The sequence below is a fragment of the Coregonus clupeaformis genome, chromosome 28 (genome assembly GCF_020615455.1).
Source record: "Coregonus clupeaformis isolate EN_2021a chromosome 28, ASM2061545v1, whole genome shotgun sequence".
Taxonomy (NCBI): Eukaryota; Metazoa; Chordata; class Actinopteri; order Salmoniformes; family Salmonidae; genus Coregonus; species Coregonus clupeaformis.
In genome coordinates, this window is record NC_059219.1 from 12,405,532 (window position 1) to 12,477,620 (window position 72,089).

At 43.2% G+C, this 72,089-nt stretch overlaps 1 protein-coding gene across 2 annotated transcripts; it reads left to right on the plus strand.

Annotated features, from left to right (window-relative positions):
• Positions 1 to 5,509: 5,509 nt before the first annotated feature.
• LOC121542656 (maestro heat-like repeat-containing protein family member 1) lies at positions 5,510 to 60,657 on the plus strand. 2 transcript variants are annotated; one of them, XM_041852132.2, is made up of 43 exons: positions 5,510 to 5,772; positions 6,503 to 6,613; positions 7,865 to 8,010; positions 8,913 to 9,044; positions 9,307 to 9,469; positions 9,694 to 9,792; positions 10,194 to 10,345; positions 11,694 to 11,834; positions 13,225 to 13,317; positions 14,561 to 14,639; positions 17,428 to 17,541; positions 24,886 to 24,959; positions 25,291 to 25,413; positions 25,581 to 25,691; positions 27,247 to 27,391; positions 28,162 to 28,202; positions 28,394 to 28,535; positions 29,156 to 29,208; positions 29,625 to 29,732; positions 30,405 to 30,524; positions 31,107 to 31,229; positions 31,687 to 31,833; positions 34,999 to 35,025; positions 37,640 to 37,762; positions 38,062 to 38,141; positions 38,492 to 38,636; positions 43,030 to 43,125; positions 43,219 to 43,323; positions 43,947 to 44,082; positions 45,471 to 45,583; positions 47,879 to 48,031; positions 48,809 to 48,963; positions 49,309 to 49,474; positions 49,781 to 49,983; positions 50,362 to 50,499; positions 51,279 to 51,393; positions 54,885 to 55,031; positions 55,877 to 56,065; positions 57,547 to 57,696; positions 57,981 to 58,115; positions 58,407 to 58,509; positions 58,970 to 59,035; positions 59,761 to 60,657. In XM_041852132.2, exons 2-43 carry the CDS (start codon positions 6,592 to 6,594, stop codon positions 59,835 to 59,837), a joined length of 4,950 nt encoding a protein of 1,649 aa, XP_041708066.1. In that variant the 5' UTR covers positions 5,510 to 5,772; positions 6,503 to 6,591; the 3' UTR covers positions 59,838 to 60,657. The 2 variants fall into 2 exon arrangements, with proteins under 2 accessions (XP_041708066.1, XP_041708067.1); XM_041852133.2 differs by lacking the exon at positions 34,999 to 35,025.
• The last annotated feature ends 11,432 nt before the right edge of the window (positions 60,658 to 72,089 follow it).

The window sequence follows — 72,089 nt, forward strand, 5'->3', positions numbered from 1 at the left end:
ATCTCAGGAGGGATTTTGTCCCACTCCTCTTTGCAGATCTTCTCCAAGTCATTACGGTTTTGAGGCTGACGTTTGGCAAATCGAACCTTCAGCTTCCTCCACAGATTTTCTATGGGACTAAGGTCTGGAGACTGGCTAGGACACTCCATGACCTTAATGTGCTTCTTCTTGAACCACTCCTTTGTTGCCTTGGCTGTGTGTTTTGGGTCATTGTCATGCTGGAATACCCATCCACGACCCATTTTCAATGCCCTGGCTGAGGGAAGGAGGTTCTCACACAAGATTTGACGGTACATGGCCCCGTCCATCGTCCCTTTGATGCGGTGAAGTTGTCCTGTCCCCTTAGCAGAAAAACACCCCCAAAGCAAAATGTTTCCACCTCCATGTTTGACGGTGGGGATGGTGTTCTTGGGGTCATAGGCAGCATTCCTCCTCCTCCAAACACGGCGAGTTGAGTTGATGCCAAAGAGCTCAATTTTGGTCTCATCTGACCACAACACTTTCACCCAGTTCTCCTCTGAATCATTCAGATGTTCATTGGCAAACTTCAGACGGGCATGTGCTTTCTTGAGCAGGGGGACCTTGCGGGCGCTGCAGGATTTCAGTCCTTCATGGCGTAGTGTGTTACCAATTGTTTTCTTGGTGACTATGGTCCCAGCTGCCTTGAGATCATTGACAAGATCCTCCCGTGTAGTTCTGGGCTGATTCCTCACCATTCTCATGATCATTGCAACTCCACGAGGTGAGATCTTGCTTGGAGCCCCAGGCCAAGGGAGATTGACAGGTCTTTTGTGTTTCTTCCATTTGCGAATAATCGCACCAACTGTTGTCACCTTCTCACCAAGCTGCTTGGCGATGGTCTTGTAGCCCATTCCAGCCTTGTGTAGGTCTACAATCTTGTCCCTGACATCCTTGGAGAGCTCTTTGGTCTTGGCCATGGTGGAGAGTTCGGAATCTGATTGATTGATTGCTTCTGTGGACAGGTGTCTGAGTGGCGCAGTGGTCTAAGGCACTGCATCGCAGATCTTTGCCACTAGAGATCCTGTGCCACTAGAGATCCTGGTTCGAATCCAGGCTCTTTCGTAGCCGCCCGCGACCGGGAGACCCATGGGGCGGCGCACAATTGGCCCAGGGTAGGGGAGGGAATGGCTGGCAGGGATGTAGCTCAGTTGGTAGAGCATGGCATTTGTAATGCCAGGGTTGTGGTTTCGATTCCAGTATTTAAAAAAATGTATGCACTCACTAACTGTAAGTCGCTCTGGATAAGAGCGTCTGCTAAATGACTAAAATGTAAAAAAAAATGTAAATGTATACAGGTAACAAGCTGAGATTAGGAGCACTCCCTTTAAGAGTGTGCTCCTATTCTCAGCTTGTTACCTGTATAAATGACACCTGGGAGCCAGAAATATTTCTGATTGAGAGGGGGTCAAATACTTATTTCCCTCATTAAAATGCAAATCAATGTATAAAACTTTTGACATGCGTTTTTCTGGATTTTGTTGTTGTTATTCTGTCTCTCACTGTTCAAATAAACCTACCATTAAAATTATAGACTGATAATTTATTTGTCAGTGGGCAAACGTACAAAATCAGCAGGGGATCAAATACTTTTTTTCCTCACTGTATATATACACACTACCAGTCAAAAGTTTGGACACACCTACTCATTCAAGGGTCTTTCTTTATTTTTACTATTTTTTACATTGTAGAATAATAGTGAACACATCAAAACTATGAAATAACACATATGGAATCATGTAGTAACCAAAAAAGTGTTAAACAAATCAAAATATATTTTATATTTGAGATTCTTCAAATAGCCACCCTATGCCTTGATGACAGCTTTGCACACTCTTGGCATTCTCTCAACAAGCTTCACCTGGAATGCTTTTCCAACCGTCTTGAAGGAGTTCCCACATATGCTGAGCACTTGTTGGCTACTTTTCCTTCACTCTGCGGTCCGACTCATCCCAAACCATCCCAATTGGGTTGAGGTCGGGGGATTGTGGAGGCTACCGGTCAAAAGTTTTAGAACACCTACTCATTCAAGAGTTTTTCTTTATTTTTACTATTGCGGAGATCATCCGTTCACCCACACCGTGTCTCACAAAGACACGGCGGTTGGAACCAAAAATCTCAAATGTGTTTCTTGGGCCAAGCAAGTCTCTTCTTCTTATTGGTGTCCTTTAGTAGTGGTTTCTTTGCAGCAATTCGACCATGAAGGCCTGATTCACACAGTGCCCTCTGAACAGTTGATGTTGAGATGTGTCTGTTACTTGAACTCTGTGAAGCATTTATTTGGGCTGCAATTTCTGAGGCTGGAAACTCTAATGAACTTATCCTCAGCAGCAGAGGTAACTCTGGATCTTCCATTCCTGTGGCGGTCCTCATGAGAGCCAGTTTCATCATAGCGCTTGATGGTTTTTGCGACTACACTTGAAGAAACTTTCAAAGTTCTTGACATTTTCCATATTGACTGACCTTCATGTCTTAAAGTAATGTTGGACTGTCATTTCTCTTTGCTTATTTGAGCTGTTCTTGCCATTATATGGACTTGGTCTTTTACGAAATAGGGCTATCTTCTGTATACCACCCCTACCTTGTCACAACACAACTGATTGGCTCAAACGCATTAAGAAGGAAATAAATTCTTCAAATTAACTTTTAAGATGCACACCTGTTAATTGAAATGCATTCCAGGTGACTACCTCATGAAGCTAGTTGAGAGAATGCCAAGAGTGTGCAAAGCTGTCATCAAGGCAAAGGGTGGCTATTTGAAGAATCTCAAATATAAAATATATTTTGATTTGTTTAACACTTTTTTGGTTAATACATGATTCCATATGTGTTTTTTCATAGTTTTGATGTCGTCACTATTATTCTACAATGTAGAAAATAGTAAAAATAAAAAATAAACCTTGAATGAGTAGGTGTTCTAAAACTTTTGACTGGTAGTGTTTATACATTTTACCTGACAAATAAAGTCAATCAATCAATCAATCAATCAATCAATCAATCAATCCAAACTGTGCAGTGGCCAATTGATACAAAACACAAAAAAGTTGAATGACATTGGGAGATTGTCAAGCCAAGCCTTCGAAACTGGGTAAGTCTACAAGGTAGGGAGGGATGTATTCTCTGTTTGTAGATATTGACAGTATAAATAATCTATTTTGTGTGGCCATGTCCTCTTATAATCTCCACCCGGCACAGACAGAAGAGGACTGGCCACCCCTCAGAGCCTGGTTCCTCTCTAGGTTTCTTCCTACGTTCCTGCCTTTCTAGGGAGCTTTTCCTAGCCACCGTGCTTCTACATTTACATTGACATTTTAGTCATTTAGCAGACACTCTTATCCAGAGCGACTTACAGTTATCGAGTGCATACATTTTTTCATACTTCTACAACTGCATTGCTTGCTGTTTGGGGTTTTAGGCTGGGTTTCTGTATAGCACTTTGTGACATCTGCTGATGTAAAAGGGCTTTATAAATACATTTGATTGATTGATTGATTGGCACAGAAACCTGTTTTGTGGAAAGTACTTTGCATATATTTTATATAATTATAAATATGGCATCAAAATGTTGAAAATCTGATTTCCCTCTAGCTGATCATTGTCTGCAGCCGGCTCTGATCGTAGTGTAATAAAAAAGGCAGGGACAGTGAACTCCTCTGTGTTGGTCGGCGAACCCAAAACTTTCTGGCCCGTATACCTGCGTGGCATCGACTGTGTCACAAAAGCATGCTGAATTGGTCGAAAAGTCGATATCCACGGTTATAAACACAGGGTCACTACATTTATTGTTATTTGTGGTCGTAAACATTATTTTGAGTAAATTTTAAGAAGGGGGAGGGTGTTCAATTTATTTTACAGTACAAGGGGAGGGTCATGTGAAAATATTTATAACTTTAGGGAGAGGGGTGCATTTTTTTAAATGAAACCTTGAGTTGGACCAACCCCGCCCCTACAGTAAATATCAATCTGTCCCTAATAACTGTCTAAGTTGATCGAATAGTTAAGAGACATTGTTGGGTTTAGACGTTGGGTTTAGTTCATGCTGATGAATTCTTACATTAGACTTGTGCCACATTGAATAGAAGTCATGGGATGTAATATCACATGCGTCCTGTTTGACTTTCAATAGGCTTAATGGTTGAGAAAGAGAGAAAGGAAGTTGTGTTTATACATTCATCACGCGTAAAACAAAGTGACTCATTTATTTACCTTGACTGAGCGTCCCAAATGGCACCCTACCCCCTATATAGTGCACAACGTTTGACCAGAGCCCTCTGGGGAATAGGGAGGGATAAAGGGAATAGGATGCAATTTGGGACGGAACCCTAATAGTTGAGAAAGAGAGGAAGTAAGTTCTGTTTATTTACTATGCGTATAGCAACATGACTCATGAATTTATCATGATGGATATGGCATTGCACCTTGAACAGAGGCAAACGTGATTCACTACACTCATAATGAAACCCTCGGTTGTTCTGCCTCTCCAATTTCCAAAGGTTTCAAGAAAGAAGGGTAGTTTCATTATGAGTTCCACAGAATGCAGTTAGGCTATGCCTTGACTATTTATTGGCCTACCTTGGATCCAAATTTCCTTAACCATAAACCATTGGAGCGACCATGATGCCATGATCTTTTTAATTTGAATAGTGGTGCTGATGTTGTCATCACTAAGAGCTTATTGAAAACATTTGTCAGGTTGTGCTGGTGTTTTTGCAGGTGAGGGTAATGTGCCTAGGCCTCTCGCTGGAGTGCATTGGAAGCAGGTAAATATAGGGGCCTAGTCCAACTGACTGGCTCCCCCTAGTGCAGTTTTCCAGGTCTGTCCAAGTCCCAGTTGCTTGTTGTTATTACCATCAGCAAGAGATGTCAAATAGCCAAGATGGCACAGGAGGCTGCTGCGGGGAGGACAGCTCTTAACAATGGCTGGAATGGCATCAAACACACGGAAACCATGGGTTTTGACACCTTTTTTTATTTTATTTTAGTCATTTAGCAGACGCTCTTATCCAGAGCGATTTACAAGAGCAATTAGGGTTAAGTGTTGCTCAAGGGCACATCGACAGATTTTTCACCTAGTGGGCTCGGGGATTAGAACCAGCGACCTTTCGGTTTCTGGCACAACGCTCTTAACCACTAATCTACCTGCCGCCCCTTATTCTGCTCCAGCCATTACCACGAGCCCGTCCTTCCCAATTAAGGTGACACCAACCTCCTGCGTAATATGGGTATTATTGCTGTAATTGTTGGATAGAAAATAGAAATTCAATAGAAAAACATAGATAATGTGATGTAGCTAGTCCACATTGTCAAAAGTATTTCAAGTCATAACACAAAAACACATTACTTTCCTATGGCTATAAAGTTGCAAAATGTACAGAAAAGTGAAATCTCACGTACCTCGTGATGTCCAGTCAGTGATCTATCACATGTATAAGAATCATTGAATCAGCTCAACTCCTGTCGAAGTCACGCCCACACTGACTCGAAGCACATGATTAGGCGTGTTTACCTGCGATGCGTTGCAGTGGCATATAGCTAATCTAGCTAGTGGATGCTAACAAGTGTCTCTCTTTGCATTGAGGAAAAATGACAAAATCACATTGAAAGACAGTTAGTTAGATAAGTATCGGACAACATACATTACATCTTCACTGGATTACTGCGCGTGAGGAGGTTCATCCTTGCATTTGTGTGTAGCTAGCTTGCTAGCTAGTTAGCTAACAAGCGAGCCAGTCTGCCAGACGGGTTGTTCGAAAGGTGGGGAGCCGACTTTGCTGCATTTAACGACGTTCTAATCGTCATTCCAAATGTGGTTAACAATATGGATGTTATCAATATACTATAATTGAATACGTGAAATGTCATCGACCTGCATTGTCCATTGCTACTGGTGACAGCTAGCTAACTCTGTTACAGAGTTTGCCCTTCTGGCTCAGTCCGAAACAGAGCTGGCTAGCTGTCACCTGTAGCAATGGACAATGTAGGTCGATGACATTTCACGTATTCAATTATAGCATATTGACAACATCCATGCTATTAACCACATACCAGCGGAGACCATGTGGAATAGCTCATTTAGCTACAGTAATATCCCAACCAAGAAAAACAGGTCTTGGTCTGACAAGGAAGTGCTGCACTTCTCTCTGACTGTTTTCAGGTTCAGGCTTGTTACCATTTGATAGCTAGTTAAGTTGTTTTACTTTGTCATGCACTGCCACTGTCTGTTGCAATTTAGTTTGTTTGTATCCAGCATAGGACATGTGATGTGGCTATTTGCGCTAGTCTTAAAGTTGCCACATAAAGTGATGCAACTGAGCTAGTCATGATGTTACTGCGCATCATTGCCAGTGAGAATATGATGGAGATTGCACCGTTTTAAGCACGTGAATAACAATCACATTGTGTTGGCGTTCTATCTATTCGCCCTACTATTACCATAGGCTACATACTTTGACATGTCATGCATGCATGTTTTCTTTCTTTGCAGTGTGGTAAAACCAGATTAACAAGTTTTAACCCTTCGAACCACCACATGAAATCCTAAATATCTCCAGTCCCAGCCTTCAGACAGGCGCTATGGAGGAGTCAGACGTGGAGCGTGAGTGACCTTTATTCATCTTCATGTCCTTATGCCATTGCCTCTTGATATGGGCCCTTGCATAATGATTTGTTTTTGGTCAGAGAGGCATAATCTACACAATATATTTATATTTTATCTGAGTGTTCCACAACATTCTGCCCTAGCGAATGGTGATTCTGTTGAAAACTGTTTCTTAAATGGAAGCGAAACAGTGAGAGGCCTACCTGAATTTGTCCAATAGAAACTCTCGTTTTGCAACTGTTTGGTGGAATGTATAGAACCCAGGTCTCATTTGTGTCTCACTCCTCCCTGTCTATCCTGTATTCTCTCACTCCTCCCCGTCTATCCTGTATTCTCTCACTCCTCCCCATCTATCCTGTATTCTCTCACTCCTCCCCGTCTATCCTGTAATCTCTCACTCCTCCCCGTCTATCCTGTATTCTCTCACTCCTCCCCGTCTATCCTGTATTCTCTCACTCCTCCCCGTCTATCCTGTATTCTCTCACTCCTCCCCGTCTATCCTGTATTCTCTCACTCCTCCCCGTCTATCCTGTATTCTCTCACTCCTCCCCGTCTATCCTGTATTCTCTCACTCCTCCCCGTCTATCCTGTATTCTCTCACTCCTCCCCGTCTATCCTGTATTCTCTCACTCCTCCCCGTCTATCCTGTATTCTCTCACTCCTCCCCGTCTATCCTGTATTCTCTCACTCCTCCCCGTCTATCCTGTATTCTCTCACTCCTCCCCGTCTATCCTGTATTCTCTCACTCCTCCCCGTCTATCCTGTATTCTCTCACTCCTCCCCGTCTATCCTGTATTCTCTCACTCCTCCCCGTCTATCCTGTATTCTCTCACTCCTCCCCGTCTATCCTGTATTCTCTCACTCCTCCCCGTCTATCCTGTATTCTCTCACTCCTCCCCGTCTATCCTGTATTCTCTCACTCCTCCCCGTCTATCCTGTATTCTCTCACTCCTCCCCGTCTATCCTGTATTCTCTCACTCCTCCCCGTCTATCCTGTATTCTCTCACTCCTCCCCGTCTATCCTGTATTCTCTCACTCCTCCCCGTCTATCCTTTATTCTCTCACTCCTCCCCGTCTATCCTGTATTCTCTCACTCCTCCCCGTCTATCCTGTATTCTCTCACTCCTCCCCGTCTATCCTGTATTCTCTCACTCCTCCCCGTCTATCCTGTATTCTCTCACTCCTCCCCGTCTATCCTGTATTCTCTCACTCCTCCATGTCTACCCTGCTGTGTTCTCTCCCCACCAGAGGTGACCCTGGCCCTGCTGGATTCAGCCAATGACAAGGACCCGGTGGTCAGGGAGCAGGTCAGGAAGTCCATACTGACCCTGGGGAAGCAGCAGCCTAACAAGGTCCTGTCCATGTGCCAGGACTACCTGGTCAAACACCCCAAGGTCAGACACCACCACCACTACTACTACTGCTTCTGACTGTTGATTAACTACTGTGTGGAGCTGTGACTGGAACACTATAGTAGAAATCCCCCAGACTCATTAGCAATTTCTGCAGAACGTGATGTGTGGCAGTGAATGTGGCCTATGTGTGTAGGCTATCTGTGTCTGTCTGTATTTGTGATGAGGTAGGTGGGGCTCAATGCTGGCCAGGTAAAAGCTGTTCTGCGTTACCTTGCCTGGCTAACAATATAATTATATTATATTGTTTCCATTGTACTTGAAAGAACAGCATAGATTTCTAGTTCTGTTTTAGAGGTGTCGTCCCTCTTAAATTCAGCCATTTATCTGTCCTGTCACCATGATTGATGTAACTTTCACTCTCAGAACATGGGAACATTGCAAATGAGAAGTGAAAGGGTTCTTGGTTATGAGAAGAAAGCTACTGTACTGTGTGACCATAGCCCTCTGATGCAATGGCAATTTCAGACAGCACCAATGCTGCTCTGTGCTGCAGATTTCCTCACAATGCTAGAGAGAAGGTTTCAAGTTTTATTAGTCGTATGCATGGGATACGCATGGTATAAATCGTCAAAGGAAATGCTTACTTGCAGGTTCCTTCTCGACAATGCAACAACAATAAGACATAATAGAAGATTGCATTAGGATGTGATATGGTCTAACATGAAGAATTAACACACATCCTGCCAGAAGCTGGAGACCTTATCACTTCTCTGAAGACTGTGACTCTGCATGTGCTACTCCAATGATATGAATACAAAAGAGATTATGAAATATACTGTATGGGAGAGACTTTTCATACAGGTCACCGTGTTGACGTTAATGCATGTTGACTTAAGGCCTGTGTTTGAAGTGATTTACAATGTAACCTTATTTTCCTGCAGCTTGTAGTTGGGCACAGAGTTGTTATACTGCAGACGATTGAGCTAATTGTGAAGACCAAGATAGACGACATCAGTTACCCGAAAATCAAAAGCATCATTTCTTTGGCCTCTGATGAAATGACTCGATCAAAGGTAAGATTGTTTCTGATGATTTAGTTATTCTGGTCTGATCTGAAATATAGAAATTCAATTACCAACTTTGTGCTTTTAGCCTAATATTGCACGTAATCTAGTTATTCCTCTGACAAAGTACTGGATTTATCAATGGTTATTCTAACATAGAGGCCATTGCATCAATCTGAACACTGAACAGTATCTGTTTGTTCTCATGTATACAATACAAAAAGTATGGCCTAGGGTTTGATTCAACAGCTCAGTTTTCATGTTTTTACAGGATGTTGTACCTGATTGGCAACAGGCAGCCAGCAATATTCTGGTTGCTGTGGGAAACAAGTACATCAATGACATCATGGAGGAAATCCTCAGCAAGTTCCAGCCAGGGGTCCTGCCTCATTTCTTTGTGGTCCAAACGTTAGCAAGCCTCTCTGAATCCAATGGTAGGCAAACACCATACACAATGGTGTCAAGCGCACAGTATAGAGCTGCCTAAAAGGCTGCTAACGGATCCTTTACATCCTGTCACCTAGCTTCTGAGAAGCCTTTGTTTGTGATTTTACAGATCAAGACTATTCCCCCTCAGTGTTTTTCAAATTGTTTCTAGATATCTCTTGGCAGTGTAATAGCGGTAGAGTCTAACCTCTAATCTTACTTTTGTTGACAGTTTATGGTATGGTGCCATTTCTCAATGCCATCTTGGGCACCATGCTCCCAATGCTGGGCATGACCAAGCAGGACAACATGAAGTGGGTGTTCTCCTCTGGTAGGAGTAGATGCACTGTAGCCAACATACTGTAGCATTATTATACATGATTAAACATACATTACCAGACCCAGCCTATAGACCTCTGTCTCTCTGTCTCTCTCTCTTTCTCTCTCTCTCTCTCTGTCTCTCTCTCTCTCTCTCTCTCTCTCTCTCTCTCCGTCTCTGTCACTGTCTCTCTCTTTCAATTCAATTTAATTCAATAGACTTTATTGACATGGCAAGTTAAATTACTTACATTGTCAAAGTATACATATAACAAAAATGGTGGGACCAACAGCAATAATAATAGAAGTAGTGGAAATGGGATTACCATCTGTCTCTCTCTCTCGCTCTCTCTCTCTCTCTCGCTCTCTCTGTCTCTCTCTTTCTGTGTCTGTCTCTCTCTTTCCTTCTCCCAGCTCTGTCCCACTTCAGTGAGAGCATCCTGGAGTACCTAGCCAACCTGGACAAAGCTCCTGACCCGACTGTGAGAAAGGACACGTTCTCCAGCGAGATCTACGCAGCTTACGACATCCTCTACTGCAACTGGCTCCAGAGCAGGGAATCCAAGGTACACCACATTACATTAGGAGGAGCACGAAACCAATTTGTCCTAATTACATTTCTGTCTCAACCGTCCCTCTGTTGTAGGGATATCATGATGAAAGCAACCCCTTTGACTGTGTGCTGGTATTATAGGGAAGAGAAGGGAGAGGTCTACAGGCAGAGCCAGGTCAATGATTGATATCAGATGATTTCAACATTTAGGAGAGTTTCCTGGACATATTTGCCTGGTTAATTCTCTGCAAGGTTATGTAGAAAGGTTTTCTTGAGGTTTCTGAGTAGAGGACATAATAACCACAGTAGAAGTCGGTCTAGGCTTGTGGGAAATAAATAGTCCCTTATCTGTAATCTGTTCATAAACTCTGCATTCCTCCATTTTGGTTTTGAAATGATTAACCACAGAGCAACTGCAGCATAACTGCTGATGTCTTTATTTTTGAGAATGCCAAAAGTCAGATTACTCCCCGTCTCTGCACCCGCATTAATAAAAAGATTTCTGCTTCAGTTAGATGTGGACTCAGTTGATTAAAACGTTTTTCCAGTGATTGACTGTGTCCCAAATGGCTTCATATTCCCTAAATCACGTGTCAAACTCATTCCACGGAGCGCCGAGTTTCTGCAGGATTTCGCTCCTCCCTTGTACTTGATTGATGAATTTAAGGTCACTCATTAGGAAATAACTCTTCACCTGGTTGTCGAGGTCTTGAGAGGAAAAACCAAAAACCCGCAGACTCTAGGCCCTCCATGGAATGAGTTTGACACCCCTGTTCCCTATAGAGTGCACTGCTTTTGGCCAGGGCCCATAGAACCCTGTTCCCTATAGAGTGCACTGCTTTTGGCCAGGGCCCATAGAACCCTGTTCCCTATAGAGTGCACTGCTTTTGGCCAGGGCCCATAGAACCCTGTTCCCTATAGAGTGCACTGCTTTTGGCCAGGGCCCATAGAACCCTGTTCCCTATAGAGTGCACTGCTTTTGGCCAGGGCCCATAGAACCCTGTTCCCTATAGAGTGCACTGCTTTTGGCCAGGGCCCACAGGGTTCTGGTGAAAACTGATGCTGCTAGATCTGGTCAAAAGTAGTACACTGTAGAGAATAGACCCAGTCTTAGTGGTGTTTTTCTCTACCTGGCTGGGGCTGTAGCTACGACTAACTGTTGTTTTTCTCTACCTGGCTGGGGCTGTAGCTACGACTAACTGTTATTTTTCTCTACCTGGCTGGGGCTGTAGCTACGACTAACTGTTGTTTTTCTTTACCTGGCTGGGGCTGTAGCTACGACTAACTGTTGTTTTTCTCTACCTGGCTGGGGCTGTAGCTACGACTAACTGTTGTTTTTCTCTACCTGGCTGGGGCTGTAGCTACGACTAACAGTGGCGGAAGCAGTGGGATCCATGAGTCACCTGATGGCCCATGATAAACTGGAGGAGCAGCTTCCCAAACTCATTCCCACAATCCTCTCCCTGTACAAGAAGAACACCGAGCATTACGTCATCAGTAAGGTAGGTAGGCCTCTAATGACTGCTGCTGGTGTTCTATATAGGGAATAGAGTGCCAGATGGGAGGCACCCAGAGAGTTCAGCAGTCTGGTCCAGATCTGTGTGTAATAGTTTAGCTAACTCTTCTGACCTGGCAGTGTCATGTCAAACAGGTAGGCCCATACCGGTAGGCCCATACAGGTAGGCCCATACAGGTATGCTTGTCATGTCAAACAGGTAGGCCCATACAGGTAGGCCCATACAGGTATGCTTGTCATGTCAAACAGGTAGGCCCATACAGGTAGGCCCATACAGGTATGCTTGTCATGTCAAACAGGTAGGCCCATACCGGTATGCTTGTCATGTTCTCATGCCAAGACATCTAATTTTCTGGTTTTCTTGGCATAACAATGATAGTTAGCTGTGGCGTTGACTGAAGCACATACCGATGCAGAGTACCCTCGTCTGAAGTCGGGCACTATGGTATTTATGTTGATGTAGTGATTCAATCTAGACCAGGGTACTCTGCAGTCTGCCACTATGGTATTTATGTTGATATAGTGATTAAAGATAGACCAGGGTACTCTGCAGTCTGCCACTATGGTATTTATGTTGATGTAGTGATTTATGCTAGACCAGGGTACTCTGCAGTCTGCCACTATGGTATTTATGTTGATGTAGTGATTTATGCTAGACCAGGGTACTCTGCAGTCTGCCACTATGGTATTTATGTTGATGTAGTGATTTTAGCTAGACCAGGGTACTCTGCAGTCTGCCACTATGGTATTTATGTTGATGTAGTGATTTAAGCTAGACCAGGGTACTCCACAGTCTGCCACTATGGTATTTATGTTGATGTAGTGATTTAAGCTAGACCAGGGTACTCCACAGTCTGCCACTATGTTATTTATGTTGATGTAGTGATTTAAGATAGACCAGGGTCCTCCGCAGTCTGCCACTATGGTATTTATGTTGATGTAGTGATTTAAGCTAGACCAGGGTACTCCACAGTCTGCCACTATGGTATTTATGTTGATGTAGTGATTTAAGATAGACCAGGGTACTCCGCAGTCTGCCATTATGGTATTTATGTTGATGTAGTGATTTAAGGTAGACCAGGGTACTCCGCAGTCTGCCACTATGGTATTTATGTTGATGTAGTGATTTAAGCTAGACCAGGGTACTCCGCAGTCTGCCACTATGGTATTTATGTTGATGTAGTGATTTAAGCTAGACCAGGGTACTCCGCAGTCTGCCACTATGGTATTTATGTTGATTGGGACTTAAATTACTTATTTAATGGAGTCTTACTCTCAATGTCATTCATCAGTCCTGTAGCAGTGTTTTAGTCCGTTTCCCAACACTGTCTGCTCTGCTCACTAATCAGCTCATGTTGATTTCACCTCCCCTGCAGAGCCTGTGTCAAGTTCTGGATGCTTCTGTGAACATGGGCAGCAGAGTTCTGGAGACGCAGATCGACAGCCTGCTCACTACTCTACACCAGCAGGTACGGCAAAGTGACAGTACAGTACACTGACAACATATGAACACGACTGCATTCTTCTAACTTTATTTTATATATACTTTTTTTTTAATGATTGATTTATAGATTTTTCATTTATTTAACCTTTATTTTGACAGGGAGTCATCCTGAGACCAAGGTGTCTTTTTCAGAGGAGCCCTGTATACACATCAATACACATTCTACACATCACTATACACATCAATACACATTCTATACATCACTATACACATCAATACACAATTATACACATCACTATACACATTCTACACATCACTATACACATCAATACACATTCTACACATCACTATACACATCACTATACACATTCTACACGTCACTATACACATCAATACACATTCTACACATCACTATACACATCAATACACATTCCACACATCACTATACACATCAATACACATTCCACACATCACTATACACATCACATACATGAAAAGCAAAACACAATCACAGAAAACAAACACATCCTTCATGAAAAAGGTCCTCAATCAGCCTTTAGAATTGCCCTAGAGGCACCAATTCATCCAATTTTAGAGAGCCTTGGAGATTATTCCACAAGTAAGGTACAAACAAATTAAAAGCAGATGATTGTACTGCGATGTTGAAGGAGCTAGCAAGCAAGCATTTCACTGCACCTTTTACACATGCTGTAAACTGTGTATGTAACTAATAACATTTGATTTGAAAGTACTACCTTGGAACACACAGGCTTCTTACAACACGTTCTGTCACTCCGCCTGGGCTGTTTGCTCAATGACAATAGGATGTTTTTCTGTATTTAACACAGCTAGTCATACTAGAGACTGACTATAATGGTTCTCAATGACAGGATACATAATAAATCACTTCCTGTTGTCAGGATACATAATAAATCACTTCCTGTTGTCAGGATACATAATAAATCACTTCCTGTTGTCAGGATACATAATAAATCACTTCCTGTTGTCAGGATACATAATAAATCACTTCCTGTTGTCAGGATACATAATAAATCACTTCCTGTTGTAGTCACATTGTTTGTGACTCACCCTATGCCAATCCACTGACTTTGAAATGTCCACGATGCGTTGGTTTGATTGCACTTAAGTCAACATCAGTTAGATTGAATCAAGAACAAACATACTTTTCAATATGGATTGGTTGATTAGTATGAATAAGAGTTATTGTACCTTCATGTACAGTAATTATCATTTTGTGTTCCCTCCAGGTTTGCGCACCTGTTGACTACAGCAACCCACCGACGGTGAAAAATCACAACGAGGTATTAAGATGCTTCAGCATTCTAGGTTGGTTTTCTGTTCTTCAATAATGCGTGTGTGTGTTTTGTCTCTAGGTTTATTAGATTGAGAGGTCAGTGTTGTAGTCAATGAAGTAAATGTTGCAGATAGAAACGCATTGAACGATTCCTTATTCGACATGACAATCACAACTGTTCTACCCAATATATTTTTAATCTGAAGGTTCTAGAACAGGCCCCTTGACCTGGTCTTTGTTAGTCCAGTCAGTGGACCAGTGTGTGTTGTTGTAATCCAGTGGTCATGTTGCTGCCTGTTGGGGAGGGAGGGATTAAAGTCCCCCTGCCACACAGACACACTGCTGCTGTAGCAATATGCCAAACGTCTGACTTTTACTGCTCTTCCAAGTTATGGAGTTGGGCTTGTAGACCTTTGGCTGCAACGTGTAGAAGGATTTAATGAGGGGCCGGTCATCACTGTTTGGACTGTGTGCTTGCGTCTAAATATTACTGTCTGGGCCTATATATACATTTTCAGATGATCTGGGTAATTTCCATTACATTGTATAATTAAGCAATAAGGTCAGAGGGAGTGTGGTATATGGCCGATATACCACGGCTAAGGGCTGTTCTTACGTACGACGCAACGTGGAGTGCCTGCATACAGCCCTTAGCCGTGGTATATTGGCCATATACTACAAACCCCAGAGGTGCCTTATTGCTATTATACACTGGTTACCAATGTAATTAGAGCAGTAAAAATAAATGTTTTGTCATACCCGTGGTATATGGTCTGATATATTTGTCAGCCAATCAGCATTCAGGGCACGAACCACCCAGTTTATAATATAAAACTGATAATGGAATTGTAGAATACCAGTATTAATTGGTGCTGTTACCTACAGTGAGGGGAAAAAAGTATTTGATCCCCTGCTGATTTTGTACGTTTGCCCATTGACAAAGACATGATCAGTCTATAATTTTAATGGTAGGTTTATTTGAACAGTGAGAGACAGAATAACAACAAAAAAATCCAGAAAAATGCATGTCAAAAATGTTATAAATTGATTTGCATTTTAATGAGGGAAATAAGTATTTGACCCCTCTGCTAAACATGACTTAGTACTTGGTGGCAAAACCCTTGTTGGCAATCACAGAGGTCAGACGTTTCTTGTAGTTGGCCACCAGGTTTGCACACATCTCAGGAGGGATTTTGTCCCACTCCTCTTTGCAGATCTTCTCCAAGTCATTAAGGTTTCAAGGCTGACGTTTGGCAACTCGAACCTTCAGCTCCCTCCACAGATTTTCTATGGGATTAAGGTCTGGAGACTGGCTAGGCCACTCCAGGACCTTAATGTGCCTCTTCTTGAGCCACTCCTTTGTTGCCTTGGCTGTGTGTTTTGGGTCATTGTCATGCTGGAATACCCATCCATGAGCCATTTTCAATGCCCTGGCTGAGGGAAGGAGGTTCTCACCCAAGATTTGACGGTACATGGCCCTGTCCATCGTCCCTTTGATGCGGTGAAGTTGTCCTGTCCCCTTAGCAGAAAAACACCCCCAAAGCATAATGTTTCCACCTCCATATTTGATGGTGTTCTTGGGGTCATAGGCAGCGTTCCTCCTCCTCCAAACACGGCGAGTTGAGTTGATGCCAAAGAGCTCGATTTTGGTCTCATCTGACCACAACACTTTCACCCAGTTCTCCTCTGAATCATTCAGATGTTCATTGGCAAACTTCAGACGGGCCTGTATATGTGCTTTCTTGAGCAGGGGGACCTTGCGGGCGCTGCAGTATTTCAGTCCTTCACGGTGTAGTGTGCTACCAATTGTTTTCTTGGTGACTATGGTCCCAGCTGCCTTGAGATCATTGACAAGATCCTCCCGTGTAGTTCTGGGCTGATTCCTCTTGCATGGAGCCCCAGGCCGAGGGAGATTGACAGTTCTTTTGTGTTTCTTCCATTTGCGAATAATCGCACCAACTGTTGTCACCTTCTCACCAAGCTGCTTGGCGATGATCTTGTAGCCCATTCCAGCCTTGTGTAGGTCTACAATCTTGTCCCTGACATCCTTGGAGAGCTCTTTGGTCTTGGCCATGGTGGAGAGTTTGGAATCTGATTGATTGATTGCTTCTGTGGACAGGTGTCTTTTATACAGGTAACAAGCTGAGATTAGGAGCACACGCTTTAAGAGTGTGCTGCTAATCTCAGCTCGTTACCTGTATAAAAGACACCTGGGAGCCAGAAATCTTTCTGATTGAGAGGGGGTCAAATACTTATTTCCCTCATTAAAATGCAAATCAATGTAAAAAAAAATTAACATGCGTTTTTCTGGATTATTTTGTTGTTATTCTGTCTCTCACTGTTCAAATAAACCTACCATTAAAATTATAGACTGATCATTTCTTTGTCAGTGGGCAAACGTACAAAATCAGCAGGGGATCAAATACTTTTTTCCCTCACTGTACATATATGGTATATAGGCCTAGTACAGTACTATGTTCAGAGTTCCAGACTGTTTTCCCTCTTCAACCAATACTAAACTCTGTCTGTGTCTCAAGTGGCACCCTACTCTCTATATAGTGCACTACTTTTGACCGGAACCCTATGAGTCCTGGTGAAAAGTAGTGCACTATAAAGGGAATAGGGTGCCGTTGTGAACAAAGTCTTTGTTATTTTAGAACTTGGAGCTGCTGCAGGGAAACTACATGATGGACACCATGTCCTCCTGTAATGAGATAATTCATGATTAGATTTTAGATGGTGTGACTTCACTCCGGGGTAAATGTGTTTAAACTTTAAGCACTCGTCTGACTCTGTGCCGTACGCTTCCTTCCTCCGCAGCCAACACCTTCCCAGACCGGCTGATCATGTTTGTGCTTCAGAAACTGGAGAACAGTAATGAGAGGAACCGCATGGGCTCCCTGGCCGTGCTCCGACACCTCATCAACTCCTCCAGTAAGACTGCTAGTTAGTCTGGCTCGGGTCTGTCTACTACAGTGTGTGTATGTATGTATGTATGTATGTATGTATACATACATACATACATACATACATACATACATACATACATACATCCGCGGAAAATATTAAGAGACCACTGCAAAATTATCAGTTTCTCTGGTTTTACTATTTATAGGTATGTTTTTGGGTAAAAATAACATTTTTGTTTTATTCTATGAACTACTGACAACATTTCTCCCAAATTCCAAATAGAAATATTGTCATTTAGAGCATTTATTTGCAGAAAATTACATCTGGTCAAAATAACAAAAAATATGCAGTGTTGTCAGACCTCGAATAATGCAAAGAAAATAAGTTCATGTTCATTTTTAAACAACACAATACTAATGTTTTAACTTAAGAAGAGTTCAGAAATCAATATTTGGTGGAATAACCCTAATTTTCAATCACAGCTTTCATGCGTCTTGGCATGCTCTCCACCAGTCTTTCACATTGATGTTGGGTGACTTTATGCCACTCCTGGCGCAAAAATTCAAGCAGCTCGGCTTTGTTTGATGGCTTGTGACCATCCATCTTCCTCTTGATCACATTCCAGAAGTTTTCAATGGGGTTCAGGTCTGGAGATTGGGCTGGCCATGACAGGGTCTTGATCTGGTGGTCCTCCATCCACACCTTGATTGACCTGGCTGTGTGGCATGGCGCATTGTCCTGCTGGAAAAACCAATCCTCCGAGTTGGGGAACAATGTCAGAGCAAAAGGAAGCAAGTTTTCATCCAGGACAACCTTGTACGTGGCTTGATTCATGCGTCCTTCACAAAGACAAATCTGCCCGATTCCAGCCTTGCTGAAGCACCCCCAGATCATCACCGATCCTCCACCAAATTTCACAGTGGGTGCGAGATGTTGTGGCTTGTAGGCCTCTCCAGGTCTCCGTCTAACCATTAGACGACCAGGTGTTGGGCAAAGCTGAAAATTGGACTCATCAGAGAAGATGACCTTACTCCAGTCCTCTACGGTCCAATCCTTATGGTCTTTTGCAAACCTCAGCCTGGCTCTTCTTTGCTTCTCATTGATGAAGGGATTTTTTCTAGCTTTGCACGACTTCAGCCCTGCTCCTAGGAGCCTGTTTCGAACCGTCCTCGCCGTACACTTCACCCCAGCTGCCGTTTGCCATTCTTTTTGTAGGTCACTTGATGTCATCCTACAGTTGTTGAGTGACATTCAAATGAGTTGGCGGTCATCCCGGTCAGTAGAGTCGTTTTCGCCCTCTGCCGGTCTGTAGCTTTGTTGTCCCCAATGTCTGCTGCTTGACCTTGTTCTTATGAACCACCATCTTTGAAATTTTAAGGATGGAAGCAACCTGACACTCACTGTATCCCTCTGCCAGTAAAGCCAGAATTGAACCCTTCTTTTCCTCACTCAACTTTCCTTTCAACTCTTTTGGCATGGTCAATAGTTATTTTTTGATTAATATTACTTTTGAGGTACTATTAGCACTGTTTTTGCCATCCAGCTGGTCCTATTGCAAGATTATAGTGATGACCACAGCAGTGGTTTTTATACTTTTCCTCGTTAAATAAGATTTGGTTCATGTGATCACCTAATCAGTACCTAATTCAGTAGAATGATGTGTGCCTGTGTTGGAATTCAACAGACGCTGGAATGGAATGGCTGTCATACATGTAGAGATGCTGATTTAAGAAACATTTGCAGTGGTCTCTTAATTTTTTCCACAACTGTGTGTGTGTGTGTGTGTGTGTATACACAGTGGGGAGAACAAGTATTTGATACACTGCCGATTTTGCAGGTTTTCCTACTTACAAAGCATGTAGAGGTCTGTAATTTTTCATCATAGGTACACTTCAACTGTGAGAGACGGAATCTAAAACAAAAATCCAGAAAATCACATTGTATGATTTTTAAGTAATTCATTTGCATTTTATTGCATGACATAAGTATTTGATCACCTACCAACCAGTAAGAATTCCAGCTCTGACAGACCTGTTATTTTTTCTTTAAGAAGCCCTCCTGTTCTCCACTCATTACCTGTATTAACTGCACCTGTTTGAACTCGTTACATGTATAAAAGACACCTGTCCACACACTCAATAAAACAGACTCCAACCTCTCCACAATGGCCAAGACCAGAGAGCTGTGTAAGGACATCAGGGATACAATTGTAGACCTGCACAAGGCTGGGATGGGCTACAGGACAATAGGCAAGCAGCTTGGTGAGAAGGCAACAACTGTTGGCACAATTATTAGAAAATGGAAGAAGTTCAAGATGACGGTCAATCACCCTCGGTCTGGGGCTCCATGCAAGATCTCACCTCGTGGGGCATCAATGATCATGAGGAAGGTGAGGGATCAGCCCAGAACTACACGGCAGGACCTGGTCAATGACCTGAAGAGAGCTTGGACCACAGTCTCAAAGAAAACCATTAGTAACACACTACGCCGTCATGGATTAAAATCCTGCAGCGCACGCAAGGTCCCCCTACTCAAGCCAGTGCATGTCCAGGCCCGTCTGAAGTTTGCCAATGACCATCTGCATGATCCAATGGAGGAATGGGAGAAGGTCATGTGGTCTGATGAGACAAAAATATAGCTTTTTGGTCTAAACTCCACTCGCCGTGTTTGGAGGAAGAAGAAGGATGAGTACAACCCCAAGAACACCATCCCAACCGTGAAGCATGGAGGTGGAAACATCATTCTTTGGGGATGCTTTTCTGCAAAGGGGACAGGATGACTGCACCGTATTGAGGGGAGGATGGATGGGGCCAAGTATCGTGAGATCTTTGCCAACAACCTCCTTCCCTCAGTAAGAGCATTGAAGATCCTCTGTGGTCCTCTGTAGCTCAGCTGGTAGAGCACGGTGCTTGTAACGCTAAGGTAGTGGGTTCGATCCCCGGGACCACCCATACACAAAAAAATAAAATAAATGTATGCACGCATGACTGTAAGTCGCTTTGGATAAAAGCGTCTGCTGAAATGGCATATTATTATGTTATTATAAGATGGGTCGTGGCTGGGTCTTCCAGCATGACACGACCCGAAACACACAGCCAGGGAAACTAAGGAGTGGCTCCGTAAGAAGCATCTCAAGGTCCTGGAGTGACCTAGCCAGTCTCCAGACCTGAACCCAATAGAACATCTTTGGAGGGAGCTGAAAGTCCGTATTGCCCAGCGATAGCCCCGGAAACCTGAAAGATCTGGAGAAGGTCTGTATGGAGGAGTGGGCCAAAATCCCTGCTGCAGTGTGTGCAAACCTGGTCAAGACCTACAGGAAACGTATGATCTCTGTAATTGCAAACAAAGGTTTCTGTACCAAATATTAAGTTCTGCTTTTCTGATGTATCAAATACTTATGTCATGCAATAAAATGCAAATTAAGTACTTAATCATACAATGTGATTTTCTGGATTTTTGTTTTAGATTCCGTCTCTCACAGTTGAAGTGTACCTATGATAAAAATTACAGACCTCTACATGCTTTGTAAGTAGGAAAACCTGCAAAATCGGCAGTGTATCAAATACTTGTTCTCCCCACTGTATGTATATATATACTACTTACTTACTACAGTTTGTGTATATATACAGTGCATTCGGAAAGTATTCAGACCCCTTGACTTTTTCCACATTTTGTTACGTTACAGCCTTATTCTAAAATAGATTAAATTGTTTATTTCCCTCATCAATCTACACACAATACCCCATAATCTACACACAATACCCCAGGTTTTTAGACATTTTTGGAAATGTATATAAAAAAATAATAATGGAAATATCACATTTACATAAGTATTCAGACCCTTTACTCAGTACTTTGTTGAAGAACCTTTGGCAGCGATTACACCCTCAAATCTTCTTGAGTATTATTAATATTTTTTAACTTTTTTTTTAGTCATTTAGCAGACGCTCTTATCCAGAGCGACTTACAGGAGCAATTAGGGTTAAGTGCCTTGCTCAAGGGCACATCGACAGATTTTTCACCTAGTCGGCTCGGGGATTAGAACCAGCAACCTTTCGGTTACTGGCACAACGCTCTTAACCACTAAGCTACCTGCCGCCCGTATGACACTACAAGCTTGGCACACCTGTATTTGGGGAGTTTCTTCCATTCTTCTCTGCAGATCCTCTCAAGCTCTGGCAGGTTGGATGGGGAGCGTCGCTGCACAGCTATTTTCAGTTCTCTCCAGAGATGTTCGATCGGGTTCAAGTCTGGGCTTTGGCTGGGCTACTCAAGGAGATTCAGAGACTTGTCCCAAAGCCTCTCCTGCGTTGTCTTGGCTGTGTGCGTAGGGTCGTTGACCTGTTGGAAGGTGAACCTTCACCCCAGTCTGAGGTCCTGAGCGCTCTGGAGCAGGTTTTCATCAAGGATCTCCCTGTACTTTGCTCCGTTCATATTTCCCTCGATCCTGACTAGTCTCCCAGTCCCTGCCGCTGAAAAATCCCCACAGCATGATGCTGCCACCACCATGCTTCACCGTAGGGATGGTGCTAGGTTTCCTCCAGACGTGACGCTTGGCATTCAGGCCAAAGAGTTCAATCTTGGTTTCATCAGACCAGATAATCTTGTTTCTCATGGTCTGAGAGTCTTTAGGTGCATTTTGGCAAACTACAAGCGGGCTGTCATGTGACTTTTACTGAGGAGTGGCTTCCATCTGGCCAACCTACCATAAAGGCCTGATTGGTGGAGTGCTGCAGAGATGGTTGTGCTTCTGGAAGTTTCTCCCATCTCCACAGAGGAAATCTGGAGCTCTGTCAGAGTGACCGTCGGGTTCTTGGTCACCTCCCTGACCAAGGCCCTTCTCCCCCAATTGCTCAGTTTGGCTGGGCGGCCAGCTCTAGGAAGAGTCTTGGTGGTTGATGGAGGCCACTGTGTTCTTGGACCTTCAATGCTGCAGAAATGTTTGGTACCCTTCCCTGGATCAGTGCCTCGACACAATGCTGTCTCTGAGCTCTACGGACAATTCCTTCGACCTCATGGACCTTATATAGACAGGTGTGTGTGTGTACCTTTCCAAATCATATCCAATCAATTGAATTTGCCACAGGTGGATCAAGTTATAGAAACATCTCAAGGATGATCAATGGAAACAGGATGCGCCTGAGCTCAACTTCGAGTCTCATATCAAAGGGTCTGAATACTTATATGAATAAGGTATTTTTATTTTTATTTTTTTATACATTTGCAAATTCTAAACCTGTTTTCGCTTTGTCATTATGGGTTATTGTGTATAGACTGAATAATTTTATTTTATCCATTTTAGAATAAAGCTGTAATGTAACAAAACGTGGATAAAGTCAAGGGATCTGAATACTTTCTGAATGCACTGTATATGTAGACACTACTACTCACTACTACAGTATACATAGACACTACTACTCACTACTACATTATTCATATAGACACTACTACTCACTACTACAGTATACCTATAGACAATACTACTCACTACTACAGTATACCTATAGACACTACTACTCACTACTACAGTATACCTATAGACAATACTACTCACTACTACAGTATACCTATAGACACTACTACTCACTACAGTATTCATAAAGACACTACTACTCACTACTACAGTATTCATATAGGCACTACTACTCACTACTACAGTATTCATAGACACAACTACTCACTACTACAGTATTCATAAAGACACTACTACTCACTACTACAGTATTCATAAAGACACTACTACTCACTACAGTATTCATAAAGACACTACTACTCACTACAGTATTCATAAAGACACTACTACTCACTACAGTATTCATAAAGACACTACTACTCACTACAGTATTCAGAAAGACACTACTACTTACTACAGTATTCATATAGACACTACTACTCACTACAGTATTCATAAAGACACTACTACTCACTACAGTATTCATAAAGACACTACTACTCACTACAGTATTCATAAAGACACTACTACTCACTACAGTATTCAGAAAGACACTACTACTCACTACAGTATTCATAAAGACACTACTACTCACTACAGTATTCATAAAGACACTACTACTTACTCACTCTCTTGTATACAGTACAGCAACTTACTCCCTTTATATACAGACAGTACAGTAACTATTTAACACTAGAACCACTGGGTCATTCTGACTGCAACATTCTAACAGTGTAATTAATAAATGTCATATATGCTATTGCTAAATAATCATTTGGTTGTGTTCATGAAGGTGTTAGGTAACGTTAGAATACGATTATTTGTTTAATTTCAAATAACAAAATAGCACTTTCATTAGTTTGTTACTGTAGGCTATATGTAAAAACACAAACTCAACTGTTCAATCAATTTTATTAGTGGAGTGCCTTTGTTACAACTATGAAATAGATACCACGTTAACAGCGTATTTTTATCAAGTTTTTGTTGTTGTTTTTTTACAAAATGTCCCAAACACAAAGATGCATTTTCAGCAAAATTCTCTGTCAAATGATGAAAAGCATTAATGGCATTATAAATAATATAAGTGTCGATATGACTGCAGTCAAAAATAGTAAACTATTGTCAGCTCGTGGTTACATGGTGTGCTTCACGCAATGGCATCGGTTGGATTTCATTTATCTGTTATCCCTTGTCCTAACAGTCGACAAATCTTTGCCACTTTAATTTGCTTGAAACACGTCCCACAAACACGTCGCTTGCAGGTGACACAGATGTCTTGGGTTCTATTCTTTGTGCATCTGGCCACCTGGCACTGTCTCCTCCCCGGGAGATGTGTGCAATTTGCCTCGCGCAAAAGCTCACGTGGAATCTTTGCTGCTGCCTTGGCCCTCATGTCTCTCACGGAGCTCGTATGCCAGACTAGTGATGAAGTCTCTATAGGGCATGGTGTTGTTCATGCTCTGCTTGAACACGTGTGTTTTGATAGCAGCAAAGTCAAGCATGTTGTAGAACAAAGCAACAGGCCAGCGGCGGGTGCCTCCTTTCACCGAGTACAGCCGTGCCATCTGATCCAAAACACCCACACCAACTTATGGTGTAAAACCATTCAAATAATGACATGCCCTCCTAAAACTGGTTATAACTCCTATTCTGTTTGTGATATTAAGATTCTAACAATGACCGTGTGTTATATAGACTTATATAGGAAAAGTCAAGGACAGAGGGAGGCATGACTTTAAAAATGGCAGAGTAATAAAATAAATTAATGAATGAGCAGTCAAAATGACTGCTTTAGAGGTTCTAGTGTTAAGTGACTCCGTTCTCTGGATTTGAAAGCATCACTGGTACTTAAAAAGGACTTGTTTGATATGAAATGACCTCATGACGTTACTCAAGTCTTCCTGTCTGTGATCTAGCATCCATTATGGAGTCGAAGAAGCTTCTCATCCTGGCCAGCATCAGACAACCACTGGCTGACCACAGCAATAAGGTAACCGCACGCCATGTGTAAATATTAAACTGTTACACTTTGGCGCAGTTTTCACTCCTAAAAGGCATAGAAAATAAAATCAAAGACCGTTTCAATTACCCATATCCACACGCTGTAAAAAATAATAATATATATTTAAAAAACATTTTATCATTGGGGAACACATCATACATAATGGCCTAAATTCCCAGACATGGATTAAATCTGGTCCTGGTTTGAAAACCACTTTCAATAGGCTATTACCTGCTTAATCAGGGAAACCGACCCAAAATGTTTTCTTAATGTTAGTGTTATACTTGACCTCTGACCTGTCTATCGTTTCTCCCTGCAGGTGAAGAAGAGGGTTGTCCAGGTGATCAGTGCCATGGCTCACCATGGTTACCTGGAGCTGGAGGGAGGAGACCTGCTGGTCAAGTTTATCATCCAACACTGTGCTCTCCCTGACACTTACTATGTACGTTTAGCATATCTACAATACTTATTGGTCTGAAGCCATTATCCTTGGCGAAGGATTCGCATGACATTGTAAATGGTGGATCAGTAAAAAATACTCTGACTTGTATATGGTGGTGTGTGTGTGTGTGTTTCTAAAGAACTGTGTGTGGGTTTGGTTTGTTGCAGCGTCCAGGCCAGCGTCCCAGTGACCCGGAGGAAGTGACCAATGAGGCGCTGCGGAGCATGTGTGACAACACACTTGACCTCTTCACTACGACTGTAGGACGCCTGACTGACGTGAGTCTACTGCATGGAGATAAGACTCCTTCTCTCAGGTTCCTCTTTCTCTCTCTCTTTGGATCTCTGTTTTTCTCACTGTTCTCTCTCTCTCAATTCAATAGACTTTATTGACATGGCAAGTTAAATTACTTACATTGTCAAAGTATACATATAACAAAAATGGTGGGACCAACAGCAATAATAATAGTAGTTGTGGAAATGGGATTACCATTAACAGCAACTATAACAATAATATTAATGATAATAACAAGACTTAAAGCAATAGTAGTAGACCAGTCTCAACATGACTGAGAAGACACATGACATTGTATAAAAGCGAAAACAAAACTCTCTCTCTCTCTCTCTCTCTCTCTCTCTCTCTCTCTCTCTCTCTCTCTCTCACTCACTCACTCACTCACTCACTCACTCACTCACTCACTCACTCACTCACTCACTCACTCACTCACTCACTCACTCACTCACTCACTCACTCACTCACTCACTCACTCACTCACTCACTCACTCACTCACTCACTCACTCACTCACTCACTCACTCACTCACTCACTCACTCACTCACTCACTCACACTCACATCTATTGCCGGTCTTCTTCTCTCTCACATGAACATTATTTATCCGATGAGCATATTGATGCAGAAACATATTTTGTCGTTCATGGAATGGTTTCAGGTATAGAGGCAGTGAACAGATTACATTTTAATGTTTGTTCCTGCTGTAAAAACGTCTTTGGAATACATCGGAGCCAAGTCACACTTAACACCAAACATAATACTTGTGAGAAGAGGTTGAGGGTGGGATTGCTATAATATGGACGTTTGTGTAAAGAAGCTCAGTCAGGAAAGTATTAACTATCATCAGATGTCTTGGGGGGGAAAACTTGCTCTGTTTTCCTTGCCGAGACCGACAGAGAAGATCCTCATAAACACTTGACACAGTGACAGCGTCACATCCAAAGACAGCATCACCCTGTCTGTTTTACAGCCGATCACTCTGCTCTTAGTTACTTGTTCCTTTGCGGTTCCCAACATCAACACTCTCTCTGAGATGACATGTCTCTTGTATTACTTCCCACTGGAAGCTATTAGACAAGGCATTGACAGAGACCGAAGAGAACAGTGATTTACCATGCCTTCATTGGATTAAATCTCTGTGTCTACACTGCATTCTTGCCTTTCTTGGCCACTGGCTGAAGTCTTCATTGCATGGACAGTTGGACTGCAGAATTGGTTTCAAATCATAGTTGAAATATTTTGAGAGAGTTTGATTTATAGTTCTGGGTTTGATTTAGCATGCCTATAGTTCTGGGTTTGATTTAGCATGCCTATAGTTCTGGGTTTGATTTAGCATGCCTATAGTTGTGGGTTTGATTTAGCATGCCTATAGTTATGGGTTTGATTTAGCATGTCTAGAGTTATGGGTTTGCACATTTGACTATGCTATTGGTTTAATTGTACCAGGCAAACTCAATGTTGTGATATTACTGTACACCTGTCTTCACGTGCTGTGGTCCATGCTGTAGTACCGGACTGATCCTCTGTCTGTCTGTCTTCAGGTCCTGTGGCCCATGCTGCTGTACTACCTGACCCCAGGTCAGTACTCCAACGCCACCGCACCGCTCTGCAAGAGCCTCACACTGCTGGGCACCAAGAAGAGAGCCGCCCAGGAGCCCAACTTCAACATAGACTTCAACGAGCAAGGTAGGTGTCTTTAGACGAAGGAGATCCGTTTACTACGTGCGCAACAGACATTTGTAATTTGTATATTGCATTCTCCCTGGTAGACATATACAGTACGTGTACACAGAGTACATTTTCCACAGAGTACATTTTCCACAGAGTACATTTTCCACAGAGTACATTTTCCACAGAGTACATTTTCCACAGAGTACATTCACATACAGTACATTCACACACAGTACATTACATTCATATTAACAAACCATTATGATGTCATCACGATGAGCCAGGGGGATCTGACCGATGGCATGAGGTCATTTCCTCTTTTCCTTTTCCTCTCTCTGAGTCCGTCTGGCGTTCCCGTCTTGGGATTCGGCACACAAGCCCTTTAATGTAAACAAGATGGCCGCAGCCAGGCAGCCCCGGCCTACTCCTCGTCAGCACTTCTTTGGGATTGGGAATCGTTTTTTTTTCTGTTGAAAGTATATTTTATACAGCCATTTTGTTCTCATTAAAGGGCCGTTGGTTTGGTGCTGAGAGGCCAGACAGACCAGAGTGTCTGGTTCTGATTAGCTGAATGAGAAGCCACATTTATCACTAAATAAAGCACTAGCGTTGCCCGGGGCTTGAACTGTAAGGTCATTGTTTCAATGAGAAGACGATGATTAAGCTAAACTCTTTGTGGGGAGAAGTAAGAGCCTGGCCAGTTAATCATTCAGTCATTCATTATAATGCTTTAGTCTGCTATCAACCTTGTTTACGCTCTCATCTTGTTCTTCTTTTCAATTCAGTTAATCTTCCCTCTCCACATATACTGATGGTCCGGCTCTTGGTGAGTCTATGAAACCCTAATGGCATTCCATTTGTATGCGCATGGATTTCAGTTTGCTATGTGGGTGTTTTATAAAACTTGAACTTGATTTAAACCCCAAAAATATGATAAATGTCTCCAATAATAGCTGGGCTATTTCTTTGTCTTACCTGTAAGTCGGGATGTGGTCGCGTCGTGTGTGTGTGTCTCAGGTGAACGGTTCGTTCCCGTTCCGGAGTCGTGGCCATGGTGCACCGTCTCTGTCTCTACTGAACGTCATAAGCCCTAATATCCACCCCAACACTGAGGCACTCTGGGAGAAGGAGATCCCTGCTCTCCTCAGCTACCTGGAAGGTAAAGGACCTCAACTCAATGACCCCAGAGCCTTATAACCTATAGCGAGCTATGGTAGTGTCCAAAATGGCTCCCTATGTTGTGCTTATGGGCCCTGGTCAAAAGTAGTGCATTATATAGGGAATAAGGTGCCATTTGGGACTCATCCTATATCTCTCTCTGAATGACCCCCTTTGGAGAGCAAAGCAGAAATAACCCTGAGTGACTTTTATTGCTACTGCAGTATTGACAGCTTAGGGGGCTGTTTGAACCCCATTATAATGTCAGTGGTATAAAATAGTTCTTGCTCCGTGTATTCTACTGAGAGAGAACTGATATTAATAAAGGCACATCTTACCACAACAGCTCCAGTTAAGGGACGTTATAAGTGATTCACATTTTTAAAGGCAATGTCGGGGCTATATATATTTTTTGTGATAGAGCTTTTTTAACTGTGGCCTATTTCGTCTTTCCATCATAAAAATACATAACTTGGATTTAAGTAGAGCATAGGGTATTAAAACTGATCTTAAATCATTTTAGCTCTTTGGTCGGCTTGGAACTCTTTTTGTTGTCTGGCAGGAAGTGCAGCGAGCGAGGTCTGAGTATTATGGTTTATTCTCTATTCTACTTCTTTACAGAGTCTACACCAGAAACACTAGACAACAAGAAATGGGAAGAGAGTCTATTACAGGTATGCTGGTCTTTATCTAACATCTCTTTGTCTGTCTCCACAACACTGTCAATAACAGTCACTATGGTGGTCTTTATCTAACATCTCTTTGTCTGTCTCCACAACACTGTCAATAACAGTCACTATGGTGGTCTTTATCTAACATCTCTTTGTCTGTCTCCACAACACTGTCAATAACAGTCACTATGCAGAACAGGGTGCATCCCAAATTGCATCTTATTCCTTTTAAGATGCTCTGGTCAAAAGTAGTGCACTACATAGGGAATAGGGTGCCGTTTGGGACGTAGACAGTGTCTGACACATAAAGTGTTGCATAAGAAGTGTTTGCTGTTGTTTCAGTCACAAAGGGATTTGATGTACAGCATTATGATGTAGTCACATGGCTGTGTGGTGGGGTTTTGTCTGGACATATACAGCTCCTAGCCAAGTCCCTGGTGGCCATAGCTGATGACAAGTGGAGCTGCCAGCTGGCTATAGAGGCCACGCGTTACCTCTCCACCTATAATCAGTCCCTGGAGGAGAAGGTTAGTGAACAAACCTCATCCTAACCTCTCTTCAACCATGAGTAGTGCCAACCTCATCCTAACCTCTCTTCAACCATGAGTAGGGCCAACCTCATCCTAACCTCTCTTCAACCATGAGTAGGGCCAACCTCATCCTAACCTTTCTTCAACCATGAGTAGGGCCAACCTCATCCTAACCTCTCTTCAACCATGAGTAGGGCCAACCTCATCCTAACCTCTCTTCAACCATGAGTAGGGCCAACCTCATCCTAACCTCTCTTCAACCATGAGTAGGGCCAACCTCATCCTAACCTCTCTTCAACCATGAGTAGGGCCAACCTCATCCTAACCTCTCTTCAACCATGAGTAGGGCCAACCTCATCCTAACCTCTCTTCAACCATGAGTAGGGCCAACCTCATCCTAACCTCTCTTCAACCATGAGTAGGGCCAACCTCATCCTAACCTCTCTTCATTCATGAGTAGGGCCAACCTCATCCTAACCTCGCTTCAACCATGAGTAGGGCCAACCTCATCCTTACCTCGCTTCAACCATGAGTAGGGCCAACCTCATCCTTACCTCGCTTCAACCATGAGTATGGCCAAGAGTTCTTCATGACCAATATCTTCTTGAAAACAATATATTCTACAAACTATCAAGGTTTATAGTCTTGGCTTCATGGCTCTTTCCACAGAGTTTCCTCTACAGGTGCATTGGAGTGACTCTGCAGCATTGTTACAACAAGGAGGTGGTCCAGAAGCAGCTGCAGGAGATACTGATCAGCGCACGACACAACGACGCCATCGAGAGAGCGGTAAACCTCTTAGTCCGACCCCATTTGAGTCAGGCTACGATCCTCTTGATAGCAGTTGCTTTTCAACCCCCCCCCCCCTGAGTAGCTCATAAACACCAGGGAATTTTGTACATTGATGGTTGGAATTACACAGAAACTAGGGGTTTGTTTGTGTATTTGTCTTCATACGTTCATCGTGACCCTTCATGTAATTGTCTGCGTAAGGCAGGGCAGAGCGTCGCCAGGCAGAACAGTGTGTCTTTGTACGGTGGCCTCTACAGCTAAATTGCCTAGTAAAGACAGTCTTGTGACAAGTACTCTTAAGCCTTTGATTATTTTCAAAGGCAGGTCACGTCTGCCTTCCTAAGCTGTAATTTGTGTCTGGAATTAAACGTTTTTTTCCCCCCCTCATTTCCGTTGTATTACAACCAGATGATTAGGAATTTTTGTGTTTTTACAATCTTTAGGCCTAATAACAGAGAGTGGTAGTCAAATTCTAATGACGATGTTAATGATAATATAGATGTACTATTTGGTCATTGGAGGCTTAAGCATCCATTAAACTGTACTAATTGGGTGTGTTTGGGGTAATGGGTTTCCCAGGGTGTCGCCATGGGGATCGGGCTGTGTGCCAGCAGTCATCTCGATGCCACTCTGGCCAAACTGGACGACTTTGGGAAATCTGACGCCTTCAGGAAAGCCTCCGGAATATTCAGCCTGCTCAAAGTTAGTAGGCTATGTTTTTATTTTCATCGTAGGTGGAAAAAATCATAAACTTGGCAATGTCTGCCTTGGAGGTTCTCTCAATGCCTCATACAGTCAGCAATTTGACAGATTCTGATTCAAGATTTTATGGAGTGTGTTGATTTCGTTCTACTATTTTGAGCGTTTGATTGAGCCTGCCTGGAGTGCCACATACAGTAGGCAAGATTTGCACTTTTGGGATTATTCCATTGGTTCCATTTCACCAGACGAGCTCTATCAAGCCCTGCTAAAGTATTTGAAAGGAAACATGTACAGGTATTGATAAACTGATTTAATTAGCCTAATTTGTATATTTGAAGGTTTTTACAAAGTTGACATTAATCCCACATTGAAATAGCTTTTAGTCCAGTACTAGCCTCAATCTGTGTCTGGGGAAACCTTCATCCTCCCATCACTACCTCCTCCTCCTCTTCCTCAGGACAAGAATGACATGGATGTAGAGAAGATGAAGAGCACGCTGATCCTGTGTTACGGTTACGTAGCACTCCACGCCCCAGAGGACCAGATCCTGTCCCGCATCGACTCCGACATCCTCCGCAGCATCAGTAAGCACTTCAACACCAAGGTAAGGAGCTAGGGCCTGGGAGAGATGAAGTAGGACATACAGTTGAAGTTGGAAGTTTACATACACCTTAGCCAAATACATTTAAACTCAGTTTTTCACAATTCCTGACATTTAATCCTAGTAAAAATTCCCTGTCTTAGGTCAGTTAGGATCACCACTTTATTTTAAGAATGTGAAATGTCAGAATAATAGTAGAGAGTGATTTATTTCAGCTTTTATTTCTTTCATCAAATTCCCAGTGGGAATTAGTTTTTGGTAGCATTGCCTTTAAATTGTTTAACTTGTTTCAAACGTTTCGGGGAGCCTTCCACAAGCTTCCCACAATAAGTTGGGTGAATTTTGGCCCATTCCTCCTGACAGAGCTGGTGTAACTGAGTCAGGTTTGTAGGCCTCCTAGCTCGCACACGCCTTTTCAGTTCTGCCCACACATTTTCTGTAGGATTGAGGTCAGGGCTTTGTGATGGCTACTCCAATACCTTAACTTTGTTGTCCTTAAGCCATTTTGCCACAACTTTGGAAGTATGCTTGGGGTCATTGTCCATTTGGAAGACCCATTTGCGACCAAGCTTTAACTTCCTGACTGATGTCTTGAGATGTTGCTTCAATATATCCACATAATTTTCCTTCCTCATGATGCCATCTATTTTGTGAAGTGCACCAGTCCCTCCTGCAGCAAAGCCCCACCACAGCATGATGCTGCCATCCTTGTGCTTCACGGTTGTGATGGTGTTCTTCGGCTTGCAAGCCACCCCCTTTTTCCTCCAAACATAACGATGGTCATTATGGCCAAACAGTTCTATTTTTGTTTCATCAGACCAGAGGACATTTCTCCAAAAAGTACAATTTTTGTCCCCATGTGCAGTTGCAAAACGTAGTCTGGCTTTTTTATGGCGGTTTTGGAGCAGTGGCTTCTTCCTTGCTGAGCGCCCTTTCAGGTGATGTCGATATAGGACTCATTTTACTGTGGATATAGATACCTTTGTACCTGTTTCCTCCAGCATCTTCACAAGGTCCTTCAGACGTTTGGAAATTGCTCCCAAGGATGAACCAGACTTGTGGAGGTCTACCATTTTTTTTTCTGAGGTCTTGGCTCATTTCTTTTGATTTTCCCATGATGTCAAGCAAAGGCACTGGGTTTGAAGGTAGGCCTTGAAATACATCCACAGGTACACCTCCAATTGACTCAAATTATGTCAATTAGCCTATCAGAAGCTTCTAAAGCCATGACATCATTTTCTAGAATTTTCCAAGCTGTTTAAAGGCACAGTCAACTTAGTGTATGTAAACTTCTGACCCACTGGAATTGTGATACAGTGAATTATATGTGAAATAATCTGTCTGTAAACAATTGTTGGAATAATTACGTGTCATGCACAAAGTAGATGTCCTAACCAACTTGCCAAAATGCTGGAGGAAACAGGTACAAAAGTATCTATATCCACAGTAAAACAAGTCCTATATCGACATAACCTGAAAGGCCGCTCAGCAAGGAAGAAGCCACTGCTCCAAAACCGCCATAAAAAAGCCAGACTACGGTTTGCAACTGCACATGGGGACAAAAATTTTACTTTTTGGAGAAATGTCCTCTGGTCTGATGAAAAAAAAAATAGAACTGTTTGGCCATAATGACCATCGTTATGTTTGGAGGAAAAAGGGGGATGCTTGCAAGCCGAAGAACACCATCCCAACCGTGAAGCACGGGTGTGGCAGCATCATGCTGTGGGGGTGCTTTGCTGCAGGAGAGACTGGTGCACTTCACAAAATAGATGGCATCATGAGGAAGGTAAATTATGTGGATATATTGAAGCAACATCTCAAGACATCAGTCAGGAAGTTAAAGCTTGGTCGCAAATGGGTCTTCCAAATGGACAATGACCCCAAGCATACTTCCAAAGTTGTGGCAAAATGGCTTAAGGACAACAAAGTCAAGGTAATGGAGAGGCCATCACAAAGCCCTGACCTCAATCCTATAGAAAATTTGTGGGCAGAACTGAAAAAGTGTGTGCGAGCAAGGAGGCCTACAAACCTGACTCAGTTACACCAGCTCTGTCAGGAGGAATGGGCCAAAATTCACCCAATTTATTGTGGGAAACTTATTCACCCAACTTATTGTGGGAAGTTAAACAATTTAAAGGCAATGCTACCAAATACTAATTGAGTGTAAGTAAACTTCTGACCAACTGGGAATGTGATGAAAGAAATAAAAGCTGAAATAAATCATTCTCTCTACTATTATTCTGACATTTCACATTCTTAAAATAAAGTGGTGATCCTAACTGACCTAAGACAGGGAATTTTTACTAGGATTAAATGTCAGGAATTGTGAAAAACTGAGTTTAAATGTATTTGGCTAAGGTGTACGTAAACTTCCGACTTCAACTGTATGTAATACTAAACCATCGCTAACTGTTTTTTAAAGAAAACCAATGATGGGGCATATTTGTGGCATTTGAAAGGAACATAAACCACACAACAAAAACCACAGTAAAAGGAATATGTGATTATATCAATCAGTTGAAGGAGAGATCACGCCATATCATTCAGGAGGTCTCTCTGTCTCTCCGTGGCCTCAGATGAACCTGGTTTATATCCCCAGGGATCTCCTTTACCCGCCGGCCATATGCTTAGCATTACAATGACTGTCTGAAAACTAGCCTTCATAGTTTTCTTTGTTAAATGAGTCCTGTTAAACTGCAGCATTCAGGGGCCGCTGCCAATGTATGACCTCCAGATTTCCACTTGAATTGGAGCATAGGATTTTTATGTCTGTGGTTAGGGTGGGTGGTTGGACACACACACATAAGGTGTTTAACGTTAAGAAGCCAAGTCTATATCCATTGAGTCATTTGGGTTCCACACAGGGCTCATTTAATTGGATACGGCTAGTTGGCCAGCACTGTAACATTTGCTAACCTTTTTACTGCACTGCAATGCGGATATAGAGTTCATCTGTATCTGTGAGACATTTAATGTATCGCTCTCCCATACCACGGTTAACCATCTAAATGTGGAACAGTTTCATGGTAAGGGCCTTCTGTAGTCAGATAAAACATTTTCTTAATGAGGGGAAAGAGCACATTCTCTTCTCTTTAGGGGAAAGGATATATTCTTGTCTAGTAGCGTACACTTGTGAATTAAACTCCTTGTTACTTTTATGTTGTGCAGGTTCTGGGGATTAAAATAGAGACCAAGGTACCGTGACGGGACCCTGACAAAGGATCCTCTCTCTCTCTCTACGCTCTCTCTCTCACTAAAACTCTTGTAACAATCTCTTCTCTCTAGAACGCTGCTGCTTCAACGTTCTGAACTTTTAGAAGTAAATGTCTCTCTAGTTGAAAGAGTTATGATGGGGAGGCAGTGTGTTTGTTTGCCTCTATGTTTCAGAAGTTCAGAACGTTTAGAGCTTTTGAATGCCCTCAATGTCGTACTAACACTGTATGGCTCTATGGTGTTTCTAGGGGCACTATGGTGTTTCCTTACCTTTCTGATCTAAGACTCACACCAGCTCTTAGGTTGTGATGCCAAATCAGATGGTGAAATTTGATGTTGAAATTATTTTTTCCCATCCAGATTGCAAAGCTTACATTTCTCTCTGACATTTACAGTCTCCAAATCAAGGCATGGATGATCATTCTTAAAAAATACACCCTCTACTTTTGATTTATTGTTTAATTGATATTGACCGGTATCTACAGTGCATTCGGGAAAGTATTCAGACTCCTTCACCTTTACCACATTTTGTTACGTTGCAGCCTTATTCTAAAATGGATTAAAGTATTTTTTCCCCCTCATCAATCTACACACAATACCCCATAATGACAAAGCGAAAACAGGTTTTTAGAGATGTTTGCAAATGTATTAAAAACAGAAATACCTTATTTACATAAGTATGCAGACCCTTTCCTATGAGACTCGAAATTGATCTCAGGTGCATCCTGTTTCCATTGATCATCCTTGAGATGTTTCTACAACTTGATTGGAGTCCACCTGTTGTCAATTCAATTGATTGGACATGATTTGGAAAGGCACACACCTGTCTATATAAGGTCCCACAGTTGACAGTGCATGTCAGAGCGAAAACCAAGCCATGAGGTCAAAGGAATTGTCCGTAGAGCTCCGAGACAGGATTATGTCGAGGCACAGATCTGGGGAAGGGTACCAAAACATTTCTGCAGTATTGAGGGTCCTCAAGAACACATTGGCCTCCATCATTCTTAAATGGAAGAAGTTTGGAACCACCAAGACTCTTCCTAGAGCTGGCTGCCCGGCCAAACTGAGCAATCGTGGGAGAAGGGCCTTGGTCAGGGAGGTGACCAGGAACCCGATGGTCACTCTGACAGAGCTGTGGAGATGGGAGAACCTTCCAGAAGGACAACCATCTCTGCAGCACTCCACCAATCAGTCCTTTAGGGTAGAGTGGCCAGACGGAATCCACTCCTCAGTAAAAGGCACATGACAGCCCGCTTGGAGTTTGCCAAAAGGCACCTAAAGGACTCTCAGACCATTTAGAAACAAGATTCTTGGTCTGATGAAACCAAGATTGAACTCTTTGGCCTGAATGTCAAGCGTCACATCTGGAGGAAACCTGGCTCCGCTCATCACCTGGCCAATACCATCCCTACGGTGAAGCATGGTGGTGGCAGCATCATGCTGTGGGGATGTCTTTCAGCGGCAGGGACTGGGAGACTAGTCAGAATCGAGGGAAAGATGAACGGAGCAAAGTACAGAAAGATCCTTGATGAAAACCTGCTCAGGATCTCTGACTGAGGCGCAGGTTCACCTTCAAACAGGACCACGACCCTAAGCACACAGCCAAGACAACGCAGGAGTGGCTTCGGGAGAAGTCTCTGAATGTCCTTGAGTGGCCCAGCCAGAGCCCGGACTTGAACCCAAACAAACATCTCTGGAGAGACCTGAAAATAGCTGTGCAGCAACACTACCCATCCAACATGACAGACCTTGAGAGGATTTGCAGAGAAGAATAGGAGAAACTCCCCAAATACAGGTGTGCCAAGCTTGTAGCGTCATACCCAAGAAGACTCGAGGCTGTAATCGCTGCCAAAGGTGCTTCAAAGTGAGTAAAGGGTCTGAATAATTATGTAAATGTGATATCACCGTTTTTTTATTTTTAATACATTTGCTTTGTCATTATGGGTTATTGTGTAGATTGATGAGGGAAAAAACTAACAATTTAATCAGTTTTAGAATAAGGCTGTAACGTAACAATGTGGAAAAAGTGAAGGGGTCTGAATGCTTTCCGAATGCACTGTATACATAGATTTTAAGCCAACTGAAAAGTTGTGAAATTCATCTTCAGTTGAATTTATGTGACTGACCCAACCGTACTCTATTGTTTCTTATGCCATGTGCTGAAAACATTCTATTGATGGGATGCTCTTATGAAGTTTAAGATCGTTCTTTTATGGACCCCTGACATTTCAACAAAATATAGAAATCACTACGGTTGAAATCTTTGGTCCTGCTCTAGTCTATCAATCTCTAGACGTTTTATGGATGTCAGAGGGAACTTTAGAATCATAGGGTAAGTGACTGTCTGTGTATGCTTGAGGGTTGCACTATACAACTAATATTTGGTTGTCTTGCTCACAACGATGCGAACAAACTAAACCTCTGACCGCCATCGCCAATTACCATGAACACAGTCTGAGGCTGTGTGTTTGTCTTTGTGTGTGTATTTTTGTGTGTGTTTGTGTCTGTCTGTCTCTGTGTGTGTGTGTGTGCCTCTATCGGGGTGTGTGTGTGTGTGTGTGTGTGTGTGTGTACGCTGTATTTCCCCCCCCGTCAGGACCTGACCATGAAGCTGAGTCTGATTCAGAGCGTGGGGCTCATAGCCAAGGCCATCAGCACCGTCATACGCAAACAGGGCTACATGTTCGTCCGCAAGCAGGAACTCATGGGAGTCATGATGGTCAGTGTTTGTCATCTGTTATGTCATGTTATGTGATGTTTATGTATTCTGTTATGTGATGTTTATGTATTCTGTTATGCCATTGTTATGACAGTATTATGTAGCCCTTATGACGGAGGATTAAATTAAATGTTACCTGATTTAGATCACACCAACTGCCAAACATTGTTTATGACTTGCTATGACGGCTGTTATGTCTTATGCATCTGTTAGAAAGGCTCTATGATATAAGGGGTGCTATAGTAAAGTGGTCCTGATTGTGTTGTTCCCTCTCAATATCTTCCTTTACTTTGTTGAAGGATTTTATCAAGGCAGAACCGACGGATGCCATGCGGACTCCGGTTCGCCACCTTGTGATGACGACGTGTGCCAACCTCATGTATCCTTTCATTCCAAGAGGTGTGCTAGTGGGTTGCATGTTGGAACAGAGCCCAGGGATGTCAGCCATAGACAGTCAGCCTGCCAGGAGCTTGTCAGTACCAGGTGTTTCATCTTCCTCAAGGTCTGTCCATACTAGGGTTGCAAAAATCCGGTAACTTTCCCAAAATTCCCATGTTTTCCAGAAATACTAGTTGGAGGATTCTGGATTTCCTGCTGATTCCTTCCCTCCTGATTCCAGGAATCTTCCAACCAGGATGTCTGGAAAACCTGGGAATTTTTGGAAAGTTTTGTATATCCCTAGCTCCTACTGAGTGATGTTATTAATCCTTGACCCCAGGCTGACCCCAGTAACCTGGAGCCAGCGCTGACGGAGAATGACAACTTTGAGATGCTGCGGACGTGTCTGAACGGTGTGTATGGCCTGCCCCCGCTGGACACTCCAGACAAGGACAGGGTCAAAGACGAAGAGGTGCTGGAGCCCAAACAGAGAGAGGTGAGAGGTGCTGGAACCCAAACAGAGAGAGCAGAGAGGTGCTGGAACCCAAACAGAGAGAGGTGCTGGAACCCTAACAGAGAGAGCAGAGAGAGGTGCTGGAACCCAAACAGAGAGAGGAGAGTGGTGCTGGAACACAAATAGAGAGAGGAGAGTGGTGCTGGAACCCAAACGGAGAGAGGTGCTGGAACCCAAACAGAGAGAGCAGAGAGAGGTGCTGGAACCCAAATAGAGAGAGGAGAGAGCAGAGCAGCAGCAACTCTATGATGAACATTCACTGCCTCCAATACACACTGTACAGCCAATGTGTGACCTCTAGTATATACAGTGGGGAAAAAAAGTATTTAGTCAGCCACCAATTGTGCAAGTTCTCCCACTTAAAAAGATGAGAGAGGCCTGTAATATTCATCATAGGTACACGTCAACTATGACAGACAAATTTAGATTTTTTTTCTCCAGAAAATCACATGGTAGGATTTTTAATGAATTTATTTGCAAATTATGGTGGAAAATAAGTATTTGGTCACCTACAAACAAGCAAGATTTCTGGCTCTCACAGACCTGTAACTTCTTCTTTAAGAGGCTCCTCTGTCCTCCACTCGTTACCTGTATTAATGGCACCTGTTTTAACTTGTTATCAGTATAAGACACCTGTCCACAACCTCAGTCACACTCCAAACTCCACTATGGCCAAGACCAAAGAGCTGTCAAAGGACACCAGAAACAAAATTGTAGACCTGCACCAGGCTGGGAAGACTGAATCTGCAATAGGTAAGCAGCTTGGTTTGAAGAAATCAACTGTGGGAGCAATTATTAGGAAATGGAAGACATACAAGACCACTGATAATCTCCCTCGATCTGGGGCTCCACGCAAGATCTCACTCTGTGGGGTCAAAATGATCATAAGAACGGTGAGCAAAAATCCCAGAACCACACGGGGGGACCTAGTGAATGACCTGCAGAGAGCTGGGACCAAAGTAACAAAGCCTACCATCAGTAACACACTACACCGCCAGGGACTCAAATCCTGCAGTGCCAGACGTGTCCCCCTGCTTAAGCCAGTACATGTCCAGGCCCGTCTGAAGTTTGCTAGAGTGCATTTGGATGATCCAGAAGAGGATTGGGAGAATGTCATATGGTCAGATGAAACCAAAATAGAACTTTTTGGTAAAAACTCAACTCGTCTTGTTTGGAGGACAACGAATGCTGAGTTGCATCCAAAGAACACCATACCTACTGTGAAGCATGGGGGTGGAAACATCATGCTTTGGGGCTGTTTTTCTGCAAAGGGACCAGGACGACTGATCCGTGTAAAGGAAAGAATGAATGGGGCCATGTATCGTGAGATTTTGAGTGAAAACCTCCTTCCATCAGCAAGGGCATTGATGATGAAACGTGGCTGGGTCTTTCAGCATGACAATGATCCCAAACACACCGCCCGGGCAACGAAGGAGTGACTTCGTAAGAAGCATTTCAAGGTCCTGGAGTGGCCTAGCCAGTCTCCAGATCTCAACCCCATAGAAAATCTTTGGAGGGAGTAGAAAGTCTTTGTTGCCCAGCGACAGCCCCAAAACATCACTGCTCTAGAGGAGATCTGCATGGAGGAATGGGCCAAAATACCAGCAACAGTATGTGAAAACCTTGTGAAGACTTACAGAAAACGTTTGACCTGTGTCATTGCCAACAAAGGGTATATAACAAAGTATTGAGAAACTTTTGTTATTGACCAAATACTTATTTTCCACCATAATTTGCAAATAAATTCATTAAAAATCCTACCATGTGATTTTCTGGAGAAAAAAAATCTAAATTTGTCTGTCATAGTTGACGTGTACCTATGATGAAAATTACAGGCCTCTCTCATCTTTTTAAGTGGGAGAACTTGCACAATTGGTGGCTGAATAAATACTTTTTTTCCCCACTGTACATACACACACGTTCAACCTTTAGGACACACATGAACAACCTCAAGTACACATATATGCACAGCCTTTCTCTCTGTGTATAGACATAGTCATCTCAGCAAAAACATGAACCTGCACTTTGTTCCTTCACACTCATTTTATGAAAGTATGAAACAAGGTGTCCGCGGGTCTGAAATTAATTTAATTAATTTATTTAGGCTTTAATAAGTCTAAAAATGTCTTCAATTCAGTTTTCAAAGGTCTTAAAAAATGTGACGGAGATGACTACACTGTTTTACATTGCGCTGCTGCGTAATTGTTACCACCGCGGCAAAACGGCAACATCAAATAATACTCGAGCCGCACTTTCAAGATGTTAGAGCTATCCACATGTGCGCCTCTGACTGTGTGTGTGCCAGTGTGAGTCAGGCCGTTGCCAGAGGAGAGAGAAGGGTGAAGGTACAATTTGATAGACAACAATCCTACCTAGAGCTGGGACGATAAACCGACGTTGTCCTCCTCTTACCGAAGCAATTTTGCTTATGTCGTTGTTTAGACTACACAACGTTCCTGCAGATTTTTTGGTTCTAAAACCATTATTTGGTCAACAGTAGTGTGCATTAATCTGCTTCCTGAAATGAAAGGATCTACCCTGTCCCTGTTTCGCTGCTGCCTCTCACTCCTTCTCCCCCCTTTGCACACGGAGTGAAGGGAGAGATGCATTCTGATAAGCGCAGTTGAGCAACATTTAGAAATGTAATTGTGTGAAAGACATAGTTGTTTTTAAAACAACTACTGTTACTGTTGTTAAAAAAAGAGGAGAGTCTCAGCTTTGAGTATACTGTAAAAATTATTTCTCAACTGTCAATATAGAGGAAATATAACCACTTTACAAACGGATAATAAGCCAGCGGAACGGAGTGGAGCATGCCATTTGCGGTGAAAACAATGGAATGTTTTTGTAGGATATTACATTTAATGTTAGATCATTTGCATGGCTATCTAGCGACGATATCATATTTAGATTTAGCAATCTAGCTAATGTGTTTTGAGTTCCCACTTCCTCGGGCAGCAGGTAGCCTAGTGGTTAGAGCGTTGGGTCTGTAACCGAAAGGTTGCTGGTTCAAATACCCGACTCGACAAGGTGAAAAGGCACATAACCCTAATTCGCTCCAGGGGTGCCGTACGACTATGGCTGACCCTTTAAAACCAACACATTTCACTGCACCCATCTGGTGTATGTGACAATACAACATATGTATTTATTTGTATCATTATGTAGAAAATATCCTAGGCCAATATGCACAAAAAAACATGCAGTCAAATTCATCCCTAAAATAAATATCTGATTATTCTGGATCCTATTTTGACATTGCACATCAGAATAACTATCATGCATTCCCTGAACATGTTAGATGAAATGTCTATAATAATGTCTGTCTTAGCACTGGAAAAAGTCAGTCTAGAGTCATCCCGCTTAGCTATCTTGCTTCGAAGTATAGCCATTTTTGGTTGTAGGCTAATATTCTAATGTTATCGCATAATAATAATAATTATTCATTATTAATACCTCCAGGAGACTTACTGGGTGTGAGCAGTGCTGAATCAGAAGGCTGCACAGCCAGTGGCCTAGCTCTCTAGATGGAGAGTTGACCACATGTTTTATAAAGTTACTGTGCTGTATTGTCACGATCGTCGGGAACAGAGGACCAATGCGCAGCGTTATTTGCGAACATATTTATTAAATAAAGATCACACGAACAAAAACGATAACGTGACGTCCTTGGATCAAACACAACCTACTTGGAACAAGATCCCACAAACACTGTGGGGAAACTGGCTGCTTAAGTATGGTTCCCAATCAGAGACAACAAGCAACAGCTGATACACGTTGCCTCTGATTGAGAACCACACTGGCCAACATAGAAATACTACACTAGAATGGAAAACACATGAAAACTCACACCCTGGCTCAACATACTAGAGTCCCCAGAGCCAGGGCGTGACATGTATATTTGACTTTAAGGCATTTTTTTTCACAGTGGTATCGTTATGTTATTGAGTATCATCGTAGCTGGTATAGGTATCGAAGCCAAAATTCTGGACACTTAGTTTGTGATCTAGCTAATGATTAGCCCATTGCGGCAGCCTAAACAAGTGCAGATGGGCATCCCCATACTTCAGCCATCTATAGCCTAGCCCAGGGATCATCAACTAGATTCAGCCGCGGGCCGATTCTGTTTCGTGGGTGGCTAGTCGGGGTGGCGGGAACATAATTACAAATAATTTGTAGACTACAAATTGACCACAAGAAACCCAAACAGATATAATGTTTGACTAAAACAATCATTTCAAACCTTGTTTACGATCACGTGTCTCTTTATTATGCGTGGGAATACTTGGGAACAGTCTTAAATACAACTTAATGGAACCAGCAGATACCCTGAAAGTGGAGATGGTAAAGCTTGTATCTACTCCTTTTCCCACAGGCGTTATACAAAGACACCTTCAATGCGCTTCAGGAGTTGTTGAGGAATATTCTTGCAAGAGACCTGAGTCCAGACGGACTACAGAGTGTATTCAAGGTAAGTTGGTGATAAGAAGTATACGCTTAAATGTTTACCTATTTATACAATGATCTTTAGCCCAACCTTGACCCTGCCTTTGGTTGTCCGCAGCACATTGAGGCGTGGTTGAGTTCTGGTCAGGACCATGAGAGGGAGAGGGCGATGAAGACCACAGCTCACATCCTACAGTTCTACTTCACCAGCCTCAACGTCAAAGTGAGTCAGAAAAACAACTGCAAACTGTTCTTTCCCAGGTAATATTTGGACCTTACTAGCTAAAGACCTTGAGTTTTATAGACATAAACTAACAGCAAATATTGCCGTGTTTTTCAAAACATTTGCGATGCCATAAAATTCAGTAGTGTCTCTTGTGAGCTGACCAATGTTTGCAGTGGTTCTAAAAGCTCATTTGGTAGGAACATGGGGCTTGCAGCAACAGGACCACAGATACTGAAGGACATTTAAATAAATCATCCAGAACTCCTGGAGAACAGTAGAAGTTGATATAAGTGCTTCTTTATTGTTAAAGGGATACTTCAAGATTTTGGCAATGAGGCCCTTTATCTACTTTCTCAGATGAACTGAACTGGAAGTCTATGGGTATCTGCTAGCATCCTTGTAAATACCAATAGACTTCCAGTCATTGCGCCAACGCTAGTTAGCATTGGCTCGCGAATCGACCTCTAATTTTCTTCATACTGGACACAGTCATAAAAATGGTATCTACAAGTTCATCTGGCTCTGGGGAAGTAGATACAGGGCCTCATTGCCAATATCCTGAAGTATCCCTTTAAAAGTCAAACCAACCCTTAGCCTTAATCTGGGTTTTCTGTCTGTAGAACATGGTAACCTTCCACAACCTGGGTTCTCTCCTGGGCCGCCTGGCCCCCCGATGCACCGACCCCAACCCCCTGGTCCGCAGGGCAGCCATCGACTGCATCTACACCCTGCTCTACATCCAGCTACGCTATGAAGGTAACACACACACACACACACACACTCTGTCTCTGATTCAATACGCCTTGTCTTGTATAGTTTCCTATTCTCTGCTGACCAGCTTAACTCCCCCAGGGAGCAGCTTAACTCCCCCAGGGACCAGTTTAACTCCCCCAGGGACCAGTTTAACTCCCCCAGGGACCAGTTTAACTCCCCCAGGGACCAGTTTAACTCCCCCAGGGACCAGCTTAACTCCCCCAGGGACCAGCTTAACTCCCCCAGGGACCAGCTTAACTCCCCCAGGGACCAGCTTAACTCCCCCAGGGACCATCACAGCCCATTTCTGGGCCCCTTTAATACGAGAAACTCTGTGTGCGTTCCAAATGGCACCCTATTCCCTATATAGTGCACTACATTTGACAAATCAAATCGAATCAAATTTTATTTGTCACATGCGCAGAATACAACAGGTGTAGACCTTACAGTGAAATGCTTACTTACAAGCCCTTAACCAAGAATGCAGTTTTAAAGAAAAATAAGTGTTAAGTAAAAAATAGATAAGTAAAACATTTAAATAACATAATTAAAGAGCAGCAGTAAAATAACAGTAGCGAGGCTATATACAGGGGGTACCGGTGCAGAGTCAATGTGGGGGGGCACAGGTTAGTCGAGGTAATTGAGGTAATATGTAGATGTAGGTAGAGTTAAAGTGACTATGCATAGATATTAAACAGAGAGTAGCAGCGTAAAAGAGGGAGTGGACAATGCAAATAGTCCGGGTAGCCATTTGATTAGCTGTTCAGGAGTCTTATGGCTTGGGGGTAGAAGCTGTTAAGAAGCCTTTTGGACCTAGACTTGCCGTGCGGTAGCAAAGAGAACAGTCTATGACTAGGGTGGCTGGAGTCTTTGACCATTTTTAGGGCCTTCCTCTGACACCGCCTGGTATAGAGGTCCTGGATGGCAGGAAGCTTGGCCCCAGTGATGTACTGGGCCGTACGCACTACCCTCTGTAGTGCCTTGCGGTCGGAGGCCGAGCAGTTGCCATACCAGGCGGTGATGTAACCAGTCAAGATGCTCTCGATGGTGCAGCTGTAGAACCTTATGAGGATCTGAGGACCCATGCCAAATCTTTTCAGTCTCCTTAGGGGGAATAGGCTTTGTCGTACCCTCTTCACGACTGTCTTGGTGTGTTTGGACCATGTTAGTTTGTTGGTGATGTGGACACCAAGGAACTTGAAGCTCTCAACCTGTTCCACTACAGCCCCGTCAATGGCCCATAAGGCTCTGGTCAAAAGGAGTGCACTATATAGTGAATAGGGTGCCATTTGGGATGCACACCTCTGTGTGTGGCATCCTGCTTGGAGTGAGATTGCAGTGTGTGGAGCTCAGCTGCAGCTGGTCTCATTGTCTCCCTCCCCTGGCACTAGGCTTCTCTCTGGACTATAAAGACGACTCGGTGGAGAGACTGATCACATTGAGGGAGAGCATGGACAACCCAGACCACTCTGTCCTCTACAAGACCTGCTCCGAGCTCGCCAAGGTAAGGGACTCTTATGTTGCAGGATAGGAGAATACAGTCAGTGTTAAATTCACAAAAATATTTATACATCATGTTTCACCTTAGGTTTCAAAATTCTCTATTTGTCATGGTCGACAAGCTTACAAACCCAATAAAGCAGATACCATCAGAACTCATGTCCACTGTGAAATGTAATGAATTTGCGTGTTTCTTTAGTGAAAAAATTATAAGTATAAGACGGACCATCAAAACTGCTCAGTCTAAAAAGGACTCTGTACCGTCACCACGACCACCAAGACATAACTTGGTTATTATGTCGCATTTTAATACAATTGATCAAAAATCCCTAGAAGAAACAGTTCGACATCTTAAAGCTTCCACTTGCTGTCTCGACACACTGCCATCAGACTTTTTAAAAACAATTTTTAACTCTATAACAATGGACTTATAGTTAATAGCTCTCTGCAATCAGGCATTTTCCCAACGTCTCTAAAAACAGCTGCCATTAAGCCCCTATTAAAAAAGAGAACACTGGATGCATCTATAATGAACAACTATAGACCTGTATCAAATCTCCCTTTTATAGCCAAGATCATTGAGAAGGTTGTCTTCAATCAACTCAGCAATTTTGTGACCTCATGCGGTCTTTTAGACACATTTCAGTCAGGTTTCCGAGCTCACCACAGTACTGAAATGGCCCTGATTAAAGTTTTAAATGATATATGGCTGAATACTGATTCTGATAAAGTAACAGTTCTGGTTCTATTAGATCTCAGTGCAGCATTTGACACTGTCGATCATGGAACACTTATAGATAGGCTGGAAAAGTGGGTAGGACTCTCCGGGACAGTCCTTGATTGGTTCAGATCTTATCTAGATGGCCGGAGTTACTTTGTCACCATTGGTAATCATGAATCTGATAGGGTGGCTATGACATGCGGAGTTCAACAGGGATCAGTTCTCGGACCGATTCTGTTTAATCTCTATATGCTACCTCTGGGCCAAATTTTACAGAACAACAACATTAACTACCACAGCTATGCTGATGATACTCAAATATAGATGGCTCTCGAACTGTATGACAACAGCTCAATAGACTCTCTGTGTCACTGTATAGAGCACATAAATACCTGGATGAACCAAAATTGTCTACAATTAAACCAAGATAAAACTGAGATTATTGTGTTTGGCAACAAAAATAAAAGAACAAGTATTAGTAAAGAGCTGGATTCTCTGGTCCTTAAAATCAGCGATCAAGTGCGTAATCTTGGTGTTCTGATAGACTCAGACCTCACATTTAACAGTCATATCAAAGCGGTCACCAAAACAGCATTCTATCATCTAAAAAATATAGCCAGAATCAAAGGCTTGGTGTCCCAAAAAGATCAAGAGAAGCTCATCCATGCTTTTATCTCTAGTAAGGTTGACTACTGTAATGGCATCTTAACAGGACTCCAGAAAAAGACTGTAAAACAGCTGCAGCTCATTCAGAATGCAGCTGCTAGAATGTTAACCAGGACCAAGAGAACACGGAGCACATCACTCCGGTTCTTAAATCTTTACATTTGGCTTCCAGTCAGTTACAGAATTGATTTGAAAGTGGTGCTTTTAGTTTATAAATCTTTGAATGGTTTAGGACCCGAGTACATGTCTGATATGTTTGAAGAATATAAACCGAGCAGGGCTCTTAGATCCATGAACACAGGTCAGCTAGTAGAGCCCAAACTAAACATAGAGAAGTTGCGTTTAGCACTTATGCTGTACACAACTGGAATAAACTACCAGAAGATCTTAGATGTGCCCCAAACGTATCCATTTTTAAATCCAGGTTTAATAATAATAATATAATATGCCATTTAGCAGACGCTTTTATCCAAAGCGACTTACAGTCATGTGTGCATAAATTTTTACGTATGGGTGGTCCCGGGGATCGAACCCACTACCCTGGCGTTACAAGCGCCATGCTCTACCAATTGAGCTACAGAGGACCACTTTAAATCACTTCTCTTTTCACGTGCCTACGACTGGGCACTTAAACTTAACCACACTGTTTAGCCTTATAGCTTCCTATGTTTTTATCCTATATATATATATATTTTTTTTTTTATAGTATTTTTATTATTATGTTTTCATTCTTTTTGATAAACATCTTTGTAAATCACATTGAATTGCTTCGATGTATGAATTGTGCTATATAAATAAACTTGCTTGCTAAACTCTTTCTGGAAAACCTGGGAATTTAGGGAAAGTTACTGGAATTTTGCAACCCTACTTCCATAATGTCTGTCTCCTTTTCCCCTCTGTGTGTCTCTGTAGATCATCAGTAAGCGTCTGCCCCAGCAGGAGCTCAACACTCTGATCTTCATGTTGTTTGAGGGGCTGGTGGACTCCCAGTCTAACTGCTCCAGAGCCTCCAGTGTTCTACTCAACACCCTGCTGAAGAACAGAGGAGCTGGACTACAGGACCTGGTACACGCTCACACACACACACACACACACACACACACTGTCACACACACACACACACTGTCACACACACACACACACACACACACCCTCTCTCACTCACACACTCTCACTCACACACTCACACACTCACACACTGTCACACACACACTCACACACACACACACTGTCACACACACACACTCTCTCACTCACACACTCTCAGACACTCTCACACTCTCACACACACACACTCTCACACACACACTGTCACACTCACACTCTCTCACTCATACACTCTCACCTACACACTCACACACTGTCACACACACACACTCACACACTGTCACACACACACACACACTGTCACACACACACACACACTGTCACACACACACACACACACACACACTCACTCACACACTCTCACTCACACACTCTCACACACACACTCTCACACACACACACTGTCACACACACACTCACACACCCATCTCACTCACACACTCTCACACACACACACCCATCTCACTCACACACTCTCACTCACACTCTCACTCACACACACACTCTCACACACACACACACACACTCTCACACACACACACTCTCACTCTCTCACACACTCTCTCACACTCACTCTCACACACACACACTCTCACTCTCTCACACACTCTCTCACACTCACTCTCACACTCACTCACACACTTTCTCACACACACACACACACACACACACACACACACACACACACACACACACACACACACACACACCCTCTAAATGAGCTGTGTGTGTCAGGTATCAGAGATGCTGGAGGTGCTGCACATCCGTCTGCAGATGATCAGTGAGGAGCAGGTGAAGGTGTCTGTGGCCCAGTCCATCCTCATCCTGGCTACACAGCACCTCCAGACTGTCATCAACACACTCATCTCCTACCCCCTGCCCTTCGACAGGTGAGAACCCTCTCTCTCTTCTGTATAACACGCTCATCTCCCCCCTCCCTCTCCTACACCCTGCCCTTCGACAACTGAGATCCCCCTTTCTCTCTCTTCCTTTCTCCCTGCTTCATTTGACATGTTAATTCTCGCTCTCTCGCTCTCACTCATAACACACACACACACACACACACACACACACACACACACACGAGTGAGACATGAATCTTCCAACCAGTATTTCTGGAGAACTGAGGAATTTCTGGAAAGTTAGACATTTTGCAACCCTATGTGTAGTAGCAGAGCAAATGGTTTCACTGCCTCCCTACGCCTCATGGTCAGTTCTCCCTGTGTGATCCCCAGTTGGAGCTGTGAGATGTGGATTGCCCTGGGGGCAGACAGTAACCTGGCCTCTCAGATCATGGAGATGCTGATGGAGAAGCTCAACGTCATGGTGCCCTACGTGGACAAGAAGGAGTCCATGATGAGAGCAGGCCTTACGAAGGTGGCCACCAGTCACCCTCTAGCTGTGAGTAGCAGGTTGTAGAGAGCTATAAATAAAAAAAATAAAAAAATATGCCATTTAGCAGACGCTTTTATCCAAAGCGACTTACAGTCATGTGTGCATACATTATTGTGTATGGGTGGTCCCGGGGATCGAACCCACTACCCTGGCGTTACAAGCGCCGTGCTCTACCAGCTGAGCTACAGAGGACCACGCTATGATGAGCTATGATGAGACTGTAGATGTCTGGGTAATGGTGTGTTGCTAGGTTTATTTGTGTTAAATGTACGAGTCTGAGCAATCATTTTCTATGATATTCTATTCTGTCAGATGACTTGTGCCCTGAAGGAGATGATGCTGAACGGCCAGAGCCAGGAGGCAGTGGTGTCCCTGTTCCCTCAGCTCTTCAGCTCCCTGCTGATCCGCCTGGGCTCCAGCGTGGGGGTCACACTCCCCAAAGACATCAATAGCAACAGCATTGGAACAAACAGGAAGAGCCCCACCAAACTGGCCGCCGGCTTCGACGTGTGTGGGTGGGTTAGGAGCCGACATACGCTAGCTAGCACATACTGTATCATAAGACAGACGGGGTCGAGTGCAGAGAGACTCCATTAGATTAGCTGGAGAGCCACTGTTAGAAAATAACAAGAGGTTGGGCCTACAGGGATCCACATAGACATCCATATACCTCCCAGAAATGGTCATTGCGGAGATCATCCAAATATAAAATATAAAACGTAAATATACATTAGGAACTGGTACCAAATACTACATGAAGTTATCAGTACAGGTAATGAAAAAGATGAATGACAGTATCAGTTTCACTGATCATAGTTGCCATACAATGTGAAGTGAAGAAGCATTTTACTTTCAGGTAACCCCTTTGTCTGTGTGTGTTCCTGGGTCTGCAGGGTAGCGGTGGAGGCGTTGCGGATCCTCCTGGCCCGGGCCCAGCTGGACGATGTAGTGAAACCTCTGGACCAGGAGGGGGCCTGGGACAAGATGAAGGACCCCCAGCAGCACACCACCGGGGTCACCCTCCTAGCCAGGTACACCCTGACCCTAACCCTAGCTTCATGTCCACATCCCAGTTCAACCCTAACCCTAGCTTCATGTCCACCTCCCAGTTCAACCCTAACCCTAGCTTCATGTCCACATTCCAGTTCAACCCTAACCCTAGCTTCATGTCCACCTCCCAGTTCAACCCTAACCCTAGCTTCATGTCCACATCCCAGTTCAACTCTAACCCTAGCTTCATGTCCACATCCCAGTTCAACTCTAACCCTAGCTTCATGTCCACATCCCAGTTCAACCCTAACCCTAGCCTCATGTCCACATCCCAGTTCAACCTTAACCTCATCCCTAAGCCTAGCTTCATGTCCACATCCCATTTCAACCTTAACCTCATCCCTAACCCTAGCTTCATGTCCACATTCCAGTTCAACCCTAACCCTAGCCTCATGTCCACATCCCAGTTCAACCTTAACCTCATCCCTAACCCTAGCTTCATGTCCACATTCCAGTTCAACCCTAACCCTAGCCTCATGTCCACATCCCAGTTCAACCTTAACCTCATCCCTAACCCTAGCTTCATGCCCACATCCTGGTTCAACCCTAGCCTCAACCACAAACCTAACCCTAGCCTCATGTCCACATCCCGGTTAAACCCTCAACCACAACCCTAACCCTAACTCTAGCTTCTTGTCCACATCCCAGTTCAACCCTCAACCTCAACCCTAACCTAGCTTCATGATATTCACAGAGTAGCTACCCTATATGCTGTATCAGTTGGTGTGAGCGGTGTGGTGTGGTGTTGTGTTGTTTTCAGGGCCATGGCCAGGCACGCAGGCCCCCGTCTCCCGGCCATAGTGGAGTGTCTGTGCCCCTGTCTCAACAACATCTACGAGTGTCAGAGGGTCACTATCACAGCCTTCTTCTCTGAGGTGAGCCAAGCCCAGGACCCACTGTTGTAGGTCTGTAAGAAGGAAGCAAATGGTATAATGTCCACCACTACACTGATTATACCTATCCAGACCCTTCAGATCTGCAATCATCTAAAGTCTGTGTCACACAAAGCAATTTGGACGCAATTTCTGTTGCAGATGCAAGTTGCAAGTGACATCTCAAGCAACTTTGCTGATACACGAAGCAATTCAAATGCAATTGAAATTGCATGCAGCATCACTCCTGTCATACATCACATCACGGTTTCATAAATGATTTGTTTAGCCAAATGTTTGGTAATTGTAACATAATCGATATAGACAAAATGCTGCCTGTACAATTTAGCTAGCTAGCCAAAATGTTACCTATTTGCCAACCATGTTTTGCCAAGCTACTGTAACTAGCTAGCAAACCAAGCTAGCGATGAACTAAGCTAACTAGCTAGGGCAGTTCAGGTTGGAAAGAGAAAGGTCTGGGTTCACTTTAAAAATTACATTAATTGACTGCCAGACCATGTACATAAACCATGACTAGACATGGTGTCTAGAATGTTTTTATACATTTCCCATTTGGCATGTCTCTTTTGTCGTGGTTTGCAGCAGCACTGACCGCTGTGTTGACATGACAACTGGATCAGAGTTCCAAAGGATGAGTCATGTAAACTTTTTTTCTGCTCACTGATTGGACATTGCATACAGTTGGTTGTGTGAAATAGGATTGATTTCTATCTCATGCGATGCAATGCAACTAAGTTGCAGGCGATGTTTGGGGTGTGACACTGAGCAACCCAGATGCAATTCTGTAAGGTGAGCAACATAAATTGCATTCCGATTGCTTCGTGTGACATCGGCCTCAGGGTTGGGGCCTCAGGGTTGGGACTCGGGAGTCCTCCTGTCATCTCACTGACATTCTGTCAGGGAGTTACAGTGAGGGGAAAAAAGTATTTGATCCCCTGCTGATTTTGTACGTTTGCCCACTGACAAAGAAATTATCAGTCTATAATTTTGGTAGGTTTATTTAAACAGTGAGAGAAAACAATCCAGAAAAACGCATGTCAAAAATGTTATAAAATGATTTGCATTTTAATTAGGGAAATAAGTATTTGACCCCCTCTCAATCAGAAAGATTTCTGGCTCCCAGGTGTCTTTTATACAGGTAACGAGCTGAGATTAGGAGCACACTCTTAAAGGGATTACCTGTATAAAAGACACCTGTCCACAGAAGCAATCAATCAATCAGATTCCAAACTCTCCACCATGGCCAAGACCAAAGAGCTCTCCAAGGATGTCAGGGACAAGATTGTAGACCTACACAAGGCTGGAATGGGCTACAAGACAAGCAGCTTGGTGAGAAGTTGACAACAGGTGGGGTGATTATTCGCAAATGGAAGAAACACAAAAGCACTGTCAATCTCCCTCAGCCTGGGGCTCCATGCAAGATCTCACCTCGTGGAGTTGCAATGATCATGAGAACGATGAGGAATCAGCCCAGAACTACACGGAGGATCTTGTCAATGATCTCAAGGCAGCTGGGACCATAGTCACCAAGAAAACAATTGGTAACACACTACGCCGTGAAGGACTGAAATCCTGCAGCGCCCGCAAGGTCCCCCTGCTCAAGAAAGCACATATACATGCCCGTCTGAAGTTTGCCAATGAACATCTGAATGATTCAGAGGAGAACTGGGTGAAAGTGTTGTGGTCAGATGAGACCAAAATCGAGCTCTTTGGCATCAACTCAACTCGCCGTGTATGGAGGAGGAGGAATGCTGCCTATGACCCCAAGAACACCATCCCCACCGTCAAACATGGAGGTGGAAACATTATGCTTTGGGGGTGTTTTTCTGCTAAGGGGACAGGGCAACTTCACCGCATCAAAGGGACGATGGACAGGGCCATGTACCGTCAAATCTTGGGTGAGAACCTCCTTCCCTCAGCCAGGGCATTGAAAATAGGTCGTGGATGGGTATTCCAGCATGACAATGGCCCAAAACACACGGCCAAGGCAACAAAGGAGTGGCTCAAGAAGAAGCACATTAAGGTCCTGGAGTAGCCTAGCCAGTCTCCAGACCTTAATCCCATAGAAAATCTGTGGAGGGAGCTGAAGGTTCGAGTTGCCAAACGTCAGTCTCGAAACCTTAATGACTTGGAGAAGATCTGCAAAGAGGAGTGGGACAAAATCCTTCCTAGATGTGTGCAAACCTGGTGGCCAACTACAAGAAACGTCTGACCTCTGTGATTGCCAATAAGGGTTTTGCCACCAAGTACTAAGTCATGTTTTGCAGAGGGGTCAAATACTTATTTCCCTCATTAAAATGCAAATGAATTTATAACATTTTTGAAATGCGTTTTTCTGGATTTCTTTGTTGTTATTCTGTCTCACACTGTTCAAATAAGCCTACCATTAAAATTATAGACTGATAATTTCTTTGTCAGTGGGAAAACGTACAAAATCAGCAGGGGATCAAATACTTTTTTCCCTCACTGTAGTTACCTAATAATAATAATAATAATAATAGTAATAGAAATGATAATAGTGGATTTATATAGCCCTTTTCCAGGTTCTCAAAACTCTTTACATTGGATGAGGGAAACTTACTTGCTACTTTTACTAGAACAGAGCAGTGATTCGACTGCTGATGAGTGTTTTATCTGGAGTGTTTTATTTGGAGTGTTTTATCTGCTCTATATATTTGATCTGTGTTATATAGCAAGCCAACTCTTCCCTGCTTTTATTCAGCATTTAAACTTGCAATGTGATGTTCATGAATGCAGCCATTTAACAGGAAAAAGCCCTTGTATATAATGATATACACTGAGTATACAAAACATTAAGAACACCAGCTCTTTCCATGACATAGACTGACTTCCATATTTAATTTTTTTACTGGTTCCCGGCTACCTTCAGACTAGTCTTGTGAGGCTTGTGGGCGTCCTAGAGTAAAACAAACAACATGTACGTGTTGGTGAGGGGTCATATTAGTGTGTAGCCCAAACTGTTCAGACGCTACAGACAGAAGTTGGCAGATCGGATGTACCGACTTCAGGCGAGTCCTGTGACGCTTGTGGAGGGGCGTAGAGCAAAACTGAGAACATCGTGTTTGTGAGAGTCTCATCTTTCCATAGAGGGGTCATAATAGTTTTGTGGGCCAAACCGTTCGGACGCTACATACGTTTTTGTGAGAAGATCGATTTTCGGGATGTCTCATGGTCTGACAAACACCGCTCTATCTCTGCCACCTCTCACCGCAGATGCGGAAGGGCGATATCAGCGGATGTAGTGGATTGAGACCTAGCCCATGCAAAAAAAACATTTTGATGGGGATTTTTCATTTATGCTAATGAGATTTTTTGCATGGGCTGCGTCTCAATCCACTACATCCGCTGATGTCGCCCTTCCACATCTGCGGTGAAAGGTGGCAGAACTAGAGCGGTGTTTAGGTTGATGAACCACTGGCTTCACACTGTTCTCTGTCTGTGTGTAACGGTAGTTGCTGAACCACCACGTGGTGACAGAGCTGATGATGATGGATGTCCTGATGAACAACATGATGGAGCGTATCTCTGACCCCTGCTGTACCGTCCGCATGCTGGCCGTCAGGGGGCTGGGGAACATCGCCGTGGGATCACCTGAGAAGGTACATGATGGAGGGAGGGGAGGGGGCATGCTGGCTGTCAGTGGGCTGGGGAACATTGCTGTGAGATCACCTGAGAAGGTACATGAGAAGGTACATGATGGAGGAAGGGGAGGGGGCGTGCTGTTTGTCAGTGGGCTGGGGAACATTGCAGTGAGATCACCTGAGAAGGTACATGATGGAGGGAGGGGAGGGGGCGTGCTGTTTGTCAGTGGGCTGGGGAACATTGCAGTGAGATCACCTGAGAAGGTACATGATGGAGGGAGGGGAGGGGGCGTGCTGTTTGTCAGTGGGCTGGGGAACATTGCTGTGAGATCACCTGAGAAGGTATGACTGAATAATCTTACCTCAATGTGGCAATATTACGCTGGCAAAAAGTTTCAAGAGATACTATAGGGATATACTCTATGCACATAGGGGGGTGGAGAGAAAGAGAGTGTCACTAACCTCTGTCCGTGTACCTAGTGACCAAGTATGTCATCTCTAAGTATGTAATCTTATTTTTATTTGTTTTACCTTTATTTATTCAGGTAGTCTCATTGCGATAAAATCTGTTTTTCAAGAGATACCAGAGGGATATACTACAGAGCAGGATCAATGAGTTAGCTAGATAACAACCCAAAATAACTATTGATTTTCTGGTTTATTAAGAAATCTAAACAGTTTTTGGTTGTTGTCTTAAAAAAAAGTTTTTCCAGAATATGTAGGCAAGTTATCTGGCTAATTCATTGATCCTACTTTGTACTATACCACTCTGGTCCAACCAAGATGGCAGCAGAGCGGAGCAATGTTTCAGACAAATATGGATCTCTGTAATCACAACCTATACAAAATCTCAATTTTTCTAGGTAAATAAGTATGCCAAGGAGCTGCTGGCTGCTATGAGCTCTGGGATGGAGGAGAAGGACGACCCTGGGAAACGCATCACTCTGGAAGCCATGTCAGGCCTGTCCAAGGTGCTCCTCTACCTGGACAAGAAGAACGTCCACCTGCTGGTCGTCTACATCTTCATGAAGATCAAACCCTTCCTGGAGAGTGTGAGTAGAGCAGACACACACGTCTCTGTTGTCATGGTAGAGTTAGCACCCTGCTGCATCCCACTGCTGGCTTGCCTCTGAAGCTATGCAGGGTTGGTCCCGGTCGGTCCCTGGATGGGTGACCAGATGCTGCTGGAAGTGGTATTGGAGGGCCAGTAGGAGGCACTCTTTCCTCTGGTAAAAAAATAAATATCCCAATGCCCCAGGGCAGTGATTGGGGACATTGCCCTGTGTAAGGTGCCGTGTTTTGGATGGGACGTTAAACGGGTGTCTTGACTCTCTGTAGTCACTACAGATCCCATGGCACTTATCGTAAGAGTAGAGGTGTTAACCCCGGTGTCCTGGCTAAATTCCCAATTTGGCCCTCATACCATCATGGCCACCTAATCATCTTCCAATTGGCTCATTCATCCCCCTTCCTCTCCCCTGTAACTATTCCCCAGGTTGTTGCTGTAAATGAGAATGTGTTCTCAGTCAACTTACCTGGTAAAACAAGGGTTAAATAACAATAAATAAATAGTTGAATCCTGGTCTAGGTGTACATTGGCTCTATGTACTGTAGCTGTAGTCTATTGACTTGATCACTGAAACTTTGCAAGGTTGCCTGCACAAGAGGTTTCTTACCTCAAGGGCCTTTTCTAGTTAATAACATAAGAAATAAAGTTTCACCTGAGTTGTTGCAAGCATCATTTACATTTACATTTTAGTCATTTAGCAGACACTCTTATCCAGAGCGACTTACAGTTAGTGAGTGCATACATGATTTTTTTATTTTTCATACTGGCCCCCTGTGGGAATCGAACCCTGGCGTTGCAAACGCCACGCTCTACCAACTGAGCTACATCCCTGCCGGCCATTCCCTCCCCTACCCTGGACGACGCTGGGCCAATTGTGCGCCGCCCCATGGGTCTCCCGGTCGCGGCCGGCTATGACAGAGCTAGTGGCACAGCTAGCAGTGCGATGCAGTGCCTTAGACCACTGCGCCACTCGGTTGTGGTTGGGTCTTTAAGATTATTTTAACCATGCCTGATGTCAGTCCATATCGAGCGTCTGGGAACCCTAACATTTGGTTTTCTCTCTTGGTAACTCCCCTACCTGAGAGATAGAGATTAAGGTGAAATTACACCATTCCCTTAGAGAGTAGTGGCCTCTGAGGAGGATGCTTGTGACAGGGCTAAAACACACTTGTAAGGCTTATATTATGTTTCACTTCTCTCTTCTCAGGATAAGGGAGAATGTTACCAGTCTATATGTGATATTTGGTATTTTGAGTTCCTAGTTTCTCAGGGCCAAATGAGTATCTCATGTAAAAGTTTACAGTATCAAGAAAAGGACAATCTTGTTTCAATTAAATGGATGTTAGACTGTAAGTCGCTCTGGATAAGAAGGGTTTGATCTGCTAAATGGCCAAATGTATTAAATGTTGATGATGGGTTTAGGGTGGATCCTCTAACTGCGCTCCTGTACTGTTGACCCAACAGGAGAATGATGAGATCCGCTGTGCCTCCATCATGCTCCTGGGGAACCTGTCTAAGTTTGGTTCAGGAGAGCCTGTGTTCAAGGACCAGATCCACAACGTTCTGGTTAGCCTGCTGCTGCACCTCAGTGACCCCAACCTGCAGGTGGTCAAGGTGGGTAACCTCACATCAAAACTCAGGCAGTGGACTTGGGGAAACTATGGTTCTAGAAACTGGTTTGATGTTTGGTACAGTATACCTGTTGTCTAGTTTTCTTTGCAGTCATGTGCTTTACATACCTAGAATTCATATGATATAGTCTGGTTTATATCATAGATTTAAGTAAATTATACATTATTATGTCATTATCATGTGGATTGAACTGAAGCAGCCTTTGTGCTGAGATGCAGATGGTAGGCTTAAAGACTGTTTCCCTGTCTGTCCGTCTGTCCGTGCAGGCATGTAAGTATGCCATGCGAGTGTGTGCTCCAGTGGTGGGCTCAGAGCTGATCACCACTATGTTCCAGAACCATCTCCACGAGGACAAGAGTCTGCACTACGGAGAATTCATCAACGACCTCACCAAATATATTGTGAGTTGATCACTGTCTAATACTGTAATTCTCTACTCACCATTCACAAACTGATACAGACCTCACCATCGGCCATCAAAACCAGTAATGGAGATCTGGCATTAGGAGGCGGCAATTATTTACCTAGTAAAAAGCTTTTTAAATGCATTGCACGCTAAGCAATCAGTAGACAAGTTGCATTGGAAACCCACCTTGAATAATAATGTTGTGCTGCATTTATTTTAAAAAGGTTACTTTTATTTTTCTGTTTTTGGGAGGGTATGATAGAAATGTTATTTCATTTGTCCCCAGATTCAAGACTTCCCTGGCATGCTCAACTTCTACCACATCACCGTTATCCAGTTCTTCAAAAGCAACTGGGCCGAGGTTCGGGCCAGCGCTGCTATGTTTATCGGTAGGTAGGAAAACGATGTCTCGGTTCTCTTTGATCAACTCTGTTTCCTCAACTTCACTTCACCTCAACACCAGGGTTGGGGTCTATTCCATTTAAATTCCAGGCAATTCAGGAAGTACAATGAAATCCAATTCTTTTAAATGATAAATTTGGAATTGGAATTTGGTTTACCTTCTGAATTGACTGGAATTGACCAAAACCCTGCTCAACACAGCTCTGCTCTGTGTCTTAGCCTCAGTAGCTGTCCCAATGACTTTGTAGTCAGTTATGAGTTAGAAAAGTATTGATCGTTTTTCAGACAGAGCTCTGTTACAATATTAGATAAATGTCATATAATTAGTTGTAATTTTCAAAAAGAGAGTAGTAATCAAGCTGTTTGCACAAACCAAATATTCTCTCTAATTTACCATTGGTAGAGATTTTCACTTAAATATGTATCTAATCGAATGTTTCTTTGTAGGTTTCCTTCTGGGTAATCTTCCTGAGGAATTATTTTCTCACATCAACATGGGGAGTGTGACCAAAGGTAGGCATAGCTGTTTTTCTAGTTCTAGTTCCCAGCAAGTTGGATGTGTTGTAACTGTTGTTGAGTTGGCTGTGTTGTTGAGTTGGCTGTGTTGTTGAGTTGGCTGTGTTGTTGAGTTGGCTGTGTTGTTGAGTTGGCTGTGTTGTTGAGTTGGCTGTGTTGTTGAGTCGGCTGTGTTGTTGAGTCGGCTGTGTTGTTGAGTCGGCTGTGTTGTTGAGTCGGCTGTGTTGTTGAGTCGGCTGTGTTGTTGAGTCGGCTGTGTTGTTGAGTCGGCTGTGTTGTTGAGTCGGCTGTGTTGTTGAGTCGGCTGTGTTGTTGAGTCGGCTGTGTTGTTGAGTCGGCTGTGTTGTTGAGTCGGCTGTGTTGTTGAGTCGGCTGTGTTGTTGAGTCGGCTGTGTTGTTGAGTCGGCTGTGTTGTTGGGTCTGTTGTTGAGTTGGGTGTGTTGCGACTGTTGTCGAGTTGCTGAGTTGCGACTGTTGCTGAGTTGCGACTGTTGCTGAGTTGCGTGTGTTGTAACGGTTGTTTGGTGTGTTGTAGTCTGTGTTGAGTGCTCCTTCCATGTGTTGATACTGTAACTAAAGGTGCTTGTATACGTAGGGCCAGGAGTTATTCCTGCTCAGATCCAAATGATCAGGGAAATCTACTTCATACTCATTGTCTTCTGTCAGACATTAGTTGAGGGAAGACTATGACCTCATACTGTGTTGTGTGTGTTGCCTCACAGGTCTGGTCATGCTGCTCCAGGACCCAGACCCAGTGGTGAGAGTCAAGGCAGCTGAAGCTATGGGCCACTTCCATTGAACACAAACATCCTGCCTGCCATTCATTACTTAATTTGCTTTTTCTGTTTTCTTCATGTTACTGCTTTCTAAGAAAATGATATGGTACTTTACATGTTGACAGTGGAACTTGAATTAGTCCTTGAAAGTATGTATTAGTGACCAAAGACTATACCTCCATGTATAGAAAAACATTCATAGCACTTTGGAGCAGTATAATGAAATCTGTTGAAATGTTTGGAATTTCTCTTTAGCGCATTCAGAGAATGTTGACCATGTGTTAGGGTTAGGCCAATGGGTCTGACGGCCGCTGATCTTTGTGTTTAGCTGAATTCCAAATCGAGCCCTATCCCCTCTTCCCTAGGCACTCCTGTAGACCTGAAGGGATTGGAAAGGTAGAGGCAATATGCTAGTTACTTCCTTCAACTTTGCCTCCTGATGGTATTTACCTGCTGGATGGAATTTCCACCATATTGGTTATAGCTATCCATCCCCTTCAGGTCAAGAGGAGGGGCTAGAGGGGAGGGGCTAGGGGTTGATTTGGAATTTAGCCTTTCTGTGCTGTGAGCCTCCAGCCTCCACCCTATTTATTCACACTAGTCTAGTGGATCAACTACCTAAACACACAAGTAGGGCTGGCACTATTACCGTGTAACCGGCGGTTATGGATGAAGACAGTCATGAAAATAAAATAACCGCCATTACCGTAAAAAATAAAATAAATGTTGTTTTGTTGAACGAACAGCTGACTGAAGACTGGACCGCCGGGCATTCGTGGGGTTGATTCCATTTCTGCTGCAACATGGACTCTTAACAACATGATTAAACTTTGTTGTAATGTAGAATGTTCATTCAAATGATGTTAACTGATGTGGCTCATGCAATGGAATGTACTGTATTTTTTTGTAATGTCTATTGAGTTGAATCAGCAAATCACAGCACATATTTTACTTCCTGCTTTGCTGCTATGGGTACACTCGCAATGGCTGCCAGTCCACCCATTATACCATCATTGACTTGAATGCGGATGTCCGTTCTACTCATTCAATTTCTATGGCAGCACATGCGGTCAGGAGAGAAGTAGAGGAGAAATGTGCGTCTATATTTATTCATTTGTAATTTTTTGCTATTCGAACGGTTGTTACGGTGACCGCAGTCATTTGGCTAACCAATTACCGTCATACAAAATTCTATGACCGTCACGTCCCTACACACAAGGATCAGCAGTAATCAGCCATGTCCAAGGAGGCTGTCTGTCAGTAAGGACAGTTCTAAACCACCCCGTGTACCCACTTTTACAGTTACATCTGAGGCAGAAGTGATTTCAGAGGCTCCATTCATTCTCATGCTAGGATTGTCTAGCAACAAGACTGCATCCTAAAACACGCTATTGTAGCTAGTTCAGAAAATGTTATCTTGTAGGAACAGGAGTTTTCTCCTGACCACCAGGGAAAAAAACAGGCCCTAGTTATATAGGTATACATTGATGGCCCAGAGTTTATACTTGTCAGGTCGGGGAAAACGCCTGGGTCACGTTCATTAGGACCACGCAACGGAAAATGAGTACGGGAAGTTCGTATCGTTGGACAAGTCCAGATAGTCTCTCCCCGTTTTCAGTCCGTTTTCTTCCGTTTGGTGCCTAATGAACGTGACCCCTAGTCTTTATCTGTTCTTCCTCTTTATCCCAGGTTCAACATGTACGCAACCAGGCACTCCCGTGGAGTCGCCACACAGTGCCAAATAATCAGACCTGGGTTTAAATACTATTTGAATTCATTCAAAAATAGTGTTGAGTTTTCTTTAACCTGCCAGGGGGGCGGGGTTTGCAGTTTTGCCAGCGCTATTCTATTGGTTCCATTGCGCCAGCAGGCAAGCAGAATTAAGAACAGCTAAAGTACTTGAAATTATTTCAATTGGTATTTGAACCCAGATCTGCAAATAATAGATTTACTGAGTAGCTGCGTTTTAAGATGGACGCAATAACAATTCATTCCTTTTCATACCTCTCCTTGTGTTATCTATCCCTTTCTCTTAAAAGATGGAATGCACTTCACTTTTCCTTTGCATGTGTCGCTCCACACGATAGGGTTAGGGTACTGGTTATAAGAGGTCTTAAGCTATGACATTCCTGTCATTATTGTTGTTCTTAAGTAATTTGTACGTTGCGCTACTAAATCGGTATGTCGTTGTACATAGTAAATGACACATCAAAATGTTTTCATTGTGTTACTGATGGATAGAGCTGGTGCGTCTGTGGTAAACTACATTATAGGCACTTTTTAATGTGTTGCCTACGTTGGGTAAAAGTGTCGTCTGGTCATGGTCCTAAAGTACAGCTGGATAGGACCTGTGTGTCTGTCAGTGTCCGGGGTGTTTCTTTCGGGGTATTGAAGGGTTACTGAGGATGATGGCTGCTTTGGTGGACCATTGTTAATGTAATATTTTAATGTGACATCTTTCAATAATGGACATGGGGAAAAAGTGCACTGTATTATGTATGCACACTGTGAAACAGGCCTATGATGATGATGATGATGATGATGATGATGATGATGATGGCAATCATATTTTATTTAGAAAATAAAGTGATGATCCCTAGAAAAAAAACTGGTGTCCTGAGTCTTTTATAATATTACAATTGTTCACTCACTGTTTGTTGAGAACTAAGACATAATAAATCATATGGATATTAAAGCTGTTTTATAAGGAAAATCTGGAGAAATGTTAATATATAAAGTGAAGGTACCTATATACTATTGAGGATATAAACCCTACTGTACAGTATGTGAAAGCTGATTTGATAACCTGTGGAAGTCCCCTGCTCTCCTCTCCTCACGCTCACAGCATTCCTCTGGAAAGGCATCTGGCTGATGGAAGTGACTTGGGGAATAAGATTTAATTGTGTCCATCTAGCAGCTTTTCTAAATGACTAATGGTTTTAATAAATCTCTTGAAAAGCTCACTTCAATGTACTGTCCACTGGGTCTCTTCACAACTCCTCAAAAGGAAGAGAGGAGAGTGTTAGAGGGGTAGTTTGAAGACTGATAAGAAAAAGAAAGTGAAACTCACCCAGCAGTATTTGGATCCATAGTGTTCAAGGTGAATCAAACGTGACAATTGGTGATTAAGTTATTTAACTCTTGGCCATATCATTTATGTTACATTCACTGCACGTTCTAACTGGACATTCTATTTAAACTGCAGTCAGCAGATTGGGGTCTCAAGCGGTCTATGAGATAATCAACGCCTAATAGAATAGAATACATAGCGGCGTATTGAATCTAAGTCAATTTAACTTAATGACGAAACAGGCAGGGTTGTTGAATATAATGGGCTGAACCTTGATAACCACTAGCCCATGTGGATGACTGGATGTCCTCACAACACTGCTTACAGTGACTGCTCTGCATGAGAAACCCACATTGTTCTAAAAGCGCAATCCAATCTCAAGATCCTTAATGGCGATTTAAAATGATCAGTGTCATCATCGCAATGAATGGCACCAGTGTTCTTCTCAGGTCAACAAGGTTAATTTCAGATAACAATTGGTTTACCATAAATGGCAGCTCCACATTGTCATGCAGGTCATTTCAAATCTTAATTGACTATCTTTAAATAATGACTTTGAAGGCAATGCAGTCATATACAGTGGGGAGAACAAGTATTTGATACACTGCCGATTTTGCAGGTTTTCCTACTTACAAAGCATGTAGAGGTCTGCAATTTCTATCATAGGTACACTTCAACTGTGAGAGACGGAATCTAAAACAAAAATCCAGAAAATCACATTGTATGATTTTTAAGTAATTCATTTGCATTTTATTGCATGACATAAGTATTTGATACATCAGAAAAGCAGAACTTAATATTTGGTACAGAAACCTTTGTTTGCAATTACAGAGATCATACGTTTCCTGTAGGTCTTGACCAGGTTTGCACACACCGCAGCAGGGATTTTGGCCCACTTCTCCATACAGACCTTCTCCAGATCCTTCAGGTTTCGGGGCTGTTGCTGGGCAATACGGACTTTCAGCTCCCTCCAAAGATTTTCTATTGGGTTCAGGTCTGGAGACTGGCTAGGCCACTTCAGGACCTTGAGATGCTTCTTACGGAGCTAGTCCTTAGTTGCCCTGGCTGTGTGTTTCGGGTCGTTGTCATGCTGGAAGACCCAGCCACGACCCATCTTCAATGCTCTTACTGAGGGAAGGAGGTTGTTGGCCAAGATCTCGCGATCCTTGGCCCCATCCATCCTCCCCTCAATACGGTGCAGTCGTCCTGTCCCCTTTGCAGAAAAGCATCCCCAAAGAATGATGTTTCCACCTCCATGCTTCACGGTTGGGATGGTGTTCTTGGGGTTGTACTCATCCTTCTTCTTCCTCCAAACACGGCGAGTGGAGTTTAGACCAAAAAGCTCTATTTTTGTCTCATCAGACCACATGACCTTCTCCCATTCATCCTCTGGATCATCCAGATGGTCATTGGCAAACTTCAGACGGGCCTGGACATGCGCTGGCTTGAGCAGGGGGACCTTGCGTGCGCTGCAGGATTTTAATCCATGACGGCGTAGTGTGTTACTAATGGTTTTCTTTGAGACTGTGGTCCCAACTCTCTTCAGGTCATTGACCAGGTCATTGACCAGGTCCTGCCGTGTAGTTCTGGGCTGATCCCTCACCTTCCTCTTGATCATTGATGCCCCACGAGGTGAGATCTTGCATGGAGCCCCAGACCGAGGGTGATTGACCGTCATCTTGAACTTTTTGCGCCAGCAGTTGTTGCCTTCTCACCAAGCTGCTTGCCTATTGTCCTGTAGCAGATCCCAGCCTTGTGCAGGTCTACAATTGTATCCCTGATGTCCTTACACAGCTCTCTGGTCTTGGCTATTGTGGAGAAGTTGGAGTCTGTTTGATTGAGTGTGTGGACAGGTGTCTTTTATACAGGTAACGAGTTCAAACAGTTGCAGTTAATACAGGTAATGAGTGGAGAACAGGAGGGCTTCTTAAAGAAAAACTAACAGGTCTGTGAGAGCCGGAATTCTTACTGGTTGGTAGGTGATCAAATACTTATGTCATGCAATAAAATGCAAATTAATTACTTAAAAATCATACAATGTGAATTTCTGGATTTTTGTTTTAGATTCCCTCTCTCACAGTTGAAGTGTACCTATGATAAAAATTACAGACCTCTACATGCTTTGTAAGTAGGAAAACCTGCAAAATCGGCAGTGTATCAAATACTTGTTCTCCCCACTGTAGCTGCACTTGAGGAGGCTGTGGATTGGAACGCCAGCTAGATCAGTGGTCAGGACAGGAGATGGTGATATTGATGCTTCATTGTCCTAGAGAAGAGAAGGAGAGGAGAAGAGAAGAGAAGAGAAGAGAAGAGAAGAGAAGAGAAGAGAAGAGAAGAGAAGAGAAGAGAAGAGAAGAGAAGAGGCAATAATAGTTTGTCTAAAGTTGTGACGAATGATGTATGTAAACCCTGGATTGCTGATGTTATGTATTGGCCATTGAGAGGCTTTGAAACCACCGGTTGGCCATATTGACACTCCCCAGTAGGAGCAGTCCATCAATTACAGTATTTCAATTAAGGACAAAATTACAGAATGAATGATTTTGTTGTTGTTGTGGGGACAGTAACATTAGTACTCGCAAAAAATATACATATTTTTTCATTTTTATATGTTTAGCGCACATAATATAATTTAAAAGTATGCAATAAGGTGTCTCTAATAGAAAACGTGTCAAAAAACGAATGTAGACATTAATAAATACATCTTTTTTTACACTGGAGGAGTTGTACCAAGATGGCTGCACGGTGGCTTTAATATAGCGCCCCCTGTCAGTCATCCAGGGTTTATACGCATCATTGGTTGTGACTCATGTCATGCCACACTTTCCCCTGTACTGTAAAATCTCCCTTCCACATCCCTAACTTTACATTTTGATTAATGGGTAACTCTGCAAACAGTTGAAAAGTCTCATTAATATGTACCTATATCAAACTTCACTCCAATTAAAGAGAGAAGGATACAGTTATGAGAGTGAAGGAATGTCTTCCCTTTCATGAATGATCGAACATCCTCAGTATGGGTGGAGAGCTACCTACCATCACATTGATAGAGGATCATATTAGGTTTCCTTGTTATGCATCAGCTAATGTTTTATCTGATCACAATACTATGACTTCATATCACAGGACACAAGGATTTTCATTATTTTATATTACAAGACTATGATTTAATAATTTCATACCACAAGGATTTATTATGATATTATGTTGAATTTAATCACTTAAAATGCATGACAGAAGCAGGTTACAGATATGTCACCTGACCAAGGAGAACGACTCCACTTTAAAACGGATGATCATGTAACCACATGAGGGAGCTAAAGCTCATCATAATCAAATAATCCCCACGTTGTCGTTTCAACCTTGCTGAATTGCTAAACATGAGAGTTAGACAGTCATACATTGAGTGGAATACTAAAGCCAACGGAGAGAGCGAGAGAAATGTGATTATTATCCAATGGAAACGGTTCTGGGGATGTGGGCTGAAAGGTCAAACACACTGTGATCAGATTGTGTTTATCAAGTCATTCACATTACCTTGCAGAAATCCCCTTTAATCCTCCTCAGGGTTGAATCCTTATAGTCTCAGGGTTAGGGAAATGTGTATATGTGAGGTCAGATAGATGTGATTCTATCTGCGTTCCAAATGGCACTCTATTCCCTACACTTTTGACCAGAGCCTAGGGAAAAGGGTACCATTTGGGACGCTGTGTGCCTGAGGTAATTTTCGATGTTAGAAAAACACTAACTGTCCTTCATCATAATCAAGTTCATCTTTTCCATTGTCACCATACGGTCAGTACCTCCTATCGACTTAGGCTGTTCTCTCCCTCTTTCCTAGCTGTTTTAAACAGGGGATTACTGCTCATTTGTTGCTGTACGATAACGTCTCTCATTGGCCACCCATTTACTGCTCTAATGCTGCTGATGAAAGGGCCTGACAAGACCCCATACACACACGTACATACACACATACACACACACACACACACACACACACACACACACACACACACACACACACACACACACACACACACACACACACTCACAGAGAGAGAGAGGAGCCGGACAGAGATCTGGTGTTAATCACAAAGGCTTTAGGACACAAGCCTTGCATACAGACTCTACAATATAACTAACTAAAATTGGCAAACTTAATGAAAGATTACGGTACCTTTGTGAGATGTTACTGGAAGGTCATTGGAAGGATTTTGATAACTGACTGAAGGTGGCACTGGAAGGTCGTTGGAAGGATTTTGATAACTGACTGAAGGTGGCACTGGAAGGTCGTTGGAAGGATTTTGATAACTGACTGAAGGTGGCACTGGAAGGTCGTTGGAAGGATTTTGATAACTGACGGAAGGTGGCACTGGAAGGTCGTTGGAAGGATTTTGATAGCTGACTGAAGGTGGCACTGGAAGGTCGTTGGAAGGATTTTGATAACTGACTGAATGTGGCACTGGAAGGTCGTTGTAAGGATTTTGATAACTGACTGAAGGTGGCACTGGAAGGTCGTTGTAAGGATTTTGATAACTGACTGAAGGTGGCACTGGAAGGTCATTGGAAGAATTTTGATAACTGATTGAAGGTCATTGGAAGGATTTTGATAACTGGCTGAAGGTGGCACTGGAAGGTCATTGGAAGGATTTTGATAACTGATTGAAGGTCATTGGAATGATTTTGATAACTGACTGAAGGTGGCACTGGAAGGTCATTGGAATGATTTTGATAACTGACTGAAGATGGCACTGGAAGGCCATTGGAAGGATTTTGATAACTGACTGAAGATGGTAATTGATTCCTGTCCTCAGGCATATAGGAAACAAGACATACACCTAGAGATCTTTTCCTCCCAAATCACTCCTGACTGACTGAATGTGGCACTGGAAGGTCGTTGTAAGGATTTTGATAACTGACTGAAGGTGGCACTGGAAGGTCGTTGTAAGGATTTTGATAACTGACTGAAGTTGGCACTGGAAGGTCATTGGAAGGATTTTGATAACTGATTGAAGGTCATTGGAAGGATTTTGATAACTGACTGAAGGTGGCACTGGAAGGTCATTGGAAGGATTTTGTTAACTGATTGAAGGTCATTGGAAGGATTTTGATAACTGACTGAAGGTGGCACTGGAAGGTCATTGAAAGGATTTTGATAACTGACTGAAGATGGCACTGGAAGGCCATTGGAAGGATTTTGATAACTGACTGAAGATGGTAATTGATTCCTGTCCTCAGGCATATAGGAAACAAGACATACACTTAGAGATCTTTTCCTCCCAAATCACTCCTCACCTTTCTTATTTCAAGGTGTAATAGAATGTTACTGTTATTCTGTGGGAGGCCCAACTCTCTCTCTCCTCCACCACCTCTCTCTCTTCACCTCTCTCTCTCTCTCTCTCTCTCTCTCTCTCTCTCTCTCTCTCTCTCTCTTCCACCACCACTCTCTCCCTCTCTCCTCCACCACGTCTCTCTCTCCTCCACCACGTCTCTCTCTCCTCCACCACCTCTCTCTCTTCACCTCTCTCTCCCTCTCTCTCTCTTCCACCATCTCTCTCTCCCTCTCTCCTCCACCACCACTCTCTCCCTCTCTCCTGCACCACGTCTCTCTCTCCTCCACCACGTCTCTCTCTCCTCCACCACCTCTCTCTCTCCACCACCTCTCTCTCTCCTCCAACACCTCTCTCTCTCTCCTCCACCCCCTCTCTCTCACTTCTCCACCACCTCTTACTCTCCTCCACCACCTCTCTCTCTCCACCACCTCGCTCTCTCTCCTCCAACACCTCACTCTCTCTCCTCTACCACCTCTCTCTCTTCCACCACCTCTCCCTCCTCCACTCCCACTCTCTCTCTCTCCATCTCTCTCTCCACCTCTCTCCACCTATCTCTCCCTCTCTCTCTCTCCAACTCTCTCTCTCTCTCTCTCTCTCTCTCTCTCCACCTCTCTCCACCTCTCTCTCCCTCTCTCTCCCTCTCTCCTCCAAATTCTCTCTCTTTCCTCCACCACCTCTCTCTCTCTCTGAAATTACAGTCATTCATTCCCACATGGCAGGCGTGGAAAGCTAGACAGAAGAGGGATGTATCTGGAGTATAGCTTTAATTTGTGACTCGATTGCTTTTGCTCACATTTGATAGTTCCCATCAATTTATACTGTGGTGTGATACAATGAAAATACCTTGTTGTGCTCTGAAACCATTATATTTGAGATCCTATAGTAATCTTGATACTGGTCCGGACCAAGGAAATAGCCCGATGGCACTGGCTTGGTATAGGACAACTTATTTCAATTGCAGACTGAAAGAGTTTTATTGACATTTCAGTAAACTTTTTACGGCATTTGTTTTCGTGTCCTGAGTTTACAACTATTGACATATACATACTGACATAAAATATTACTGTCAAGTCAAAACAAATGTAGATTCCAATACAATTTGTAGCTAAGACAAACTGTGTATGAGGAATCGTTGCATTGTGACTGTTGTCTTGCAGCCCAACCCATAACAACATTTCAGTAGAAGGAGAACTAGATGATTGCATACTACTACTTCAACCAAAACAATACCTAGTGTGTTGCTAAGCATAACTTGTGAGCTTCCATGCCCTTGGAAAATGATCACAGTTACTGCAAATTGAAATAACTGGGTGCTCCTTCAGTTGATCATTTTCAATTTGGGTGCTTGGGTGTGTCCTGTCCCATCAGGATAATATCCCCATAAGGATACTTTGTGTCTGGTTGGTCACTACATGTTCAAGAGAAGCTCACGCACACACACACACACACACACACACACACACACACGCACGCACACACGCGCACACGCACGCACGCAAGCACCCACACACGCACACACACACTATAATAGGTGGAGTCAGTGTGATCACAAACGAACCGTGAAATTAAGAAACAGATAGCTAGCACACAGTCTCTCTGGGGAGCCTGATGCTAGGGGGAGAGAAGAGCAGCCCTTCCAGGCCAGTGGGAATCATTTGCTTTAGGAGGGGATGCTGTCCTATAGCCGTTCTCTTCAGAAGGCACAGGGAGGATGAGCTAAACTCTCCCTGCTCATCCACTAGGGCAAAAGGAGGGAAGGAGAGGGTGAGCGAGGGCTGGGTGTCCTTTAAACAAGGCTAATGGGCACCAACTCTTTGGTGACAGAATGGGAGAATTTCAAGGGAAACTGGACTGATAATTTTAAAAATGCTTGATGCAACTAGTATACAGTATCCCACCTGAAAATAATTCTAAATGAACTAACCTTAAAATATACACTACTGTTCAAAAGTTTGGGGTCACTTAGAAATGTCCTTGTTTTCGAAAGAAAAGCAATTTTTTTGACCATTAAAATAACATCAAATTGATCAGAAATACAGTGTAGACATTGTTCATGTTGATGGCTGATTTTTAATGGAATATCTACATAGGCGTACAGAGGCCCATTATCAGCAACCATCAGTCCTGTGTTCCAATGGCACGGTGTGTTTGCTAATCCAAGTTTATCATTTTAAAAGGCTAATTGATCATTAGAAAACCCTTTTGCAATTATGTTAGCACAGCTGAAAACTGTTGTGCTGATTAAAGAAGCAATAAAACTGGCCTTCTTGAGACTAGTTGAGTATCTGTAGCATCAGCAATTGTGGGTTAAATTACAGGCTCAAAATGGCCAGAAACAAATAACTTTCTTCTGAAACTCGTCAGTCTATTCTTGTTCTGAGAAATGAAGGCTATTCCAATGCGAGAAATTGCCAAGAAACTGAAGATCTCGTACAACGCTGTGTACTATTCCCTTCACAGAACAGCGCAAACTGGCTCTTACCAGAATAGAAAGAGGAGTGGGAGGCCCCGGTGCGCAACTGAGCAAGAGGACAAATACATTAGAGTGTCTAGTTTGAGAAACAGGCGCCTCACAGGTCCTCACTGGCAGCTTTATTAAATAGTACCCGCAAAACACCAGTCTCAATGTCAACAGTGAAGAGACGACTCCGGGATGCTGACCTTCTAGGCAGAGTTGCAAAGAAAAAGCCATATCTCAGACTGCCCATCTTAATCTTTTCTTTTTATTGAGATATGGCTTTTTCTTTGCAACTTTAATCAGCACAACAGTGTTCAGCTGTGCTAACATGATTGCAAAAGGGTTTTCTAATGATCAATTAGCCTTTTAAAATGATAAACTTGGATTAGCAAACACAACGTGCCATTGGAACACAGGACTGATGGTTGCTGATAATGGGCCTCTGTACGCCTATGTAGATATTCCATTAAAAATCAGCCGTTTCCAGCTACAATAGCCATTTACAACATTAACAATGTCTACACTGTATTTCTGATCAATTTGATGTTATTTTAATGGGCAAAAAAATTGCTTTTCTTTCGAAAACAAGGACATTTCTAAGTGACCCCAAACTTTTGAACGGTAGTGTATATATATATAATAACCCTAAAATCATTTTATTCTGGAATTTCTATTCCTAAAAGCATCAGGAAATCAATGCTCAATTGTCACATAGAGAACCTTTATAACACATGAACGTATTCAAATGAGTATGCTGCACCCCCATGCATGCACAGACTGTGCGTATATTATCATGTATGAAGTTGTAATGTCCTCTGGATCATGTGGAGCCTGTAAGTGTGAGGCTGAGAGATTGTAATGAGTTGAGAGAAATCTGTATGTCTCTCTCTCTCTCTCTCTCTCTCTCTCTCTCATCTCTCCTTTCACTCCTTCTCTCTCTCCTCTCTCTCTCTCTCTCTCTCTCTCTCTCTCTCTCTCTCTCTCCTCTCTCTCTCTCAATAAATGGGCCTCTGTACGCCTATGTAGATATTCCATAAAAAATCAGCCGTTTCTAGCTACAATAGCCATTTACAACATTAACAATGTCTACACTGTATTTCTGATCAATTTGATGTTATTTTAATGGGCAAAAAAATTGCTTTTCTTTCGAAAACAAGGACATTTCTAAGTGACCCCAAACTTTTGAACGGTAGTGTATATATATATAATAACCCTAAAATCATTTTATTCTGGAATTTCTATGCCTAAAAGCATCAGGAAATCTCTCTTTTTTTCTCTCTCTCATCTCTCCTTTCACTCCTTCTCTCTCTCTCTCTCTCTCTCTCTCTCTCTCTCTCTCTCTCTCTCTCTCTCTCTCTCTCTCTCTTCTCTCTCTCTCTCTCTCTCTCTCTCTTCCTCCTTTCTCTCTCTCTCT

Excerpts from the sequence above, each read along its gene's own strand:
- LOC121542656 (XM_041852132.2), top strand. The coding sequence starts at position 6,592 with ATGGAGGAGTCAGACGTGGAGC. Across the intron at positions 27,392-28,161 it reads CATAGACTTCAACGAGCAAG|TTAATCTTCCCTCTCCACAT; the intron begins GTAGGTGTCTTT and ends TTTTCAATTCAG. Across the intron at positions 28,536-29,155 it reads TCTCCTCAGCTACCTGGAAG|AGTCTACACCAGAAACACTA; the intron begins GTAAAGGACCTC and ends ACTTCTTTACAG.